General features: G+C 43.4%; 3 protein-coding genes across 6 annotated transcripts in view; 1 reads left to right on the plus strand and 2 right to left on the minus strand.

Moving 5' to 3' along the window:
• Window positions 1–9,503: 9,503 nt before the first annotated feature.
• Window positions 9,504–24,106, plus strand: tapbpl (TAP binding protein like). 2 transcript variants are annotated; one of them, XM_041268459.1, is made up of 10 exons: window positions 9,504–9,901; window positions 14,310–14,555; window positions 15,708–15,977; window positions 16,627–16,803; window positions 17,469–17,636; window positions 18,558–18,661; window positions 20,520–20,787; window positions 21,335–21,433; window positions 21,657–21,688; window positions 23,166–24,106. In XM_041268459.1, the coding sequence occupies exons 1-10, from the start codon at window positions 9,841–9,843 to the stop codon at window positions 23,211–23,213; spliced, it is 1,473 nt and encodes a 490-aa protein (XP_041124393.1). In that variant the 5' UTR covers window positions 9,504–9,840; the 3' UTR covers window positions 23,214–24,106. The 2 variants fall into 2 exon arrangements, with proteins under 2 accessions (XP_041124393.1, XP_041124394.1); XM_041268460.1 differs by lacking the exon at window positions 23,166–24,106 and adding an exon at window positions 22,288–22,937.
• Window positions 24,107–25,338: 1,232 nt separating this feature from the next.
• On the minus strand, window positions 25,339–47,558 carry LOC121325638 (von Willebrand factor A domain-containing protein 1-like). 3 transcript variants are annotated; one of them, XM_041268461.1, is made up of 12 exons: window positions 47,180–47,555; window positions 37,472–38,026; window positions 37,066–37,131; window positions 36,889–36,975; window positions 36,278–36,349; window positions 36,116–36,178; window positions 35,858–35,950; window positions 35,666–35,752; window positions 35,177–35,248; window positions 34,950–35,048; window positions 29,170–29,445; window positions 27,841–28,823 (listed from the first exon to the last, which is right to left on the minus strand). In XM_041268461.1, exons 1-12 carry the CDS (start codon window positions 47,268–47,270, stop codon window positions 28,756–28,758), a joined length of 1,629 nt encoding a protein of 542 aa, XP_041124395.1. In that variant the 5' UTR covers window positions 47,271–47,555; the 3' UTR covers window positions 27,841–28,755. The 3 variants fall into 3 exon arrangements, with proteins under 3 accessions (XP_041124396.1, XP_041124397.1, XP_041124395.1); XM_041268462.1 differs by lacking the exon at window positions 35,177–35,248 and having other exon boundaries at window positions 25,339–28,823; window positions 47,180–47,557; XM_041268463.1 differs by lacking the exons at window positions 35,177–35,248; window positions 35,666–35,752; window positions 35,858–35,950 and having other exon boundaries at window positions 25,339–28,823; window positions 47,180–47,558.
• A 16,954-nt stretch (window positions 47,559–64,512) lies between these two features.
• Window positions 64,513–68,888, minus strand: part of LOC121325126 (vesicle-associated membrane protein 1-like) — a 15,771-nt gene continuing 11,395 nt past the window's right edge. Inside the window, exons 4-5 of the mRNA XM_041267417.1 lie at window positions 66,816–66,867; window positions 64,513–64,934 (exon numbers count right to left, since the gene is read on the minus strand). Coding sequence (XP_041123351.1) covers window positions 64,918–64,934; window positions 66,816–66,867 — 69 coding nt within the window. The 3' untranslated portion in view covers window positions 64,513–64,917. The remainder of the gene's footprint in view (window positions 64,935–66,815; window positions 66,868–68,888) is intronic.

A 68,888-nucleotide genomic window follows, 5' to 3' on the forward strand; every position in this document is an offset into this window, starting at 1 on the left:
ACAAGGTTGTTGAAAGGCACAGATCAGGGGATGTGTATAAAAAAATATCAAAGGCCTTGAATATGCCTTGGAGCATGGTCAAGGCGATTATTAAGAAGTGGAAGGTGTATGGCACCACCAAGACCCTGCCTAGATCTGGCCGTCCCTCCAAACTGGATGACCGAGCAAGAAGGAGACTGATCAGAGAGGCTACCAAGAGGCCAATGACAACTTTGCAAGAGCTACAGGCTTTTATGGCCAAGACTGGTCAAAGTGTGCATGTGACAACAATGTCCCAAGCACTCCACAAATCTGGCCCGGATGGTAGTGTGGCAAGAAAGAAGCCAGTACTCAAGAAAGCCAACCTTGAATCCTGTTTGAAGTATGCAAAAAAAAAACACTCATGAGATTCTGTAGCCATGTGGCAAAAAGTTTTGTGTCTGACGAAACTAAAATGGAACTTTTTGGCTTAAATGCAAAACGTTATGTTTGGCGCAAACCAACACAGCGCATCACCCAACACCATCCCTACTGTGAGGCATGGTGGTGGCAGCATTATGTTATGGGGATGTTTCTTATCGGCAGGGACTAGGGCACTTGTCAGGATAGAAGGGAAATGAATGGAGCAAAGTACAGAGTAGTCCTTGAGAAAAACCTGCTGCCCTCTGCAAGAAAGCTGAACTGGGACAGAAGTTCACCTTTCAGCATGACAACGACCCAAAGCACACAGCCAAAGCTACACTGGAGTGGCTAAGGAACAAAAAGGTAAATGTCCTTGAGTGGCCCAGTCGGATCCCTGACCTAAATCCATTTGTGGCATGACTTGAAGATTGCTGTCCATCAACGCTCCCCAAGGAACTTGACAGAGCTTGAATAGTTTCTTTTAAGAAGAATGGTCAAATATTGCCAAATCTGGGTGTGCAAAGTTGGTAGAAGTTGGTATAGACCTATCCCAACAGACTCACAGCTGTAATTGCTGCCAAAGGTGCTTCCGCCAAGTATTAACTCGGGAGTGGAGACTTATCCAATTACCATCTTTCAGTTTTGTATTTTTAATGTATATATATTTTCTCAATAAAATCTTTTTTCCCCCTAACAGTGTGGAGTATGGGGTGTAGAAAAGTGGAAAAAAATCCTCATTTAAATGTATGCAACTCTGAGGCACATAATAAAATGTGAAAAAAGTTCAAGGCGGTTTAGACTTTCTATAGGCACTGTATGTACTGCATTGTCAATAAGTCCCATTGTTATTTAAACATTATTTAACTTGTTGTTTTTCATGTTATTCTAGTATGGGGATCTCATATCATCTGTAATGCATGTCTACAATTTAAAGAAAAGTCATACCCCTGATTTGTACAGGAAATTATTTTACAAAGGGAATTCCCAGCTCCCACTCCTGTCTCTGCTGAGCCCGGAATGCCCATAAAATGCGGGGAAGTCAGGTCGTGTTTGACTTCCTGGGATCTTATTGTGAAGCGCACCTCCAGCCATACGACGAGACCACAGTGTTGAAGAGGCACACACTGGTCCAGCCTCTGAGAGATTTTGAGTGGAAACTTTGCAAACAGTACCAGAGATTGCTGGCACTTTACTGTAGAACCGATCAGAGCTGTGTCTGCACGCTGTGCTTTGGCAGCGACCACTCGGACCATTCAGTTGTCTCGAGTGAGAGAGAGAGAGTGAAGAAACAGGTAAGCTATTGAAACTGAAGTGTCATAGTGTCCTTTAAAGCCAGTTTCATACTGGCATGCTCTACCCGGGTTAGAATCTACCTGCATCAGGACTCGGTGTCACGCGGGTCGGCTCTGCAATTTTACACTGCTTTTGAAAAAGCAGGGTTGACCTGGGTGACAGACGCAAGTGCACAATACAGGCATCATTGCCCCGGAAGCAACTTGTTACTGATGCTTCCATCCAAGCTTCTCTGGATTGAACCATCGGCCCAAATGTTGATTAGAGCAAATTTCTACATCCCTGCTGCTATCTGGCTCATGATATGTCTCAGTCAACCTTAGCGGGAGTGCCAGTGCGATTCAGCCAATTTTACTGGCATGCTTCTTCTTCTTCTTCTTTAATTAAATTTGTTTCTATGAAAATGAGCAGTGCTTTACCAAATCAATCATATACATTACCATTATAAAAACAGTAGAACAGAATTTTTTGCTTTAGTAATATTCCTTTGTTGTGTACCTGTTTCTGCTCATCTTGTTCTGTGCAGAAGGAGCTGGGGGAGAGAGGCAGGAATAGAAAAGCTCATTGAGAGACTGAAAGAGCTGGAGAGACTGAATCAGGCTTTGGAGTCACTCAAGGTGAGAATGACTTGAGCAACAAGAACAATGTAATGAAACGCAGCAGGCATGCAAAAGAGGTCCCAATATGTACTGGGGCATGTTAGGATATTCCAGGTTTTACTACCAGCTTGATTAGCCAGTGTAGAGCTAACAAGCTCAGGTGTGTCTTATTAACTCATAGTGAAACCAGGAATGGATCAAACTGCTAATCAATGGGAGTCCATCCCTTTAATGATTTCCATGGTAGGATATGTACGTTGCAGATGTTTAATCTATAAAGGCATTTCTAGCACCTAACCCTCCCTCCTCTGACTAGCTCTCAGCGTAGAAGGAAAGGGCTGAAAGTGAGCAGGTCCTGTCTGAGCTAATCCCTCCATTGAAAGGATCAGGACAGAGGTGGGAAAGCTGATTGGTGCTAAAGAGAAGGCTGCAGTGAGTTGGGCCGACGAGAAAAGCAAACAACTGGAGCAGGATAGGTTTCTATTAGCTTTGCACAGTAGGATGGTGAAATTTTTGGCCATTCTTCATGGGAAAATTGCTCCAGTTCTGATAAGTTTGTTGGGGATCGTCGATGGACTGCAATCTTCAAGTCTCGCCATCAATTGTTGATTGGATTCAAGTCAGGACTTTGACTGGGCCACTCAAGAACATTACTTCTCTTCTAGTTCAACCACTCCAGTGTGGCTTTGGCTTTGTGCTTCGGGTCATTGTCCTGCTGAAATGTGAATTTCCTCCCCAGACAGGTTTTCCTCAAGGATTCGCAGGTACTTTGCTCCATCCATTCTCTCCTCTATCCTGACAAGCTTCTCAGTCCCTGCTGAAGAGAAGCATCCCCTTAACATGATGCTACCACCAACATGCTTGACAGTTGGGATGGTGTTGACTGGGTGATGTGCAGTGTTGGGCTTGCACCAGACGTAACGGTTGGAATTTAGACTGAAAAGTTCAATTTCTGTCTCTTCTGACCACAAAACCTTTTTCCACATGTCTGCGTCATCGTCATCAGTATCATCTACATGCATTTTCGCAGACTCCATGCATGCTGTAAGATTAGGCTTTTTGATTAATGGCTTCTGTGTAGGGACCGGCTTATTGTTGATGTATGAACACTGACTCCCATCTCAGACACAGAAGCAGCTCTCTCAAGGTTATTGTTGACTTTAGAGTGACATCCCAAACCAGTTTTCTGCTTGCCCGGCTGCTTAGTTTGGGAGGGTGACCTGATCTGGGTATTGCCTGGGTGGTATGATGCATCTTCCACTTCTTGATGATGGACTTCACTGTGCTGAGAGAAATAATCAGTGCCTTTTTGAAATTTTCTTGTACCCTTCTCCTGCTCTGTGCCTCTACCACTTTATCACTGACTTGTTTCAAAACCTCCTTGGTCTTCATGGTTGCTTTGTTGGATCACTATGTGAGTTGCAGCTTGAAAGTCTTCATATACCTGAGGGAAATTATCTACAATTTAAACCACTTTGAGTACACACAGGATGAAACCATTTCACTAATTTTGTGACCTTTCAAACAAAACATTTGCACCTAAGCTGATTTAGGGCTGGAGTAGCAAAGGGGTTAAATATTTATGCAGCTGAGATGAATCTGTTTTTTTCTGCAGATCATACATGTTTATATTATATATGCATTTTTTAACTTTATCAATGTGGAGTAGTTTGTGTAGATCCTACATGTAAAGTCTAATTTGAAAGCGTCGTGGAGTACACTCAGGTGCCAACAAAATGTGAAAACTTTACAGGGGGATGAATACTTCTGCAAACCACTCAATCTGGAGAATTGACTATGCTATTCTGTTAGCACTTGACAAGGAAATTCTTCAGCACTGAGTATATTTTTTTTAATGATACTGACGGCTCTGGTTTTGCATTTCCATCTATGCAGCAGGGGGTTTGTATCTGACATGCTTAGTGTGTTATATTTTATGTTTTACCCCACTCTCTTCCACATAGTTGACGTGATCTGGACCCCAATACAGCAAACCCAATTCTCATCCTGTCTAAGGATGGAAAGCAAGTCAGAACTGGAGCTAAACAACAGCCTTTCCCTGAAAATCCAGAGATTTGAAAAGCATATCCGTGTACTGGACAGGGAGGGCTTCACCTCAGGGACACTCTACTGGAGGTGGAGGTGGGGGAGATATACTGGCTACTAGGAGTCACCAGAGAGTCTTATCAGAGGAATTGGTGTTTCACTGAGAATCCCCAGCTGGGGATTGTTCTATCAAGAAAATAATGAGTTCTGTGCTCTCACTGCCCCCCAGACCCCACCCCCCCTGAGCCCCAAGCCCCAGAAGCTGGGGGTGTATCTGGATTATGAGGAAGGGCAGCTCTCCTTTTAAAATGTGGAGACCAGATCTCTACACTTTCATTAACACCTTCACTGAGAAACTCTATCCTATTTTTTGCCCTGGTGTCACTTTGGTAAAAATGTAGCTCCACTGATCACCTGCCCACATACTGTACATACACAGATGAAATTCACAAATTCTTTTATTTCAAAATTATAAATAAAAAACTGAAGAATTGAATTCAAGTTGTTTTAATGTTTTTTTTTGTCAAAAAAAACACAAAACAATGGTATTTAAGACTAACGTCTTAGAACTTTAACTACGGGCATAGAACGCATAAGAAGTAATATTGTGTTGTTAAAACCCTTGCTATCTTCGTAGAGTTTCTTGTTTTATTATTTCTCGCTGTACCTTAACCTTCGCCTGCTATTATATATATATATGCTTTGACTGTATAGAGGTGTCCAACCACAGTAAAATGATACAATGAACCACCTCAGGGTCTGGAATGAGGTTTAATTGATTTAATTAAACAATTTGGAATAGGTTTGAACAAAGACCAGGAGTGGAAGGATCAACTTTGACCATCCCTGGACTATGAATCCAGGAGCTGCTCTATAGTTCCAGTTGCCTGCTGTAGACAAGTGTAACTAAATCATTGTCTTTTATATCTCAGTAACTGGAGATGTGGTTTGTGATAACTGCGGCAGTCAGCCACACCGACTGCACCAGTTTTCCAGATCACTCTACACGCTTAAAAAGAAAAAGAAAGCAATGTTTTTATGGTCATGTTTTCAGTGTGGTTACTGCAGTCTGTATTGGAAATAGTTAGACTAAGGACCATTGATGTGCACTCTAACCATTTTAGATATTGATTTGTTTTTAGTCCTTAAGTTCTTGGGTCAGTGTCTCAAGTTTTACAGTGTGAATCATATTTACACTTTTGTAGTTGCAGTAGTGGCAGATATCCACCAGATGGGGGTGTAGACCAAATGGGAGCACGCTTAGGGCTGATTTAAGGATAGGCGCAGTGCAAACAATTGTGACTACAAAATCCAAATTGCCTAGCAGCCAGGCAATTATTTTGCACAGCGGCCAATGTAAGCTTAAAAACAATGCAAATTACCCTACACATACATATAATGAGCTGCAATCGTGATAGTGAGGGTCGCCTATTTAGCGGCCACCCTTACAGCCCAGAGATAATGTGAGTTAGGAATACAGACAGCAGTAGGTACTGTATGAGATTTGTGGAGCACGAAAATCAAACCAAACAAAAAAACATGTCACAAAGTTTTCTGAGAAACTGAATTCCTTACTGCTGAGGTCACCAGTGTGAAATTTAGTTATTTTGTAAAGCCTCAGCCAACATCCGTTATGCTACCAAAGAGGCCATATGGTCCTCTATAGTGGAGAAAGTCAATGCTATCAGTGTTCCCAGGAGGACAGTTAACCAGGTAATGAAAAGGTGAAATTCAGCTCTTAGGTGTAGGATGATCTGCAGAGTGAGACAATAATGCCTTACAGCGCATCCTCCGGCATCCTAAACACAGTGACCCTAGGATTGAATGTGCAGGGTCTTCTCCATCTTGGCCTTCTCCTCTAAACGTGTTCCTGTCTCTCCTCAACAAGAGCCAAGCATCACCGCATCAGGAAGTGCACCACAGCAGCCAAACTGAGGCCAATGACAGGTCTCTGAAGGTGTGTGGTTTTATACAGCTCTTAATTACTTGCTTCTACAATGGTTTGCACCTTGTCAGAGGAGATGCAAAGCTTTTGGAGAGTAAGCAATTACCAAGTGCAAGACAAAATCCTTACATCTCATTCTAATGTTTGCGCCCACTTAGTATTCCAGATCCCTGCCCAATTCCAAGCTCTTTTCTTCATTTGAATACATTTCAATATTATTTAAATGGATTAATGATGGCAAAGTGTTAATTTATAGCAGGCACAGAATGCCAAGTGAACACCATTCTTTACATACTCTTCATTTTCATTGGCTGCTAAAGTCCCACTTTATGGCAGCTAAACATGGTTTGCACTTGTAAAATGCCAATTTTGGCTTCAATACGAAATCCTGAAAAACACTCATTGCTGTACAGTGCTTACAAAGCTACCACGAAATGTTCCTATCAAATTGGCGTTGTGGTAGTCACACTGCTGCAAGACCACGTAATTTCCAGCAGAGAGCAGACGCGGTGCATGAGTCCTCATTTCGAACTGTTTAAAATTATCTACACTGCATATTGGTTTACATTGGGTACGGATGCATAGGACCTTAATGTGAAATGCGACATTTGTACAACAACATGTTTGTATACTGTTCTTAATAATAATAATAATAATAATAATAATAATACCATAATAATACCAGTTATACATTGTGCACCATATGTAAGTAAATGTTTTACAAAACCTCATAATATTTTTTTTTTCTTTTAATAATGTGTTATCTTTTGTGCATCAGTAGTAGTATTTGTATATACTATGACAACACATGTGTGTACATTCGTATATATATAATATATATATATAGATATATATATATATATATATAGATATATATAATATATATATATTTTTTTTTTTGACACATAATAATAATAATAATAATAATAATAATAATAATAATAATCACCATCTCCTTCTAAAAAAAATATAATAACATAAGAAAAATCTAAGAATGAGAAAGGCCCTTATTAGCGCCCCATTCTCCCCTACTAGGGGTGCAACTCATTAAAAAGCACAGAATCTTGTCTTTATTTAAAATGTTCCCTGTGTTTTAAATCCTTCTACTTCACCTGGTGGGCTCATCTATGCATGTATAGCTCTGTGTAAAACAAGTGCTTAAACTTACTTCTACTCAGATTCCACTTGTTTTTCTCTCTGTGCTCTATTTAAAGTAGTGTCTTACTTTAACTTTATCTAGACCATTTGTGATTTTAAAGATTTCAATCAAGTCCCCTCTTTCCATTTTTTTTCTAGGATGAAGTGATTTAGTTTTTTTCACCTGGCCTCACAGCTCATGCACTGCACACAATGTTCTAGGTGGGGTCTAACTAGGGCATTGGATAACACTATGTAACACAATTTTTGTTCCTGGGTTGTAAGTGTTATTTCCTAATTGCTTATGCCTCAAAAGTATAGAAAATGGCTATTATTCCCCACAAACTTTGCTTTTGTGACCAGGACAGTGATATTTCAAAATATCACTATTTCCAGTGGGAAAACGGGCAAATGTGTCTTTTCGTTCACATAAAGTCAGAAAAAAAACAACATATGAATTCAAATTAACATGTATTTATACTAAAGTAATACAAAGATGACTACAAAAGATTTAGAAGTGAGTAGTTTTTCGAGATTTACAATTATACTGTATTTACAGTAAAATTGTAAATCTCGAAAAACTACTCCTAAATCTTTTGTAGTCATCAGGAACAATAATAATAATAATAATAATAATAATAATAATAATAATAATAATAATAATAATAGCTATAATTGTCTTCTAAATAACGAAAGAAAGAAAGAAAGAGAAAGAAAGAAAGAAAGAAAATGAATGTGCAGAAACTGTAGTAAACTTTGAGAAGGGGCTGGTTCATGTGTTCTCTGTGCTCTACTACACTGTGATGTGCTTTTACCAGGAGGATACCAAAGCAGTAAACTTTGAGAAGGGGCTGGTTCATGTGTTCTCTGTGCTCTACTACACTGTGATGTGCTTTTACCAGGAGGATACCAAAGCAGTAAACTTTGAGAAGGGGCTGGTTCATGTGTTCTCTGTGCTCTACTACACTGTGATGTGCTTTTACCAGGAGGATACCAAAGCAGTAAACTTTGAGAAGGGGCTGGTTCATGATGTTCTCTGTGCTCTACTACACTGTGATGTGCTTTTACCAGGAGGATACCAAAGCAGTAAACTTTGAGAAGGGGCATTATCGTCTCCTTACCATGCATTATTTCTTTCACTGAGCTTTACTACAATTTACTGTGCTTTTGCCATGGAATATTAGAGAGCACAACAATAAAGAAAACACTTTGAGATATATTAACTATTTCTCAACATGAACTATATGTGTATATGTGTGAAATATGTTTGAAGAATCTATATTACAACATATCTCTTAATTTCATACACAGTATGGACAATGCTGACATCTACTGGAGAAAATAATGTAATAAAAAAAGAACAAAAGGCATTTTACAATAATCCCGTTCAGTTCGACACTGCACTCATCATTACTTCTTAAGTACAGAACACAAGAAAATAAAGGAATGAGCATTCCGGTTCCTAGCAGCTGATTGATCTCAAAGCTTTGTCAAGTTGGTCTTAAAGGAGCCCAGCGATTCTGCCTCATTAACGTGACTAGGTAGCCCGTTCCATCCCCTCTCCACTGTGCGTGGTCTCTCCTTCCGTCTATGTCAGTTAACATTTTACAACATTCTTCCAGAGCTTAGTTTCAGCCAGGGGACAGTGTGGTCTAGTGGTTAAAATCCAACGTGTGTAACTAGAAGATCCCTGATTCAAATCCCACCTGTGTGTCAACGGATGAGATGTTAAATCAGTGTCCTATTGTAAGTGACTTCATATAATGCACAGTTCACAGCCTACCTCTGTAAAGCGCTTTATTTTGGTGGTCCACTATGAAAGGTGCTATATGAAGATGGTATTATTATTAATACTGCAGACAGATAGTATCCTACAATCCTATTCAGTTTGACAGGGTAAAAGTGTTAATAGTGTCAGCTAAACTAAATACTACAAATAAACCATATCTAGGCGTCTGGTTTAATTGACAACGTTCTTCTATCTACAGTGTAGTTTCATTGGAGCTACAGACATACCTTGCCATGCCCTATATTATGTTCAATTTCACACGTCCTTCTGGTAACTAATGACGCATTATTAAGCTTTCCTTCTGATTGGCGGAGGTACTTCATGCAGGAACAAAACGATCAAAAACGAATCTCCCCCATTCAAATTAATAAATAAGTAAATATTTAAATGATTATTAGGCATGTATCACCGATACTTTGGGCTTGCTGTGTGTGAATCACAATTCGTCGAGTTATTACATTTGAAAAAAGCACCATCTTCCTGTTTTTAAAATCTCAAATTTTGAAAAGTGAAAGCAAAAGTGTTTTTTGTTTTTTTGCAGTTCGTATATGAAGACGCTATTGTATTATACGCTGTTTATATCTGTCTATAACTTAAAGAGAAACAAGTACAAAAAGGAAAATCAAAAGGCGTTCAGCATTAGATAGATCATGTATTTGAAGTGCCCCTTGTCGGTGTGTGCTGTAGCCCTGTGTGCAGTCCTCGGTACTGGTAAGAATCGTTACTAATAACACATTAGATTACGACAGGATGAAACGACAAACAGATCTACATGTAAACAACATTTCGTTGATTTAAAATATCACAATTCTGGGTCTAGATCTGTAGTTATATGTTTGCTAAAATCGAGCCATTGTGGATCACTGGTAACATCTTACTGTATTAGATTAATTACTATTAGAAAAACGTACTGTTTTTCTAATGTTTATCTGTCTGTTTGTATCGGTTCTGTGCACGTCTTGCAATGCAGTGGTGTTCTTTGAGCTAAACTAGTTGCCTGGATGCAGGGGCCAGAGGCTACCTGTATTTCTCTAACCGTATTTTTGGGGTTTCCTATTACCAGTGGCCTACAAATTCTGCTGCTAGTAAGAAGCGCCAAAAATACCGCTGCCAGTAGTTTAACATCAGGACTGAAGAAAGAGAAATGCATATCTAATAAGGTGTTCCCTTTCAATTCGAAGATGGCCACCAAAACATTTTTATGGGATACACTCCTGCCTATTCTTTGGTGTCACTGAGCGTTTCTATCAAAGCTGCTGATAGGCCCTCTCCCCTTGGTGACCCCCTTGGTCCCACCTCCCGAGGGGACTTAATCCTCACGCAGGGGAGAGTCATTCCCTTTCGCTGCACACGATTGGTATGGTAAGACCTCTCTGTTGCATTGAGCCCTTTTTCTCCTAAAAAGGGCAGCTTAAGCTACTGCTAGTTCCCCTGCACTGTGTGCTGAAAGCTGGCCTTTGCCACTTTTCCCGGAATCAGTGGTTTAAAAATTCGTAGCCTTTTTATTCTATTTCCGATTATCAGCACCTGCTCGCTCCGCGTGTCAGGCTGCTTCTTTCTGTCTGTCATTCTTAGTATGGTAAGTATTATTGTTAAGAATTGTGTGTGTTTTCACCCTTTCTTGGTTCGGAGAGCACTGTTACTGCATGGGGCTGTTCTTGCCTTGTCCCCGTTGTCGAGCTAGCCCACCAGCGGGCCATGATTTGGGCCTTGTTTTCATTGTAGCTATGACTAGCCACTCAGTGGCTGTTTCAGCCGGGCTAGCCATATACTCCTCACTGAGGCTTCCCTCGTTGTTGGGTTGAGATGTGCACGGGCCTTCACCTCTGGTCTACAGACAGTGTGCTCTCCCCCATCTGTCCTGTAATATTTAACTGTTTTTTGTATTTTAAAACTTTTTTATTACTGTATGTGTAAGTCAGTCGCCCACTGCGGCTTTGGCCCTGCCCCCTTGTTGTATGCTACGCGCTGCTCAGGCGTGTGACCACGCTGTCAGGGTAGGCACTGTGCACAGCTGCCCCGTGTTTTTTAATACTGCGATGCGTAAGACTCTGTCTGTGCTACTTTGGTACTATGGTGTGCACGGTGCTTATTGACTATAAACCTGCCGCGGCTTCGGCCCTGTCCCCCCTGTTGTATGCTATGCGCTGCTCGGGCGTGGGACCATGCGGTTAGGGCAGGCACCATGCCTAGCTGGCCCGGTGTTTTTTAATACCGCAGTGCATAAGACTCTGCCCGTGCTACTTCGATATTCCCATTGTCTCGCTGTGGCTAGTGCGCCGGTGCGGCACGGTACTCTGCGCTTGGTGTGCGTGGTGCATGGTGCTGCACAGTACTCAGTGCAAGTGGTAGCCTGGTGCTCGGTACACGCAGTGCATATTATACTGGTGCTGCTCGGTGCACAGGGTGCCTGGTGCGCACGGTATCTATTGTTGTACAGTACTCTGTGCACGTGGTGCACATAGTAGTTGGTGCTCTTAGACCCGGTACTACACGACACTCGGTGCCCACGGTGCTCGGTGAACGCGTTGCACACGGTGTTCGGTACACACGGTGGTTTTTCTACCCCGCGCTATGATGGGCAGAGCTGGCTTCCATGTCTGTGAGGCCTGCGGGACCAGTGTCACGTAGGAGGACAGGCACAGCATGTGCGCTCGGTACCTAGGCCCCGATCACGCCACCTCAGCCATGAAAGGCGCCTGTGACATCTGCACGGCTTTTCAGTCCCACATGCTCGCAAGCCGCCTGGAGAGAGTCACATGGGGCGTTCTTCGTCCCCCTCAGCGGTCCCCTCCCAGTCACGTCTCCCAACGCCTTCACAGAGCCCCTCCGGGGAGATCCTGTGCTCAGGCGTCCATATCTACCTGCAGCCACTGCCAGTCGTCTCCAGCTAGATGGGTGGCATCATGGACATGAAAGCCCAGATCGGTCAGATCATGGAGCTTTTGGAGACGCAGGCCCCACCGGCTTTGGCCGTGGGCCCCCGTGTGGCATCTCGCCTCACCCCCTGAGCCAGTCGCAGTCTCTATACTGCCCCCTGACCCCTCCGTGGGAATGCAGGGCGAGTGGATCGACCGGGCACTCTGTTCAGACGAGAATGCCTCTATTGCCGCCTCATGGGGGGAGCCCGTTTTCCCTCCGGATATGGAGGTTGAGGTGGAGCCCGAATTCCAGGCTGATATGGCGTCTAGTTCTGAGGCTGCCTCGCTTACTAGTGCACCGCCACTGGCAGGGTCCGTGCCCGCGCTTATGGGGCACACGGCGGTGTACCTGCAGGTCCCCTGGACAGCACAGACAGAGCCACGCCGTTCCATCTTTTGACCGCATGACATGGCTCCACGAGCTCAACCCTTCCCAGCTTTCCCCAATTTTATGGAGGAGGTGCGTTCCTCTTGGAACCACCCACCTACAGTGCCGGTGCAGTTGAGACATGGTTCTGTGGAACTGGAGTCCTTTCATCCTCCACTGTTTGCGATGGAGGAGGGTAAGAAATTGAACCTTCTCTGCCCAGTACAGGCATTGAGATAGGATAGGGATAGGATGAGAGCACTGCGTCAATCTGACCAGCTCTTCGTCTGCCATGGAACACGGACCCTGGGACAGCCCCTCTTGAAGCAGCGACTGTTGCATTGGATTGCAGACACAGTCTATGCTGCGTATGATGGTGCTGGCTTACCCCCACCTGGGCGGATAGCCGCACATTCCACTAGAGGTGTGGTTATGTCATGGGCCCTCTATCGTGGTGAGTCTATGGCTGAGATTTGTGATGCGGCTAGCTGGGCTACCACGCATACTTTTTCCAGGTTCTACCGTCTGAATGTGGTAGATCCCTCATTGCCCTCTGTGGGCAGTAGGGCCCTCGAGGTTGCATGCTCACGCTGCTAACCTAGGTCAGGCAGGACTTTGCGTCCCTCATATGCTGCCGTTCTTTCCTCCCTCACGACGGCTCTGGTACACGTTTCCCATAACAATGTTTTGGTGGCCATCTTCGAATTGAAAGGGAATGTTAGTTTACCTACCGTAAACCTGGTTCCCTGAAAGAGAAGATGGCCACCAACCACGAGGTCGCTTCAGTCGACATCACGGTTATGTTGCGAAAGAGAGGTCTGGAGGCGGGACTGAGGGGGTCACCGAGGGGAGAGGGCCTATCGGCAGCTTTGATAGAAATAGGTCAGTGACACCTACCAATAAGCAGGAGTGTATCCCATAACGATGTTTGGTGGCCATCTTCTCTTTCAGGGAACCAGGTTTACGGTAGGTAAACTAACTTTTTGTGCAGCTACTGGCAGCAGCGGAATCAGCTGCCCTAGAAACCCTACTGGTTACAAAGCTAAAACCGAACAACACAGCAGCATACAGTCAATTCTCATTAATAATTCTTATTGAAAGGAATTAAAGCCATTGAAATTACAGTGATACTTAATTCAAATATCAGTTACAGTACCATGTAAAGTATTACACATGTAACAGTATTGTGCCCTATATTGAAAATTAAGTTGTAAGAGAAGAGTTTTATTACAATTGCTCTTACTAACATAAATCGGTTGATCTAACATATGGCAGATGAGCAGATTGTGAACTCAGAGCAGAGCACCTTAAAACAAACAACTAATTAGAAAGGAATAAGAAAAAGAAACAACACTATGTGATTAAATTTCAGTGAGAAATGCTAAATGTTGGCATATCCCACAGAAAGGTCATTTTAAAGCTGCTAAACTCTTTAAAGGATGATGGGTAGCTCTTAACACCAGACACAGCTCGATTAGAACTGCCCTCACAATTACAGCAGCTGAAATTACAATTACAATGCTATTGTGTTCAATGAAATCATGCTTACAAGTATGCTGCAGTAATTACAATTACAATTATAGTTACACAGGTGTGCCAAGGTTCGAGTTCCAATCACAATGACAATGTAATTCAGCAGCCAGACACTGTGATATATATATATATATATATATATATATATATATATATATATATATATATACACACACACACACATACATATACATACACATATATATATATATATATATATATATATATATATATATATATATATATATATATATAATTAGGTTTTTTTGGATGTTTAAAATCTTCCTCCCTCCCACAGCCGGTTCGGATACTGACCCCAGCACTAACCCCACGGCTGGGCTGCGATTGGTGGATATTGTTTTGGAATGCTCTCTAGTGGAGGAGGGGGGCGGGCGGCTGTCAATGTTCGCATCAGCATTCTCCCGCCAGCCCTCCACCCTGGTGCTGAGGAAGGTCAGCGTGCCAGAACACGAAACCCTGGACAGCTATACTGAGTACCAGCCGCCCCCCTTCGATCCCGAGGCACTCATATTCGAGGTGGAAGGTCAGTGCGGGGGGTTCTGATCAGCAGTGGGGTCGAGGATCAAGAAGGGTAAACTGAGTTCACTTGCTTCTCATTTAAGGAGTAAAGCGTTTACTTGCTCCTGCTTACCTGTGATAAGCACATCCTGGCTGTACCAAGGGTTAAAGTCAAGGCATGTTCCAGGTTATTATATTATAAAGAGACTTTGTGCATTTAATGATGAGCAGATCTCTTCTGATTAATCTTTTACCCACAATTCTGCACGAACACCACAAATGACACACACTCGTATTCTACTAAAGGTCTCTGCCCACTTAGTGCCTACCATGCCACTGCACAGCCTGAAGCACCACAAAGGTCCATTTACCCACTTCTTTACACCACTGGTTCCGATTGAGGTATTAACTGATACAGAAACAGCTAAAACACTCCAGAGACAAACACTTTGAAAGCGTTGTCGTCTTGTAAACACAGAATGAACTGCAGGCTCTGCTCTGCTGTATATTCTGGGTTCCCTACCCCTCCTGGTTCATGGTACACTTTACTGTGTCCTGGTACTTACTGCTGAAATCAGTGGACATTCAGTCCAATCATACACTGCAGGACTGTGCTGGAGGAGTAAAAAAAAAAAAGCAAAGTACTGTATTTCAATTTCAATTCAATGTATTTTATTTCTATAGCGCCTTTCATACGACAGTACCTCAAAGCGCTTTACATGTCTGTTCAAACAGAAACAAGTCTGCTGTATCAAGAAGTAGTACCAATTACAAAGTAATAATAATAATAATAATAATAATACTCTTATTTAAGAAACAGAATGTAAAAAATAAGCAAAAATAAGCAAATAAAGATTAAAAACAGTGATATTATTTGATCCCGGTTAGGAAGTGAGCCAGTTCCACAGCTTTCATGTGTTTGTCAGTGTTCCAGTCCCAGCTGACCATGCTGCTGTGCAGTGAAGCAGGTTTAGACACATCTCACCCTCTGCACCTTGCACTGACATTGATCTGCCACCAAGGGACTCTTATACTCAGCACATGGGCTTATATATGAACCTGAAGGATTAACTGCATGTTCTCAGAAAAGTATAGGCTCGTGCACATGTTGTACAGTTGTTTAAGAAAAAAAACACACCCCTTTTTTGTCTAACCAATCAATGCGCTTCTCGTGCAGTGACATCAGCGTCAATCCCAGGAGCTGAGTCGCTGCTCCACGCCGACTGCAACGAACAGGAAGTGACATGCGAGATCAGCCAGTACTACCCCCAGCATGAGGTGCCGGAAGCAGCCTGGTTTATTTGCAGCCTGCAGGTAGAGGGGGGCGGGGTTAGTGCCACCATGGTGATGAGGACTCAGCCAATCACAGGAGAGGTGGGCGTAGAGCCGCACAAACAGAAGAAGCTGGACTTGCCTCTAAGTGACAGTGGGACCATTCAGCTGGCAGGTAAACAGCATTATGAGAATGTAGTTTTTAAGCATAGTTACAGTGTGGCCAAAATAATAGAAGCACCAGTCTTTTTCTATTTATACTGCAGTTTAATCCCCAAGTGACCTTTAAACAGATTAGTAATTCACATTAGCCTGTAGAACCTAGTGCTGTGTTTTACAACACAATGACATTTATTATTGAAATGATCAGGGGCCAGGAGTTTCCGCAAGGTTAGAAACTCACACTAGCCCTGCTGCTGCACCCAGTCCTGGGGTTGAGAACACCCCTCAATGAAGTCTATTATTGAAGTGATCAGACGCCAGGAGTTTGCGCAGTTAATTGAGCCCCCATGTTAAATACAGTTCTGTCTGGCCAGTTACAGAGAAGGCTCAAATCCCTTTGAATGACTCCCCGAGCTCTGGTTTCATCTGCAAATTTGACAATCTTGCAATGTGTATCTTGGTCCAAGTCATGGATATAAATGAGGAACACTAAGTACACCCCCCAGTCTGATTTGACCCCTCTTACAAGCACTTTATGGTCTGTTTTTATCCAGTTCTGTGTACAGTCACATGTCCTGCCCTGTGTTCCTGCTGATTGAGTTGAGGTGTCAGTGTTTGGTGTGTCAAACTCTCTCCCCTCGCTCTGTCTCCGTGTGTCACAGCACAGTTCAGTGTGTTCACCAGCATGCCCAGTGTCTCCACTGCACTAGGGGGCGCTGTGCTGCTAGACTGCGGCTTCACCGGTGAGCAGCACACACAGGAAGTGCAGGTGGAGTGGCGCGTGCAGCACAAGGGGAACGGGAGGCGTGTTCTTCATTTCCGCGGCGATACGAATGAAGGTACTTACTGAGCTACACCTTTTAACCCTTTCATGCATATGGAAAGTAGCAGAAAAAATGTTTTGGGCACATAAATATTTTTTATTGATTTTTTATTTTTATTCCATTGCTTAATATGGGGGAAAGATATGGCTCATATGAGGCTCTCGTGCATTTGTGTCTTCCATATAAAAAGTGTTTTTTATATCCGTCCTCATGTGAGGTCACCATGCATGAAACGGTTAATTATTCTTATTTAACTTTATATTAAAAAATAATACACTGGATCATGCTTAATGAGTAAACACTCATTTGAAGACACTGAAAAAGGCTTCTAGTTGAAACACGTGTCTTTGAAGTTTGAATGTAGCAGATGTATTGAGGTGTATTGCACAGTGCTGTGTTTCTTCTGTTTTCTTTCAATTAATGGTATTTTATTGCATTTTCTTTTGTTTTCTGTTGGGGTTTTTTGTATTTTTTTTTTTTTTTTGTATTTTGTGTTTTTTTGTTTTTTGTTTTTTTGTGGTTTTTGTATTCCTGTTTTTTCTTTTTTCTTCTGTTCCTTCAGTTTCTTCAATGTTTTCTTTCTTGTGTCTTCTTGTATTTTCTTCTGTTTCATGTATTACATTTTCCTGTATTTTCTAGTATTTCCTTGTATCTCATCCTCTCTCTTGGTTCTGTTTCAGGAGTCTCTGATCGCCCCGGGGCGCAGATCGACTCTGCCAGGCTGGTTGCCCACAGGAATGCTTCGCTTTTACTGCCTGGGTTCCAAGTGGCGGACGAGGGCACCTACATCTGCATCGTGACAGCTGGGCCGTACCAGGCACAGCAAGTCATTCAAGTACAGGTCCAGGGTGAGGAACAAGCTGGGGCTGCCTTGCAAACCTCCCCACCTAGAACCTGATTAACACTGTCACTGCTAACCAGGGCTGCTTCACAACCCTGCCCTCCCAGAACCTGATTAACACTGTCACTGCTAACCAGGGCTGCTTCACAACCCTGCCCTCCCAGAACCTGATTAACACTGTCACTGCTAACCAGGGCTGCTTCACAACCCTGCCCTCCCAGAACCTGATTAACACTGTCACTGCTAACCAGGGCTGCTTCACAACCCTGCCCTCCCAGAACCTGATTAACACTGTCACTGCAAACCAGGGCTGCTTCACAACCCTGCCCTCCCAGAACCTGATTAACACTGTCACTGCAAACCAGGGCTGCTTCACAACCCTGCCCTCCCAGAACCTGATTAACACTGTCACTGCTAACCAGGGCTGCTTCACAACCCTGCTCTTCCAGAACCTGATTAACACTGTCACTGCAAACCAGGGCTGCTTCACAACCCTGCCCTCCTAGAACCTGATTAACACTGTCACTGCAAACCAGGGCTGCTTCACAACCCTGCCCTCCCAGAACCTGATTAACACTGTCACTGCAAACCAGGGCTGCTTCACAACCCTGCCCTCCCAGAACCTGATTAACACTGTCACTGCTAACCAGGGCTGCTTCACAACCCTGCTCTTCCAGAACCTGATTAACACTGTCACTGCAAACCAGGGCTGCTTCACAACTCTGCCCTCCTAGAACCTGATTAACACTGTCACTGCAAACCAGGGCTGCTTCACAACCCTGCCCTCCCAGAACCTGATTAACACTGTCACTGCAAACCAGGGCTGCTTCACAACCCTCCCAATTCATTATCTTACCTCTTCTTAGCTTCATTCTCATCATCACAACACCTCTTCACGCTCTGTTTCGCTCTCCTCTTTCCCCCTCAGAACCCCCCTCAGTGAATCTCGTTCCCGAGGCTCTGCAGCTCCAAGAGGGAGTGACAGAGAGACTGAGCTGTGAGATCAACAGATACTACCCCCTCGATGTGCAGGTGTGCCCATCTGTTTGTCTGTGTGTGCCTGTCTCTCTGTGTGAGTACATGTGTCTGTGTGTGTGTTTGTCTTTGTATGTGCTTGTCTCTGTGTGCATGTGTGTGTGTATGTGTATGTGTGTCTGACAGAGGAAACAAAGAAAGAGAAAGAATTATTATCAGGGAGAAAGAAAGTAATAGTTAATGGGCGTTCAATTCCATCACGCTTTGTGTGACATCCTGTCATTGACTAGCTCTATACTCACTCATAGTATTTTATTGAGCGGATGTCCCGTTCCTATATTATTTAGCAATTGTTTTGTTATGGCCCCCTTTGTTGATTTAAAGGCTTAGGCACACAAAAAACGTTTTGTTACTGTTTTTCCTTTCGTTATTTTGCACTCCGCCACTTGCACTTTGCATTCCGACATAATGCACCCCGCCTGCGTTCACTGGTGTGGGTGGCAGTCAACGATGATGTAACAACGGCACCAGAAAGGTTCCAGTACGGCGATGGCCTGCATTTCCAGCTGACCCAGAAAGCTGACTAAAAAAATTAAAAACTCTTGACTTTTTAACAAAATCGGCACAGCAAGACGCACTTGTTATGTATACAGAGAGCCTTGTTAATTTGAGTACAGTTCCACTTAAAGACTGAAAAGTTGGAAATTGGTTGAAAAGAAACCTTGTAAAGTATCTCTTTAGGGAGTAAGAACCTTTGTTTTTACATTTTATTATTTGTTTTATTTCCCTTGCTATTGTCTGGTGTTGATGGGTCTATTGATCCAGTATTAACTTCACTTGAGAGAAACAGCTTACAGAGGAAAATACTGTTATAACAGTTTACCATCGTAAAAGCATAGCAAAGTGTAATAAAGCATAGTGAAAGCATGGTAAAGCATAGTAAAGCAATGCAAAGAACAATGAGGTATGGTAAAGTATATTAATAAACATGCCAAAGCAGAGAACATTATGCTTAATACATGGTATTACAATGGAAAAAGCATGTAAAAGTGCAAAAATACCATGATAAACTTGTATAATGGTACTGTTACCTCTAAACTGGAAGAAGAGCCCAGCCACACTCAGAGAAGCACACTGAAGATTCTCGCTTTGTAACCCCAGCATGCATGAATTATTGAAAATAAAATAAATACATAAATAAAATAAAAATAAACATTTGAAGTCAATCAATCAATCAATGTTAATTTTATATAGCACCTTTCATAGAGGATCAGCATCACAAAGCACTTAAGATAGTGAGGAACAATGCATAATACATTAAATACAGTGAAATACAGGACACAGTACATTAAATACAAACAGAAAAAAACAATACAAATACATTAAAAACAAACATTAAAAAACAATGCAAATACATTAAATATAGGCATGTTACATTAAAGACAGGACTTGGATGTGAATTGTAAACATTGTGGATGTGTGTGTCATACAGAATCATATGAGTAAGATGGAGTGAAAACCTGAAATAGCAATTTAGACAACAGCTAACAACAGATATCCGGGTTAAAAAGCATTGAAAGCAAAAGAGAACAAGTGGGTCTTGAGAGTTGATTTGAAGGGAGCGACGGAGCTATACGCACTCAAGCTGGGAGAGAGTTCCAGAGAGATGGTTTCTGACAGATAATGAATATATTTTTAATTGAAAATTGTTAAAAAAAATTCCCATTGCTTTATATCCTCATATAAGGCTATTATGCAACAAACGTAACACGCTGTCATCATGCATTTGCATCTTCCATATGCCCCCGTATAAAGAGCTTATGAGGTTTGCATGAAAGGATGAAGTTCAGTGCTTGAAAAGAATGTGTTTTTCTTTCCCAGTTTCACTGTCTGAACGAGCGGCTCTGTGTTGCAGGTAGTCTGGACCCAATCTCCTTCCTCCTCTCCTCACTCCTCCCCCTCCCCCTTCTCCTCCTCCTCCTCCTCCTCCTCTCCTCCCCCTTCCCACCTCCCTCATATCTACTTCTCCAGCCACAGGCAGCACTCTGACGGGACCTACTCACTGTCCGCCTACGTGCTGGTGAATCCCTCCTCCTGCGATGCCGGGACTAATTTCACCTGCTCCGTGTCGCACCCCTCCCTCAGTGAGCCTCTCACAGCCAGCCTCACTGTCACACTGCCAGGTACTACTGCACTACAACTCCCAGGAGCCTCCACTGCTGAGTGCGCATTACGTCTAGGGCAGCCTGTGCAGAGGTGCAAGCCTGGGAGCTATAGTTTTATACCTAATGTTATAGGATCCTCTCTATGCATGTGCATGTTTTTTGTTTTGTTTTTACAGACGGTTTGGGGTCAGTTCCTGTTTTTCAATCCCAATTCCCATTCCGTTTTAATCAATTCCAACACATCACTGATCAACATTGCAATTAGCAATATTCTGTAGAAATTAGCTTCTCACAGTAGCAGGAAATTACCTACATTGAAGTCACTGTTAGTCAATTAAATTGGCTTCAAATGAAAGCAATTGAAAAATCACAATTATGTTTCTAAAATATCTTTTGCAATTCCTTCAAAGTGATTTTAAAAAAGGAGTTGGAAATGAAAAAAAGCCCCACAGGACGTGTCGCGATACACATGTTATCATGACAGAGGATCCAGGATATTTTTTGTTCAAACATCAGCTAAGTGAGGATGGCGTTGACAGCCCTCTCTGATTCCTGTTCTTTACAGAAGAATCCAGACTCTGGCTGATTCTCGGAGCCTCCATGGCGACACTCATCTTCATATTTGCTGCTTGTAAACTTGTGTTGCAGTGGAACAAAGGGACAGGTAAAATAGAGACTTTATACATTTCTATATAGACTAGACTGCACTGGAATTACATTGTAATTGCAGTTTAAGATCACTAGACTAGACTGTAGTAGAATTACATTGTAACTGCAGTTTAAGATCACTAGACTAGACTGCACTGGAATTACATTGTAACTGCAGTTTAAGATCACTAGACTAGACTGCACTGGAATTATAATAAGTGTAACTTTTTTATTTTCAGTTGCCAAAAAAGGACAACTAAAAAATATCAAGGTTAGTGTCTACTGTAACTAATAACTAACACCCCAAGGCCTTATATACTGACAGCGCCTTTGCATAACATTTAATTCAAAAGATCCTAATTTACTCTCATATACACTGTCTGTCTGGTCTGTCTTTTTTGTTTATGGTAAAGGATTTTACTATTTTTGTATTTATTTCTTATGAGTGCCAAAAATACTGTACTAAAATCACTGCATTGCTTTGATCCAAACCCAACGACAGAATGACTGTTCCATGTCACAGTGTTGAGCTCCATCCAGGGAATCCAGCTGTTTAATTCAGGTTCATTGACATGCTCTGTTAGTATTTTGTACTATGTATTTACCTTAGTTTACAATGCTTTTTAAAATACTTTACCATACCTCTGTGCTTTACAATGCTTGCCTATGCTTTACCGGGCTTTCGCTGTGCTTTATTACATTTTGCTGTGATTTTACTGTAGGAAGCTTTTATAAGTGATATTATATACTGCATGATAAGTGGTACTGTGCGTGATATATATATATATATATATATATATATATATATATATATATATATATATATATATATATATATAGATAGATAGATAAAAAAAATTATTATTTCAGATAAATTGATATTTACATCAAACTAAATGGACCAGCACTCCCGGAAGTTACGAGATGAACCCCAAACCTCTTCACACAGCATCGCCTTCTTTGATTGGACACGCAGACAATATGATATCAAACTACAATTCCCCTCCAACTAGTATTGGGACTGATAAATAATTGCAGCATGATAGGAGTGGGTATTATTGTGCTGCCCCCTCCGTTTTACCCCACTGCTCAGACTCTTGCTTACTTCCTTGCTTTCTCACTAAATATCTTGGCGTCCCTCAATTGAAATGAGCGAGCAAAGCAGGCCGTCCTACAACTGCAGTGGCCCCCGTAGTATTCTGCCAGTTCCATGAGTTTATTTCCTCCCTCACAACCCAGAATCAGTCAGTCTGGGTTATACTCTGTTACGCCAGGTACAAAACAAAATCTGTAAAATCCCTGCATTCAAACAAAGTCTAAAGAGCAGAATTTCATAAAATATACGAATGCTGTGTTTGTCACATCCACTAGGGGGCAGAGTGTTGTCACCTTCAAAACCATTTTCAAAGTTGTAAAACTAGCAAAAAAAACCATCAGTAACTGCTAGTTTTATACAGTTGTAAATATGGACTGTAATGTTTTTTTTTTTTTTTTTAAATAAACATTTCTATTCCAACATATTCTAAATACTACTGCAAGTAGTTGCAGATTCGGTTATGTGCTATCCTATTGATTATGTTGTTGCATGCCATTCAATTCTGTTCTATCCTATTAGATTCTGTTCTGTTCTATCCTATTCGATTATGTTCTGTTCTATCCTATTTGATCTAACCTCTTACTAAACTACACTATTCTAAACTACTTACTCACTCTCCAGTTTTTCTTTTCTTCTTTCCTTTTTGATTCAGACTTCATTTCCTCTGGAGCCAGTTCCCTCATCTTTTTATTATATATAAATATATAAACATCAGAAATGAGAAAAACAAAACATCTCAAGAACCAGATGGTGATCCAGAGAAACACTGCCAAGAAAAGAGAGAGTTTTAAAATCCCTTTATTGTGTCTAAAAAATAAAATCTAGCCACAGAGCAACTATTTCAAAACAAACAAAAACAATAGCATAACTATCACGGTCCATTTAGGTCTCTTTTAAACCCCTTTTTTGTTTTTATTTTTGTTTTGTTTTGACCGTTATAGGAGCACAATGAGCTCCCCTTCCTCGCTCACATCATACACCCAGTCTCCAGTGCACCAACAGTCTTTAAAACTGTCCAAGTCCTGCACCATTTGATAATAAAAATCAATCTTAATCCTGGAGACCATCAGGATTCTAGAAATGCTTCCAGCATTTCTAAAACCAGTGGCTAAAATCTTGCTCTTTAAGGATTTTAAAATGGCTAATTTCACCTGACCCAGTACAAAGTTGACCAGTGAGCACCTGTTTCTTTGTTTAAAACTATATTTAATGTTAAAAACAAAGAGGTGTTTTGTAAAAACAACTCCCAAGGAAGCAGGTTTTCTAAAAACAGAAAAAAGGCTGCAGCTGGGGGCAGTCTGAAAACAGGTGGAAAATTGTCTCCACTGCGGAACAGAAGGGGCACTGATCACTGGCCCCTGGCTCCACACTGATTACTGACCCCCAGCTCCACACGGCTCAACACTGATCACTGACCCCCGACTCCACACGGCTCAACACTGATCACTGACCCCCGGCTCCACACGACTCAACACTGATCACTGACCCCCGACTCCACACGGCTCAACACGACTCCACACTGATCACTGACCCCCGGCTCCACACGGCTCCACACTGATCACTGACCCCCGGCTCCACACGACTCCACACTGATCACTGACCCCCGGCTCCACACGACTCCACACTGATCACTGACCCCCGGCTCCACACGGCTCAACACTGATCACTGACCCCCGACTCCACACGGCTCAACACTGATCGCTGACCCCCGACTCCACACGGCTCAACACTGATCGCTGACCCCCGGCTCCACACGGCTCAACACTGATCGCTGACCCCCGACTCCACACGGCTCAACACTGATTGCTGACCCCCGGCTCCACACAGCTCAACACTGATCACTGACCCCCGACTCCACATGGCTCACCACTGATTACTGAACCTCTCCAGCTCAGCTCTGGTGCATAGAGCAGCTTCTGGGCAGCCTGTAGCCTGAACACTGCCACCCTGCTGGGGATATCAATCAGCCCCTGCCCCCCCCTCCTCACGGGGGAGGTACATAACAACTGGACGCAGCCAGTGATGCCCACTCCAGAAAAACTGGACCAGATACTTCTGAATCTCATTTAACAGACCCAGGGGAGGGTCCAGACACACCAGCCTATGCCAGAGCATAGATGCCACCAGATTGTTAACAACAAGGACCCTCCCCCTAAATGAGAATCGTGAAAGGAGCCACTGCCAGCTTTGCAGCCTCTCTTTCACTTTATCCAGAAATCCCTCCCAGTTCTGTTGCAAAAAAATTCCAAAAAACACTCCCAATACCTGATCGCTGACCTCCGGCTCCACATGGCTCCACACTGATCACTGACCCCCGGCTCCACACGACTCCACACTGATCACTGACCCCCGGCTCCACACGACTCCACACTGATCACTGACCCCCGGCTCCACATGGCTCAACACTGATCACTGACCCCCGACTCCACACGGCTCAACACTGATTACTGACCTCCGGCTCTACATGGCTTAACACTGATCACTGACCCCGGCTCAACACTGATCACGGACCCCCAGCTCCACACGACTCCACACTGATCACTGACCCCCGGCTCCACACGACTCCACACTGATCACTGACCCCCGGCTCCACACGACTCCACACTGATCACTGACCCCCGGCTCCACACGACTCCACACTGATCACTGACCCCCGACTCCACACGGCTCAACACTTTACTGAACCCCAGTTCAACACTGATCACCGACCCCCGGCTCCACACTGATCACTGACCCCCAGCTCCACACGACTCCACACTGATCACTGACCCCCGGCTCCACACGACTCCACACTGATCACTGACCCCCGGCTCCACACGGCTCAACACTGATCACTGACCCCCGGCTCCACACTGATCACTGACCCCCAGCTCCACACGACTCCACACTGATCACTGACCCCCAGCTCCAAACGACTCCAAACTGATCACTGACCCCTGGCTCCACACGACTCAACACTGATCACTGACCCCCGCAAAAAAACTCCAGAAAACACTCCCAATATCTTAACCCCAGGTTTTCCCAGGTCAACACTGGGGGGAAGTGATGGTGGAGTCACTCCCTCCCAGCTACCAGAAAAGCTACACTTTTTGCCCAGATGACCTGAGCTGAGGTGGCCTTTTCATAATTCTTAATGCAGTATTCCAGCACAGCAACGGTCCTGTCATTAATAACTAAGACATTAAGGTCATCAGCATATGCGGAGAGCCTGATGGGGGCGCTGTTGGGTGCAGCTGACACAGCCAGCCCTGTTAGCTTCTCCCTCAGCTGGTGCAGGAAGGGCTCTATAGAGAGGGAGTGGAGCATCCCTGAGAGGGAGCAGCCCTGCCGTATGCCCCTCTGCACAGGGAAAGGGACACTCAGATCATTGTTTACTTTCACCAGGCTAAAAACACTCTTATAGAGGAGTCTAATATTAAAAATAAAAACAGGGCCAAAACCAAATGCCTTCAGTGTATGAAAGAAATACTCATGGTCATCTCTGTGAAAAGCTTTTTCCTGCTCAATTGAAATTAAACCAACGTCAATATTAAAAAGTTTGGACACATTAAAAAGGCCTCTTATTAAAAACAAGTTATCAAAAATTGATCAGTCTGGTACACAATAGGATTGATCCTTATGCACCACTGATCCTATTTGTGTCCGCAGCCCATTTGCCAGCGCCTTGGAAAAGATTTTGTAATCTGAGCACAACGAGACAGGATGCCAGTTCTTAAGATTGCAGGGGTCTCCTTTCTTGGGTAGCAGCTTGATTACTGCCCTGCGGCAGCTCAAAGGCAGCTCTCCATCCTGGCTGCATTCCTGAAGGACCTTGTAAATGTCCTGTCCAATATAGTCCCAGAACCGTTTATAAAATTCAGCTTGCAGCCCGTCGATCCCGGGCGCTTTCTGATTGGAGAGCTGCATGATGACAGCAGTGAGCTCCTGGAAGGTCAGCGGGGTGTCCAGTCCGCACCATTCCTCCTCACTCTGGGAAGCCCCTGATGCAGTCGCTCCATCTCTCCCAGGTCACAGTTCTCAGCCTTAAAAAGATCACTATAGAAATCCACTGCTGCATGCCTGAGCTCTTTAGGGCTGGAGACCTCTCTCCTGCAGGGCAGCCTCAGACAGCTCATCTGCTGACCTCCTGACACTCTGGGTGTATTGCTGACAAAATACTTTAATTTGGATCTTTCCAATATCCCACCACTGTTTCAAACTGGCATACTTTTTTTTTCTCCAATTCTCCCAAAATAATTAAAAATAATTGGTAAATTGTTTTCTAACAATAGTTTTGTGTTAAAGTGCCAGTATGGTTTTGAATGTGTTTTGGTGGGTAAAGAAATATTAGCAGATACAAAGTGATGACAAGAAATAGAGTTGGGTAAGATACTGATTCTAATGAATTTATTTCTGTGATGCTTTGGTGTGTAAAACTGATCCAATCGTGCCAGACAGCTGATTCTGATTGACTTTAATGCATGTGTATTGTTTGCTGGTGGGATGAAAATTACTCCAGATGTCAACCAGGTCAAAAGTGTTTAATACAGTGGCCAGCTCCCTAACAGATTGGGGATTGGGCTCCCCGTGGTTTCTGTCATTGTTAAAATCCATAGTGCAGTTAAAATCCCCTCCCAATATGAGGACATGACTAGTGTTACATTGCCCCAGCCCGACTCGGTTTTTAAAAAATAAAACTCGCTCCCACCCAACATTAGGAGCATAAATATTAATATACTTAATTTAAAAAGCCACCATATTTTACCTCTATTTTTAAGAGTCTTCCTTGAACAATTTCATCTCTTGCTAAAATTTCCACCTTACAACCTGGAGAAAATAAAACAGCCATCTCTGCACTGACATTGGAGCCGTGACTTAAGAGACTGCCAGAGAGACTGGCTAGTGCAGTCTGAATGCGTCTCCTGCAATAAAATCACGTTTGCTCGTTTACTATTTAAAAAATCGAATAGCTGTGGTCTATTATTAGAATCGCTGCCCCCATTTATGTTAAAAGAGCCTAAAATAATTGTCTCCATTGGTAAAAATAGATTGCTCAACAATAAAATGACTAAAGACATAAAAATCTAAATATTCCAGGTAAAATTAGCCATTAAAATTGATTAGATCCCCTCACATTTTCCTCACTGAGCTCATGCTTTTTCAGTCAGAATCTTTTTTTTTTTTTAATCAAATTCAGCTAAAGTTGCTTTCTGAGTACAATATTTGCAGAGTATAGAAAACGTTTCTGGTCTGGGAAGAAGGATTTTACCTGTAGTATCTCAGGTATACACTTGAACTTGTGTCTCTGACACAAGCCACCCCCCCCCCCCCCCCCCCCCCCATTCCACCCGAGTGGGAGCCCATCCCCATGTGTACAAGCTGACAAAAAAGTTTACATATATTAAAACAAACTTTTATATAGGAAAAAAAAAATATTTATATGTTTATTTAAAGCTCACCACTGCTCCTCTCTCACTGGCCCCTCCCACAATCCCGAGAGAGAGGGAGGGAGGAATGTCATGTCTAGATCAGGCTGGTGTGTGAGGGGAATGACAATCAAATGCTCAGACACAACACACTGGATCATCTTCAAGCAGCTCCTACACAATCCCCCACTGAGAACATGAAGCCAATAGGGTTTAATAATTATCGGCATTGCTGTTCATTTTCTATCACTAAGCCCTCACTTTTAGTTTTCAGACCAGGCACCAGCTATAGCAAAGACAGAGGTGCATATACAGAAAAAGAGGGATAAAGACAGAGAAGGAAAAAAGAAAAAAAGATAAAGGGGCAGAGTGAGGAAGAAAAAAGTGAGAGAAAGTGAAAGATAGAGAGGGGGAAGAGAGAGATAGTGAAAGTTAGGGAGGAGTAAACCACAGCCTGTTTTATTTGTGATATATCAGTCATCTTTTTTTGGAAAAAAAATATAATTTCTACTTGCACCCCCTCCAGCCAGCTATCCAAAGTGTCTATCTGAGTGTCTGTATTTATACACCGGCGCCATTGTGGCTCCTGGAGTCAGCAGGGTGCACAAACCACAGGGCAGCCAGCCTGCAGTCTCCTGTGTCAGTACATGAACACAGGAAACCAGAGCCGTCATGGCTCCACCACGCAGTCAGCCTCCTGTACAAACTATAGGGCAGGGGAGCCTGTATGGCTGCCGTTCGCGCTGTGGTAATGCTGGATTTGAGTTTCAATTTCTGGGGTGAGGGGGGTGTGGTACTCCTCTGCAGCAGAGCTCAGTTCCATTGTGAAAGGGGGTGTCAGCACTTGCATCTGAAGTAAGGGGAGCAGAGTCTGTAAGGAATGTGTCTTCTCTTATTGACTGGAGCTGAGAGGGAGACAGGGAGAGAAGGAGTGAATTACAATACAATACCTACACATACAACCCTGTACAGAGCTACAGCAGATACCCAACATGGTGTCTATAAGAAGTTAGATTCTAGTGCGCTGGAATTGCCTGCTGTGTACTGGACAGAGCCTTGCTATACTGCACTATACACAGGGCAATGCTGGTGGGACCACACTATATAACACTAACATAAAACCCTGTGCAGAACTACAGCACCTATCCAACATGTTGTCTTTATAAAGTTGTGATGTAGTGCACTGACATTGCTGGCAAAAAACAGTAAAGATCCTGATAAACCCAATTTGGAAACACAGGCAGGGTTTACCTGGCAAAGTCCTTTTCTTGGCACAGGTTTCCGCACTGCGCCCATGTTTATAGAGTGCCGACACACAGATGACGTGTGTGGAGCGCGGCGCTAGGTCACGCAGGTACACCGTCCTCACGTGACCCGGCAGCGAGTGCTCCTGGATCCTTCCACTCGAGTCGATGCGCCGCACTTTGTACTGCCTCACTTCCTGTTCCTCCAGCTCTGCCCAGGAAGCCACCAGACTGGAGGAAGTGACATCAGTCAGCATCAAGTGCTGCAGGGAGGAGAGCCTTTCTGGAGACAAACACGGGAAGTGACAAACCGGACTGTCAACCAGGTCTGCTTACAACGAAAAGGGATTGTTTTGTAGTGTCAAACTGATTAGGAGTGTGGGGCTCTGTCTGTCTGTCTGTCTGCAGCTTTAATGGAATTAAACTGGAAGAATGTAGTAAACTTACACAGACGCAAGATGAAATTGTGGCAAACTGGACATGTGTTTAAGGATGAGTAACTCCACACCCCCTTCTGAAGTCACTCAGATGTTGCTGAATAGTTGCACACAAGACTCTCACAGATGTAGCGACCATTTGACCTGTCATGACTGTAAATCTACAATTAATAGTTTGAACATTTAAACCTTCTGTGTAACTATACAAACTTTTAATGACAAAGTTGACTTGATTTGGTTTGTGTCACCTTTATATTTCCCTATGGTATTTATAATTATAATACATTTCACATTGGTTTTTCACATACAGTTTATTCACATTGCACCAAGCTGCTGTCACTGATTAAATCTTTAGAAAAACATCTTAAAACTGCTGTACTGCTGGCAAAAGATTTTAATCCTCGTGTTGCCAATGTCCTACCACTACCTCATATTTTTATAGTGTTATTTCTTTTTTCCATATGCTCCAGAATTGATGAAATTGCTTTACAAAAACTGTGTCCTGTAATAACTTTAAATTAAAATGCCAGTAGGAAGTGCTGTGAGAGTAAGTGGTAAGTATTACTGTAACTAACAGGCACCCAACCTTGCTCTCACTTTTAATAACTTTCCCTTTTCAATCTCTTCAATATCTAAAATTGTTGCTCCTAGTTTGGGCTTAAATAATATTGCCACTCTTGCACTACTGCTTGATACGTGGCTCAGCACACATGGTCCCCTCCACTGTACCAGCCATGCCACCTCATTCTCCCTGAGTGCGTCTCCTGCAGTAGCGCTATCCCCGCCTGCTTCTGCTCTAAAAACTCATGCAGCTGCGCTCTTTTAAAAGACTGTCTGCAGTCATTCATGTTAAAAGAAATAAAAACACACTTTTCCATAGTGGCTAAAAAAATTGAAACTGACAGAGTAAAACAAGCAACAATAAAAAAAATTCTTAAAAGAAGTATCCATTTTTAAATTATTATTATTTAGCAACATTAGCAATCTTTTTCTTGATTATTTGAAAATATTTTTTAAGATGGTACCTTTTTTGCTGGTCAAATACCTCTAATGTTGTCTTTTTTGTGACGTGTGCTGAGTGGAGGAATAATCTCAGATCTGGGAAGAAGTTTTGAATTTCAACGCCCCTTTTCCCTTTTGTATTCTCGATGAACTGTTTAAATACATCAAGGGCATACACTTTTTTTCCCCTGTTAAAGGGTTGACTATCGGGGATGTCAGAGATAAGCAAAGAGTCAGAGAGCTCCCCCTCCATTTCCTCTGCTCCATCCTCGCTGTCTGTTCCACCGTCCATGGCTGTCAACTCCTCAGCGGATCTCTCCACCTCCACAGCACCGCTCTCCTCTTCTCCTCCCAGCAACAGTCACAGCTGTCACCACTGCCTCTGACTCTGCTTGCTGGGGTTCAGAGAGAGAACAGCGCTGCACAGCGCCGGGTTTGGAGCCAATCATCGTGCCGCTCCCCTCTCCCTCCATGTCAGGAGGGACAGACAACCCTGCCTGAGACTGCAGGCTCCCCTCCAGCATAGACTCAGGGCTCTGCTCCGTTCCCCGTTTGCTGTTAGGCATATCTGCAGGTTCTTTAATTTTTCCTTTATTTTAAATTTTTTTTGTTACCACCACAAATGACTCATCGTTTTCAGTAAATTCATTTTGTGAAAGACCGTGGCTGAGTCTCTTCAGCCTCAGCTGTGGTGTCGGTGGCTCCCTGGTCTCTGCATACTCCGGCTGCCGCTGCGACGGGGGAGCCGACTCATCCTCCCACTCACCCCCAACATCCCCAGCCTCCTCCCTGCCATCAGTACCCTGCTTCTATCTTTCCTCATTTCTGTTTTTCTCGGGCAGGCTCTCCTTTGGTGTCCCTGTTCCCCACAGTTAAAGCACTGCATTGTATTGGAGCTAACAAATACAACACAGCCCGTACCCTCCACACTGAAAAAACAGGACGTGCTTTACATTAGTATTTTTACACCTTAATGGAATGTTTTAATTGGGGACACCAGCTTGCCATACCAGGCAAGTTCATTCTCCAAGGTCTCATTTTTTAAAAACGGTGGCACATTAGACATAATTACCTTTGTAACAGGGGTTACTAAGGGGGAAACTTGAATAAAATCTCCTTTCACTGAAAAAACTTCCTCCGCCAGTTGATTGACCAGTGATACCTCTTTTAAAAAGATGACAAAAGCCGACACTATGTTTTCATAACCGACTACCTCTCCTACTTGGAGCAGGCACTCCTCCACCGACAATGCATCCAGCAAGCAGCTAACCCCGTGTCGCAGCTAAGAGCCCCCGGGCCCCAGCCCTCCAGAGTGAGATCCCGTAACGGGACCTATACACACACACACACACACAACATTCAATAAATAGTAAAATGCAAACCAAAACACTGAAACAAAGATATATAAACAAACTAAATGATTAACAAATAACCACACCAGTGTTCAAACACTCTTCCCACAATCGTCTGAGAGACAGAGAGAGAGAGAGAAATTAAGGCAAACCTCAAATTAAACAAGAAAAAAAAATTAGAAACCCAAATCCAAAGTAAAATGGTTTGATGATGAATGCAAAACTACAAGGAAAAAACTAAGGCAATTATCTAATCAGAAACATCATCAACCACACAACCCAGATTTACGCCTGCAGTACTGTGAAACCTTAAAACAATATAAACACACCCTCACACCGAAATTGAAGAATCCATTGATCAAAAATCAGTTCTGGGAAATGTGGAATAATCTAAACACAACAAAACCACATCAATTGACTATTCAAAATGGAGCTATTTGGAAAGATTACTTTGAAAACCTCTATAAAGAAATTCCCCAAAAAGATTTAAAATCGGAACAAAAAGTAATTCAGGAAAAATTAAAAATGCTTGAGTCAATTAAAAACAATCAAAACCCACTAGACACCCCAATCACCCTGCAAGAGTTAACAGAGCTCCAAACACTTAAATGCAGAAAAGCCTGCAGCCTTGACAGCATCAGAACTGAGATGCTCAAATACAGCAACCATGAGCTGCAGAAAGCCTTGCTTAAATTATTCATCCTAGTACTGAGTACAGGCTGTTTGACTGACATCTGGAACCAAGGGCTTGTATCCCCAATTACAAGAATGGAGACAAATCCGACCCCAACAACTACCAGGGCATCTGTGTGAGCAGTAATCTGGGGAAGGTATTCTGCAGTATTCTAAATGCCTGAATACTGGCCTTCCTTACTGAACACAATGTCCTGAGTGAGAGTCAGATTGGGTTTCTACCAAAACACTGCACTACTGACCATATTTACACCCTACACACTCGTATTAATAAACAAAAAAATAAGGGCAAAATCTTTGCATGCTTCATTGATTTTAAAAAAGCATTTAATTCTATTTCGCAGAAGGGTTTATATTATAAAATTCTCCAAAGTGGAATCAGGGGTAAAGTCTATGATATAATTAAATCAATGTATTCGGAAAACAAGTGCGGAATAAAAATTGACAACAAAAGAAGAGAGTTCTTCTCACAAGGGCGTGGAGTGAAACAGGGCTGCAGCCTAAGTCCAACGCTATTCAATATTCACATCAATTAGTTAGCGGTGATGTTGGAACAGTCTGCAGCTCCTGGCCTCACTATCCATGACATGGAAGTCAAATTCCTGCTCTATGCAGATGACCTGGTCCTGCTGCCACCCACTGAACAGGGGCTGCAGCGGAACCTGGCTCTGCTGGAGCAGTTCTGTCAGACATGGGCCCAGGCAGTGAATTTGAAAAAAAACTAAATCATGATTTTCCAAAAAATGGCCAGATCTCAGGAAAACAGATACCACTTTACTCTAGGCAACACTGCCCAAGAACACACATTGAATTACAGTTACCTCGGAATAACAATCAATGCATCAGGGAGCTTTGGCCTAGCATTGAATGCATGAAAAGAAAAAGCTTGCAGAGCTTTCTATGCCATCAAAAGAAGGCTATATAAAATAAAGATACCCATTAGAATCTGATCTAAAATTTCTGACAGCGTCATCCAGATCATTACGCACTATGGAAGTGAGGTATGGGGTCCACTCAGTCAGCAGAACTACACAAAATGGGACAAGCATCCTGCAGAAACCCTGCATTAGGTCGTTACCCACTGCTCATCCACATCCAAAAAAGAGCACTCAAATTCTGGATGCATCTTCACACAAGGCCCCCAGACTCCCTCCAGTACAAGGCCCTACAAACCCAAGAGCTCAGCCTAGAAGAGTCCTCTGAGTCAGCTGGCCCTGAAGCTCAGTGCACTGACCCCCACTAACACCAACCAGCTTAAGGTCAGCACTGCTAACCAGCTGCCAATCAGAGTCAACCAAATTATAAAACAAAACAAAGCATCTTATCTGGAACATTGGGAAAATTGAAACTAAATCCCAAAATAAACTTGATTGCTATCAGGCCCTAAACAGAAAGTACAACTTCGCATACTCTTCACTAGTACAAAGCAGAGACAGAGCCTGACCAAGTACAGGCTCAGTGACCAAAGCCTGGCTGCCCAAAGAAGATCAGCTGTGTGGTCACTGAGACAGGAGAGGTTGAGACAGAGATGCACTTTCTCAATAGTGCAATAAATGCTCCTAAACAAGGACAAATTATTTTGAAAAATTTACAATATACCTCCCCCATTTCCCAAAAATGACCAACCCAGAAAAACTATCGGTCCTCCTGGGGGTGGGACACACAGCCCCGCTGGCTGCCCAGTATGTGGCCATCTGTCACAGCCTGAGGGACACTGGGTGAGCGCTCTGCACTGAGGCACCACTGGGGTTCATATTATGTTACAACTATTAATTTTAAATCTCACTGAACTGTTATTATTGATATTATTATTGTTACTGTAAATATTATTTCTGTTACCATTTAAATTCCCATGAACATATTATTGCTTTATTTATTTTAATCTGTATTTTTTCTTACTTTTTATTTTATTTTTATTGTATCTCATTGTGCAAAACATTTTTTGTATGTTATGTTGTTACACTTGCTATGTAATGTAATTCCTTTGGCAATGCTGCTGTTGTTAGTCATGCCAATAAAACACCTTTGAATTGAATTGAATTAGAGAGAGAGAGAGCGAGAGAGAGAGAGAGAGAGAGAGAGAGAGAGAGAGAGAGAGAGAGAGAGAGAGAGAGAGAGAGAGAGAGAGAGAGAGAGAGAGAGAGACAAGGAGGCATGACTGTTCATGTATTTATAATTCACTGTACAAGAATAGGAGATATGGACACAACACAATTTATTTCAAACAGAAAGTGACACACAGATAGACAGACAATGATATAGACAGTAAAATAGACAGACAGACAGACAGACCGAGTATTCACCTGCAGGTTTCTTGTCAGTCAGTGTGTTTGGATTGTTCCCTGTTCTCACATTGTTCCTTTCCTCTCTCACAGCTGACAAGTTAGAAGAGAGAGAGAGAGCTAGAGGATAATAGAGTGTGTGAGAGGGAGAGAAAGAGGGAGAGTCATGACTGTTTATGTATTTATAATTCACTGCATAAGACAGACAGACTGACAGACAGACAGACAGACAGACAGACAGTATTCACCTGCAGGTTTCTTTTCAGTCAGTGTGTTCACCTGGTTTGCGTTCTCTTTCAAATTTAACAGCTTTGAAAAGTCTGAGAGATGAAGAGAGAAACAGGGGAGATAAGCGACAGAATCAGAGAGACAGATAAATACACAGAGACAAACAAACACACAGGCAGACAGAGAATCAGAGAGACAGACAAATACTAGGACAAAGAATCAGAAAGACAAACAAACACAGTCAGAGAATCAGAGAAAGACAAACACACAAACAGAATCAGAGAGAGACAAACACACAGACAGAGAATCAGAGAGACAGACAAACAGTCAGAGAATCAGAGGCAGACAAACACACAGACAGAATCACGAGACAGACAAACACACGGACAGACAAACACAGACAGACAAACAGAGAGACAAACAAACACACTAATACACAAACACACAAACACATATACACACACAGCCAGACTGGGAGAGAAAAAGACAGACAGATAGACAGTAATCACCTGTGGTATTCTTGTGAGTCAGTGTGTGCACCTGCTTTATTTTCTCTCTCAAATTTTCAGGAGTAAGTATTCTTGGTTTTAAAGAGACTGCAAAAGAGAAGAGAGAGATGTTTATTTATTATTCACCTTGAAAGATTCAGAAAGACATCTGAATCCATTACAGACAGACAGACAGACAGACCGAGTACTCACCTGCAGGTTTCCTGCCAGTTAGTGTGTTTGGATTGTTTCTTTCCTCTCTCACATTTGCAGAAGAAGCTGACAAGTTAGAAGAGAGAGAGACAGCTAGAGAGGATAGAGAGTGTGTGAGAGGGAGAGAGAGAGAGAGAGAGAGAGAGAGAGAGAGAGAGAGAGAGAGAGAGATGTGAATGTTTATGTATTTATAATTCACTGTACAATACAGACAGTGAGATAGACAGACGGACAGTGACATAGACAGACAGTACTCACCTGCAGGTTTCTTGTCAGTCAGTGTGTCTGGGTTGTTTCCTCGCTCTCTCACACTTGCAGAAGCTGAAAAGTTGGAAGAGAGAGAGAGAGATAAATTGCTGTTAATTTATGTATAATTCATTATAAAAGAATCTGAATTTATTACAAACAGACTGTATTCACCCGCGGGTTTCTTTTCAGTCAGCGCGTTCACCTGGTTTGCATTCTCTTTCAAATTTAACAGCTTTGAAAAGTCTGAGAGAGGAAGAGAGAAACAACTGTGGTATTTAGTTGTGAGTACACATACAATGCAGGGGAGATAAGCGACAGAGAATCAGAAAGACAGGTAAACACACAGAGACAAACACACAAACAGAATCAGAGAGAGACAAACACAGACAGAGAATCAGAGAGACAGACAAACACTGACAGAGAATCAGAGACAGACGAACACAGACAGAGAATCAGAGACAGACAAACACAGACAGAGAATCAGAGAAACAGACAAACAGAGAATCACAGACAGACAAACACACAGACAGAGAATCAGAAAGACAGACAAACACACAAACAGAATCAGAGACAGACAAACACAGACAGAGAATCGAGAAACAGACAAACACTAGGACAGAGAATCAGGGAGACAGACAAACACACAGAATCAGACAAACAGACAAACACATTGACAGACAAACACAGTCAGACAAACAGAGAGACATACAAACACACATACACACATACACACACACAGCTAGACTGGGAGAGAAAAAGACAGACAGACAGACAATAGTCACCTGTGGTATTCTTGTAAGTCAGTGTGTTCACCTGCTTTATATTCTCTCTCAAATTTTCAGGAGTAAGTATTCTTAGCTTTGAAGAGACTGCGAGAGCAGAGAGAGAGGTGTTTATTTATTATTCACCTTGAAAGTTCAGAAAGACATCTGAATCCATTACAGACAGACAGAATTCACCTGCAGGCTTCTTGTCGGTCAGTGTGTTTGGATTGTTCCCTTTCTCTCTCACATTTGCAGAAGAAGCTGACAAGTTAGAAGAGAGAGAGAGAGAGAGAGAGAGAGAGAGAGAGAGAGAGAGAGAGAGAGAGAGAGAGAGAGAGAGAGAGAGAAATGGCTGTTAATTTATTTAAGAGCATAAAAGAACAAAAGAGTGAATCAACTGCATCCATTTCTTTTATGAGTGAGAAGAAAGCATTTGGGCTCTAGTGCCTTCACCTGTGTTACTAAAACTAGAAGAGACTGTGTCAAGCAGACAAGCATTTGGGCTTTAGTGCCTTCATCATGTGTTATTGCAACACTGTATGTGCTGGTGTTTTACTATCAGTAGGTAGGGCTCTGTCTCTGTGACCAGTCAGCTGCTTACCCACGATGGCCTCACACAGCTGCGCTGAAATCTCGGGCAGGTTGTCTGTGTCTGTGAAGAACATGGACGAGTGGTCTGAGACGACGGTTCGGATGCCGTGGTCAGACCTGCCTGTGGAGACCAGCAGCACCCTGACTCCGGCCTCTTTCAGCAGCCTGGCGGGCAGCTCAACCTCATCTGTGGACATGCCATCAGTGATCCAGAGCAGCACCCTGTGCGCCCCAGCCCTTGAACCCCATCCTGGGGTGAAGCCCTGCCGCAGCGCCCACTCCAGAGCCAGGCCCGAGTTTGTGTCTCCCCCCCTCTGCCGCAGGACCCCCAAGGACCCCTGCAGGGCAGTGGCTGTCTGGTGCTGTCCGATGCGGAACTCCAGTACTGGGAAGTCAGAGATGGAGACCAGCCCCACCTGCACAGGACCCACAGGCAGCGCGGAGGACAGCCCCATGAGCAGAGACAGGAACTGAGAGAACTCCCAGGCCGTGACACTGCTCGAGCTGTCCAGCAGGAGGAGCACATCCACTGGGACGAGAGGTGTGGCGCAGCGGGGCAGCACGCCTGGGGAGACAACAAATTAAAATTCATTGAAATGTATTTTTTTTAACCAGGATAGAACTCTTATGGTACACACATCTCGTTTACAAGTGGTTACTGGCAAGAGAAGGCAGCAAGAAATAACATTATAAAAAGAGAAAAATCATTCAAACAGGACAAAAGTTGTTATACAAAATAAAAGCGTAAAAAGTAAAACAATTCCAATTTACTGTACATGATCATTGTCATAAACCAGCCTGATTCATTGGAAAATTGTACACTGCAAGGCAGCCCTTCATATTCTCTGTTGCTGAAATTAAACTGCCATCCCTCCCCTGAATCTTCCAGACGCACAACTTCTGTCGACTTGCAGGAACATGTATGAACAAGCACCTCTCACTTCGTTCTCCTCTCATCTGTTCGCAACACTATAGGGGAAGGAATGAGGGTGTTCAGGGGGGGAAGGCTGGGGAGGGGTTGTGGAGGAGATGCTTTGAATGCTGGGCAGCAGGTAATCCACTGGAATTTATGACTATTGATTCATTTGTGGTGCGTTTTTTTTTTTTTTTTTCTAATTGTAAAACCAACAACCAGAATTAGAAAAACAGATACATAAACAAATAAAGAAGCCTGTCAGAAACAAAGTATAATCAAGAGAAAAGCATGGGGCAAAACTGCAAAATTACCATACAAATGTACTTTGGTGAACTTTTATAATGGATCAGAGCTATCAGTGTGATGAACAGGTGATGGGCACGACGCACAGCTATGACCATATGTTTTGCATCACCTATTATTTTATGAATATGTGAATATTTAAAAGACACACATATATATATATATATATATATATATATATATATATATATATATATAATATATATATATAGATATCATACGAGAATCTTGTTTTGGGCCTTTTGTTTACTGGCTCTCCACCTCAAACCACCTTGACTCGTTTAATACCAGATTACCAAAAAATTTACTTCTTCAGTCTTTTGGATTGTAAGACAAACAAAAACACAGGACACGGCACTGGTAGCCAAAATAAACAGACAAACAAAATGGACTAGCACTAAACAAAACACAGTGAGCAGATATTTTTCACTACTATTATTATTACTACAATTATTATTATTACCTCCGTCTCCAATCTCGTTCTCCACTCACCACACACACAACCCCAAGTGAGTGAAAACATGCAGCTTTTATGCAGCTGTACCGAGACTCGATCGCTAATCAATCATTCAATTGGAGTCTCGGTAAAACTGCACATGAATTAATAAAGTGCAATTCCCCATGCTCACATATTATTACATTTTACTTGCACGTGAAGTGCTGTGCAATCCTCATGCCTAAATACAAATATACATTTTAAACGACTAGTGTTACACAGACCCGTTTATATCCTGTGTACCAATGACTATACACCAACATTAACACACAACATACAACACAAAATATACACAGGGGCGGGCACTTTGCCACAATGTACCAGTCAAAAGTTCGAGTACACTTGCTGGAAGCTAGGTTTTTTTCATAATTGACAATGTTTTATGTCATATACGTTTTTGTAAATCCTTGAAAATGAAAACACATGTTACAATATACAAAACAAAACAGAAGGAGTATCAAAGCAATGTTCAAGAAAATTGAAAATTGTCTCTAAATCTTGGATTCCTCAAAATAGCCACCCTTTGCCTTAATAACAGCCTCACAAACACGAGGCATTCAGTTAAAAGGTTTCAACAGGAAATCACCCGACATGTCTACCCAGCTCTTCTGCAGCAATTCCCAGAGATGTAGGGCACTTGTGGGTAGCTTTGCTTTGACTCTTCTGTCCCGTTCGTCCCATATAAGTTCTATGGGATTGAGGTCTGGAGACTGGGCAGGCCAGGTCATTAGATTGAATTGTCCTTCACTTTCCTTATTCGCCAGATAGTTCTTCCACAACTTTGAGGTGTTTTCGGGTCATTATCTTGCTGAAGAATGAAGGACTGCCCAACTAGCAGTAATTCTGATGGAATGGCATGCCTCTGAAGTATGCTATGATAGCCATGCTCGCAACTCTGGCAACAGCAAAGCAACCACAGACCATGACACTGCCTCATCCATGTTTGACAGTGGGAACTACACATGCAGAACTCATGCGCTCACCCTCTCTGCGTCTTACAAATACTCTGCGGTTGGACCCAAATATTTCAAATTTTGACTCATCGGTCCATAAGACCGACTTCCACTCCTCCAACGTCCCGTTTCTGTGTTTTTTGGCCCAAGCAAGTCTCTTCCTCTTATTCTACACTCTTAACAATGATTTCTTTGCAGCAATTCTTCCACTTAGGTTTAGGGTTAAGGCCAGCTTCACACAATCTCCTCTGAACAGTTGATGTTGAAACATCTGTACTTCTAGTAGCATTTAGCTGAGCTTGTATTTCAGGGGTAGTTAATCGTCGGTTTTGCAGACTTCTGACTCGAATTAACTTGTTCTCTGTTTCTGAGGTCACCCTTGGCCTACCTGACCTTGTTCGGTCCTCATGAGTGCCAGTTTCTTCAAATCGTTTGATGGCCTTGACCACAGCAGTTACAGACACTTGCAAAGTTCTTGTGATTTGTCTTAAAGATTGACCTTCATTTCTTAAAGTAATTACAGACTTACAGTCTTTTTTCTTTGCTTAACTGAGTGTATTTTGCCATTTTCTGCTCCCTTACATTCAGGAATGACAAACTTGTGCCTATGCTACCTATATTTATAGTAATCATGGACCCTCACCTGTTAACAATAATTGGTGACAAAAGGTTAATTAGGTAACATGCTAGTTAACTCAGAGAACATCTAACAAATACACTTTTATACTTAGGCCAGTGTTCTAACACCGTGTTATACACATTTCAGACTTTTAACCGACTTGGGCTTCAGACTGAAATCCCCTTGCTTTGGTGACCATTTCATTGAAATTGACAAGATTTACATTTTCATTTAAAAATTAAATTTTTGAATGCAATTCACTTATGATAATCAGCTTGTATAAGTACACGTATCATATAATGAAATACTAAGTGTTTATAGACAAGTTTATACAGTTAAAAGCATAGGTAATCATGAAAAGCCTGGTTTCAAGCAAGTGTACTCAAACTTTTGACTGGTACTATATATATATATATATATATATATATATATATATATATATATATATATATATATATATATATATATATATATATATAAACATAATTAAATTATAAATTTTATTAAAGTACATGTAATCAAAGAAATTTCTAAATTATATTTAAATAGCGTTTGCTGGACGGCCATACTAACAGTTGGTATTTCATGTACAGTTTTAAAAAGTGTCAGCTTATTACATTAAGCATATTTTGTCAGCTTTTCATTAAGTATACGGAAAACTACAAAGCGGTATGTAACTCAATATGTTAATGTTATTTAGCAAAATTAGTTCATTCTATACACTCTATACAAACCCTCTGGTCATAGCTGTATCTCAACCGTGTGTACAGAATAGTATAGAATAGGAAGCAGCAAAGAATGGGTTAATACAAAATTAATATGTGGTACTTAGGAACTACATGTTAACTATATTAAAATGACTGATGTACAGTATTATGTGGAATAATGTATTGTGTTCTCAAGGTATGTAAACATGTAAGTGTGACATACAGACACCACCACATCAATAACACTGATGAAGGCACTGGCCCAAATGTTTGTTCCTCCAGGATATGATACTCTCAAAATCTTTCACATGATAGGGGTGTGTCTGAGCAATGCCTCAACACAGTGGCTGCACTGAACAAACTACAGTGTCCCATAGTGTATTAGAACTAGAATAGAACTTTCTATAGACACCATGTTGACTACAGGGTTTATATTAGTGTTATATAGACACCATGTTGAGTAGCTGCTGTAGTTCAATACAGGGTTTATATTAGTGTTATGTAGTGTGGTCCCACCAGCATTGCCCTGTAGCTGCTGTAGTTCTGTACAAGGCTGAACAGAACAAAGTGTTTTGAAGTTTTGAGAATGGAAGTATTGTAGTGATTATGTTTGAACTTGTTCATCAAACAGGTTTGTACAAAAAAAGTTAAAAAAACATTTAAAAAATCAACCAAGTAAATAGTTCACCTCGTAACACAGATATTTATCAGAAGAACTCTGGGCAAAATTCCTGCTGTTGTAACTGGAACCAGATGTGCGGCATGATAATATTAACATGTGGAGCAGCTGGCAGGGAACACAATAATCCCCCCTTCCACTGCTCCGATCATTCTGTCTTGATATCATGAATCGATATATTCATCATATCTGCGTGTCCAATCAAAGAAGACGATGCCGTGTGGCAGATTGTTCTATGTAATTATTAAACTGAAGAGCCCTCCCTCTGTGTGTGAAACTGTTCATCAGACAGTGACACAAGGATCTCTTAGAAAAGTTTACCACTATATTTTTGCAGTTTCCCCCAATGCTGTTCCCATGGTCACCTTGCTTCACCATGCTTTCACTGTGCTTTATTACACTTTACTGTGTTTTTACTAGGGGAAACTCTTATAAAGGTTAGTTTACCATGGTTTGTTTTTTAATATGCTTTAATATGCTTTACCATACCTCTCTGCACTTTACAATGCTTACCTATAATTTGCCATGCTTTCACTGTGCTTTATTAAACTTTGCTCTGGTTTAAGTTTGAAAAACTTTTATAAGGGTCAGTTTACTATGGCATGTTTTTTAATATGCTTTACCACACCTCTCTGTGCCTTACAATGCTTCCCTATGCTTTAGCATACCTCTCTGTGCTTTATAATGCTCCCCTGTGCTTTACCATACCTCTCTGTGCTTTACAATGCTTGCCTGCGCTTTACCATGTTTTCACTGTGTTTTATTACACTTTGCTGTGCTTTAACTCTGGAACACTTTTATAAAGGATTTCTGTCACCTTTGAAACTGTGATTTTGTACAAAGTTGTTCTAGTCATTAGCTCAAAGTGGCTGCATTTGCAAGAGGGGGGCAGAACTCGTCCTAGTGGTCATTTCTAAAAGCACTTTCTCATACCATTTGCTCATTCTGCTTTTAGGAGTTTTGTCAGAAGCGAGCTCTGTGGTTAAGGTTTCCTGCACAAGTTCATTCCATTCTTTTTACACCACAGTTGAAAACCTGGCCATCGCTTTCACAGATTATATTGTGTGTTACTGTCCCTTAACCTTTTTATGACATTTCCAACCTTTCAAAGTGCTTCTTATTGCGATGGCTCAATACTGTGTCTCTATTAACCTTTTCATACAATCTGTGCTGAGGTGATAGTAGCTGCTCTTCAGTTTTAGTTTCAGTTGCCATTGCAACAGTCCTGAGTAACACAGGCTAGCCAACTTTATTGTAGCCGGTGGCAGCTCCATCTAGTGACAGGCAACTAGACATGCAACTAGAACCGCAGACCTGCACTCCGGTCAAAGCACATTAACACAGACTGTATTACAAAATAACAATAATATCAGATTAAAGGATGTGGGGGCCCTACACAAACCCATATTTTGGGGGTCCTATGCATGTTATAGCGAATGGTGTTATTGGCGTATTGTTTAATCCGGCCCTGTGTTGGGGACAGAGAGTGTGAGTGGAGCATAGAGGGGAGCGGAGCAAGCCAATTGTGTATGGAGCGGGGGAGCGGAGTGGGGTAGTTGCTGGAGCAGAGCGCAGCGGGGACATTTCCAGCCTGCTTTTTCACAGCACTGAGATAAACTTAGCACAATTTTATTTTTCTTAAATACATGTTTGGCACAAAATTTTTTAAAAAGGTGACAAATACATGCAGTCACTGTGCATGGCAACCATTTATTTTCCAGTTTCATACCAAAATTAGGCATTTTTATGTTTTGCAGACTTGAGAACTGCATTTCTAAAAAAAAAGCTTTTCTATTCAGTGTGATTGGCATGCATTTTGAAATTCATTATGGAGTGAAAAATATTATTTTTCTGACTGTGAAGCTGCCATAAAAAGGGTGAGAAACGTCATCAGTGTGTCCATCTGTCTGCGGTTATTACATAGAAATTAAAAATTGTTTCTATACAGTTCTACAGTTATGCACCAACACAGCGCTGTGAATACGGTTTATATTTTCTTCACTCGACAGTTCATACACTACATTGCTTGCCTGAGAGACTCAGAGACCCTGTATGCTGACAAAGAAATGCACAGCTGTCATACAATAACAAAATTAACCAAAAGCAAGCTTCTGTGCACCTCTCTCTCTTCCTGTGTGTGTGGGTCCATCTGGCCCGCATGCAGTTTTTGTAAAATGTCCAGAACCAACGGTGACCTTGCGGGTGGCACAATTCTACTGGGGGTCCTACACTAGTGTAATTTGCTTATAGCTTAATCCAGCCCTGACACCCATTATTGTTGAAGTAAGAACCTCTCTGAATGATTGCATAAGTGAGCAGTAAAGAAAATCAAAGCAATCAAACCCGAAGATTTTTAACAAGCATGTAGGACATGGAAACTAGAATTCCTATCTGTCAATTGACAAAGAAAGAAAGAAAGAAAGAAAGAAAGAAAGAAAGAAAGAAAGAAAGAAAGACCTTGTTGTCAGGCCAGTATGTTCATTTGTTTCAAAGTAAAGGAAGCTCACTTGTTTTGAAAACTGTTTGCTTCCAGGGATGACACATTAATTCCTTAAATGGAGCCACTTACAGCTAAAAAAAAAATGTATGCTTGTTTATTGGTCTTGGATAAAAATACGTTGCCATGAGCCAAGATTCAGGCGCTGTCTGGCCAGAAACTATGATCTGAACTACTGGTACCCTTATTTAACCCTAAGAGCATTGCCCTGTGTGCAGAACAACATAGCGAGGCACGAGAGAGCATTGCCCTGTGTACAGAACAACACAGCGAGGCACGAGAGAGCATTGCCCTGTGTACAGAACAACACAGCAAGGCACGAGAGAGCATTGCCCTGTGTACAGAATAACACAGCGAGGCACGAGAGAGCATTGCCCTGTGTACAGAACAACACAGCGAGGCACCGGAGAGCATTGCACTGTGTACAGAACAACACAGCGAGGCACCAGAAAGCATTGCCATGTGCACAGAACAGTACAGCGAGGCATGAGAAAGCATTGCCCTGTGTACAGAACAACACAGCGAGGCACGAGAGAGCATTGCCCTGTGTACAGAACAACACAGCGAGGCACGAGAGAGCATTGCCCTGCGTACAGAACAACACAGCGAGGCACGAGAGAGCATTGCCCTGTGTGCAGAACAATATAGCGAGGCACCAGAGAGCATTGCCCTGTGTACAGAACAACACAGCAAGGCACCGGAGAGCATTGCACTGTGTACAGAACAATATAGTGAGGCATCTGATGAGCGCATTGCCCTGTTGACAGAACAATTCAGCGAGGTTCTACTCCACACAGCAAGCAGCAGGCAATACAGACACCAGGTTGGGTAGCTCCCAGCTGTAGTTGCCTTTCAATTGAATGACAACCATTACCGAATGGGAAGAGCCCTCTCTGACCGCCAATCACTGAGCATATATAAAAAAGCTGCGCTATCAGCACTGAGCACCAACTGATTCGGCACCGGTGAATAGCTTCGGATTCACCGACCTCGGCGTCGATTGACTCGGCACGAGCACTCGGCATCGACAGAGCTCTCCTCGATGCCGATCCCAGCACCAAATGATTCGGCACCGATGACTAGTTTCGGAGCCGTCTACAGCCCGGCACCGAAGCTAGTCATCGGTGCCGAATCATTTCGGATATTCCCAGGCCAGCAGGAAGGAAAGGGGAACCGTTTCCTCCAGAAAAAAGGGGAAACACAGCAAGCCCTCCCTTTCTGCCAGGACTTCCTGGAATTGGTGCGCTCCTCCTGGAGCAACCCAGCGTCTACACTCTCAGGCTCCAGAACAGCAGAGTTTCTGCTGCACACTGCAGGAACCCATGAAGGGTGTGCACCCTTCAAGGGTGTGCTCCTCACCACCGTCGAACCAGCAAAAGCGATATTCCTTCAACTGGAGATCGTGAATCTTCAACAGAAGAACGCTGTATGATTGGTAAGTCCAAGAGATGCCCTCAGCGGTTCTCAACTTCTTCAGTCCAACCAGCTGTTTGTCTGCTATGGGTCCCGTTCTAGAGGTCAGGCCCTATCGAAGAAATGTCTAGCGCACTGGGTATCAGATGTGATACATTTGACGTATGAACAGATGAACTCCCCATTACCAGGGTACATTACGGCCCATTCTACTAGGGGACAGGCAACTTCGTGGGCTTTCCTCCATGGCGCCTCCTTAGATGAGTTATGCAATGCTGCTACATGGACAGGTAGTCAGACATTTGCACGATTTTACCGCCTTGATGTTGCAAACCAATCGAGACCCTCCTTGGGCTCTACGGTGTTGCAGGCGGCATGTCCTTCGGCATCACGTAGGCTCTGAGGCTATTGCCGTGGGGCTGTACTGTCGGTAATCTGGAGCCACGACAGCTTTGGTACAGCTTCCCATTTGGTAATGGTTGTCAATCAATTAAAAGGGAACGTTAGGTTATTACCATAACCCTTGTTCCCTGAAAGATAATGACAACCATTACCCTTTGATGTCGAGTCCCCAGCTGACCTCACAGCTGGGCCCTGATAGGGCAGCTTTTTTATATATGCTCAGTTATTGGCGGTCACAGAGAGCTCTTCCCTTTCGGTAATGGTTGTCATTCTCTTTCAGGGAACCATGGTTATGGTAATAACCTAACATTCTACAGGGTTTTATATTAGCGTTATTGTAGTCCCACCAGCATTGCCCTGTATACAGTTTAAATAGACAAATAAATCTGCAATGCTGGGCTTATATAAATATATTTTAAACATTGAATGCCAGAGCTGTGAATACTGGGCTGTGTAATGCATCTAACTTCAAAACTGTACATACAGAAATGTATTTACTTTTTTTCTTAACTTCAGAATATTATATTCGAAATATATTTTACAAATTAAAAATACAAGTTTGGAAAGCTCACAAGCATGATTGTATGCATAAAATATTAACATCGTACATTATTACATGTACAATAACTATCCATACCGGTACCTTAAAACACAGTCATACATATATCGCACATGTTAAATGCGTACAGTTGTATACGTATTTACAAAACTGCAATACACCCACATAACTTACCTCTTTTTTCGATAATTTCTATCTCCTTAGCAACAGCAGTAAGCACGTAGATAGCGCAATAAAGAGTTACGTACACTCGGAAATTCATCATGAAAAATCTATACAAATCAGTTTTCAGCTTGAAAGTTTGTGTGTGTTCGTTTTTAAATACACTCTGAAATGCGTAGGCAGGTGCCTGCTGTTTGTTTGGATGTAAAAAAGCTTAGCTGCCGCCGCCCTTCGACCAGCTCTCCCGAGCTGTTGATGCGCAATAGTGCTGCTCGGAGTGGTTTGCTGGGCTCGCGCCAGTAATCTGCAGTAGCTCCAGTTGCTTTGATTAAACTCGTATGGTGATGGTCGAAACAGCCAAGGTATTTAAGAGGACTCCCGTTTCCACACACTCTCTGATCTACTGCAACCCCCCCGTCTTTGTTTTCGTCTTTTCTTGCCGAACTTACTGAAAAAGTTGGATCACGGAAAGGGCTGGGCAATAAATAAGAAACACCTGCCAAACAACGGTCAGTAACCTGTTATCAGACAGACACCAGCTGGGACGATGGCATTGATTCAACGTGGCTTAATCCGACCCATGGTGTACATCTTATTGACAGTGCTATGGCAGGTGAATCAGTCCCGTGGTGTACACCTTATTGACAGTGCTATGACAGGTGAATCAGTCCCGTGTGTACACATTATTGACATTGATATGGCAGGTGAATCAGTCCCGCGGTGTACACCTTATTGACAGTGATATGGTAGGTGTTTCTAATATTTTGTCCAGCCCTTCTCATTTTTGGTTTCATACCTGACATAGTGTTGAAGGGGAGTAGCTTCAGGTGACTGTGGGAGTCGGGCCAGATATGTTTTATAAGAAAATGTAAGATCCTGTAATATTTACGACCTCCAGATATGCATTTCATATTGAGCTGTCAAGCGAATCCTGATCCATAAATTAATGAGAGAAGCTCCCTCCCCTTCTAAAGATTTTCTGCTTTGGTATCCCCTGGTAAAAGCATAGCACAGTGTAGTGTGGTAAAGCACAGAGAAGAACATGAACCAACCCCTTCTCAAAGTTTACTGCTTTGGTATCCCCTGGCCCTGGTAAAAGCACACCACAGTGTAGTAAAGAACAGAGAAGATAATGAATTAACCCCTTCTCAAAAGTAAAAATGATTGGTACAATTCCATTCCAATCCCACTGTGTTACTCAGTAGAAACCCCAAGCAGAGCTGTATAGACCACAGCATCACAAGCAATGACAACTTCACAATAGACTGGGAACAAATATACTGCAGAGTACAGAAAGACAGACATACACACACGCAGACAAATCGACACACAGACAGACAGAGAGACAGACAGACAGACACGCATGCAGACAAACACACACAGACAGACAGACAGACAGACATACACGCAGACAGATAGACAAACAGACACACAGACAGACACACAGACAAACAGACACACAGCCAGACAAACAGACAGACAGACAGACATACACGCACGCAGACAAAGACAAACAGACAGACAGACAGACAGACAGACAGACAGACAGATTGACAGACAGTAACCATCTGTCAGTCTGTCTCCTTACTGAATATACTGACCTCAGCAGTGTACAGAACTAATGTGGTGCAGCGGTCTGTGTGTCTGTATTGCCACTGAAGATCATTTGGGAAGGGTATAGTTAGCACACTATGGTCCCATTCTACCAATGGCAGCCTCACCCTATTGGTTATACTTGTGCTAGCCTTGCCCCACACTATAAAACAGAGCGCTAGTTTACCTACCGTAAACCTGGTTCCCTGAAAGAGAAGATGGCTACCAAACATCGTTATGGGATACACTCCTGCCTATTGGTAGGTGTCACTGAGCTCCTATGTCAAAGCTGCCAATAGACCCCCTTCACCCAGTGACATCCTCGGTCCCGCCTCCAGAGGGTACTTAACCGTCATGCAGGGGAAGAATCACCCTCTTTTGCGACGAAACCGTGATGTTGACCTCGCGGTTGGTGGCCATCTTTTCTTTCAGGGAACCAGGTTTACGGTAGCTAGGGTGACCAGACATCCTGATAAAATCGGGATCGTCCCGATATTAGGGGCTTTGTCCCGTGTCCCGAGTGAGGTACTATAGGGATGCCATTTGTCCTGATTTTTAGAGTAAACATTGAAAACCCAGGCATAAAATTTGAATTTTTTATTTTCTCGTCAGGAAATTTTTGCATTGCAACAATGCGACTATCCAATCACGTTAACCTGCAATCATATGATGCGGTATGCGTAGTGTGTTTCACTTGGTGGGTTTTACCTGTCACTAAAAAACAACAGTGCAGGGTACTGAACGCAGTGGGGAAAAAAACTGGATTCAGTCGTATGACTGTGTTAAGGCAGTTTGTAAATTGTGTAAAAAAAGAGCGCAACATCATATGGCGGAGAGTTGGACGTCAAGCATCACGCCGGTGGGATACAACATTATTATTATTATTATTATTATTATTATAATATTATTATTATTATTACGTCCAAGGCTGAAAATATTGTTGTCATCTGAACAGTAAACAAGAAAGTTAACCACTTTGGAGTTTATATATATATATAAATAATATATATATACATATACACACACACACACACACACACACACACACACACACACTACCGGTCAAAAGTTTTAGAACACCCTCATTTTTCCAGTTTTTATTGAAATTTAAGTAGTTCAAGTCCAGTGAATAACCTGAAATGGTACAAAGGTAAGCGGTAAACTGCCAGAGGTTAAAAAAAAAGTTTAGGTTACCAAAAACTGAAAAATAATGTACATTTCAGAGCCTTTTTCGGGGTACAAGTAATGGGTTAACAACTTACAGCTGTTCTGCAGCAACTTTTGTTGATTACTTACAAACCCTCTGTCTGTATAAAAGCAATGTTGGAACAGACTGTGTTACTACACCCTCTTAAGCATTATTTGGACAGTATTGTACTGCAGGAAGTAGTATATTGCTATCATAATGGCAAGAAAAAGGCAATTAACAAAGGAAGACAGACAGACCATTATAACCCTTAAAAGTGTAGGTCTTTCCGTTAGAGAAATTGCAAAGAAAGCCACGGTGTCAGTGAATACAATTTCCTACACCATCAAAAGGCACTTGGAAACTGGAGGAATCTCTGACAGGAAGAGGTCTGGCAAGCCATAACAGAGTCAGAAGACAAGTTTCTCAGAGTCAACAGCTTGCATGATAGACGGATCACAGGACAACAGCTTCAAGCACAGCTTAACACTAGTTGAAGTAAGCAAGTCTCAGTTTCAACTGTGAAGAGAAGACTTCGAGCTGCAGGTTTGACAGGTCGAGTGGCAGTAAGAAAGCCATTGCTAAGATGGCAAAATAAGAAAAAGAGGCTTGCCTGGGCCATGAAGCACCACCAGTGGACTACTGAAGACTGGAAGAAGGTTTTATGGACCGATGAATCAAAATTTGAAATCTTCGGTTCATCACGGAGGGTTTTTGTACGCCGTCAAGTAGTCAACTGTCAAACATGGAGGAGGAAGCATGATGGTCTGGGGCTCTTTTGCTGGATCCAAAATCGGCAACGTGCACAGAGTGAGTGGCACCCTGAACCAAAATGGCTACCACAGCATTTTGCAGCAGCATGCAAGTTGGTCAGGGGTTCATCCTACAGCAAGATAATGACCTAAAACATACCTCCAGGCTATGTCAGAACTACCTTAGAAGAAAAGAACAAGACGGTAGGCTTCAAATCATGGAATGACCAGCACAGTCTCCAGACTTAAACCCCATTGAGCTGGTTGGGGATAAACTGGACAGAAGGGTGAAAGCAAAGCAACCTACAAGTGCAACACATTTGTGGGAACTTCTGCAACAGTGTTGGGAAGAACTTTCCGAACAATATTTGATTTCCATTGTAGAAAGAATGCCACGAGTGTGTTTGGCTGTTATATTTATAAATTATTATTTCTCTACGTTTTTGTTTTTGCTTAAGTGTAATGCACACAGGAAGGCGAAAGAATAAAAAAAAGAAGAAAGATACATAGTTTGCATGAATTGCGTTGTGCAGTAGTTCATTTAAACAAGGTTTCCTTCCTCCACGCACCAACTGAAGGTGTCCCGATTTTTCACTCTTGCTATCTCATCACCCTAATGGTAGGTACACTAGCGTTCCTTTTCAATTCAAAGATGGCCACCAAACATCTTTATGGGAAACATATACCAGAGCCGTCGTGAGGGAGGTAAGCCAGCACTATTATACGCAGTCGAGATTGTGTCCGCAATCCAATTTGACAGCCGTTGCTTGGAGAGGAGCTGTCCCAGGGTTCGTGTTCCATGGCAGATGAATCGCTGGTCAGACTGACGCAGCGCTCTTGTCCTATCTACATGTCTCAATGCCCGAACTGGGCAGAGAAGGTTCAACTTCTTATCCTCTTCCATCACAAACGGTGGAGGATGAAAGGACTCCAGTTCCACGGACTGATTCATGTGAAAGGCAGTAACCACCTTGGGGAGAAAAGCAGTTTTCACACAGTGACACTAACATGCTTTGCGGAGGTGATAGCCAAAAGGAAGGCTGTATTCATGGACATGTGCTTCAACTCAATTGAGTATATATGCTCAAACGGGGCCTGCATGAGAGCCTCTCAAGGCTCCATTCAAGGAGAGTGGCCATCCTAGGAGGGTGCAATTGCCGGGCGCCTCGAAGAAATCGGGTAGCCAAAAAAATGCGTGCCAGGGGGCACGGATTCAACGGGGGCATGACAAGCAGAAATAGACACTAGGTAAACCTTTAGTGTGAAAGGTGATCTACCAGCCTCAAGCAGATCTTGCAGAAACTGCAAGATGGCAGGCATGGGACAGGAGATTGAATCATGACCGTTAGAATGGCACCAATCTTAAAATCATTTCCACTTACAGACATACAGTGACCTAGTGGAATGCTCCCTAGCAGCGTACTCACGACCGCGTCTGAAAGCCCTAAGGCTAACCAGCGGTCCCTTTCAGGGGCCAGACCCACAGCTGGAGCCTGCCCGGCTCCGGCTGCGAAAGTGTGCCTCTCACCTACTGAGAAGATCCCAGCGAAGCGGGATTTCCCAAGGCAGGACATTCAATAGCTGGTACAGGGATGAAAACCAGATTCTCCTGGGCCACTTGGGGCCTCTAGGAGAACTGACTCCTTCTCCGACCAGACCTTCTCGAGAAAGACCGGGAGCAATGGCAGAGGTAGGAATGTGTAAAGGAGCACTCTGGGCCATACGCCGAGTGGACCGCCACAGCGGTGGAGGGAGTACCATAGGGAGTAGTGTGTAGTCTTCGCTGAGGCGAAGAGATCGGCCTGCGCCTTCCCGAAACGTTCCCAAATGTGCTCCACCACCTGAGGGTGGAGCCCTCGATCCGCTGCTCCGATCTGATCTGCTGCTCAATTCTCCACGACTAGAACATGCGTCGCCTGAAGGGACAGCAAGTTGTGTTGGGCCCACCCCGGGGACCGAAGGCCACCCTGGTGGTTCACATACGCCACCATTGATGTATTGTCTGTGTGGATCAGCACATGTCTGTTCCGCACCACGGGTAGGAAATACTGGAGGGCAAGAACACCGCTTGCAATTCCAACATGTTGATATGCAGGGACATCCTGCGGCCTGACCAGGGTCCGCTGACTCCTCTGCCTTCGCAGACCGATTCTCAACCAGAGTTGGAGGCATCCATCATCACTACCCTGCAGATGTAAACCGCCTCCAGTGCCAGGCCACCATACAGGTGAGACACACTGTCAGCCGACTGTGCCTGTCCCGTTTGGGATGCAACCTGAACGCATTGAGCCACACATGCAGCGGGCTCGTGCAGTAAACCCACCCCGGTTGCCCTAATATTGCTACGGCACAAGACAAGAGGCACCCTCGATCTATGTTGAAACAGGCAGAGTTGGTGTGGAGAGCTGCTACTCTGTCGTCTGACAGGTGAGCTTACTATTAATTGGCTCTAGCATCGTTAAGGAGAGACCCAAATAGCTGTGTGGGCCACTGCTCTTTCCTGTGACTGGGCACATCAACCAGTCGTACAGGCAACCCATCACCCTGATCACTTGCCACCACAAGGGAGTGAGGGTGGCATCCATGCACTTGAAACGTGCGGGGGTAAGGAGCCAATAGCCTTGCGAGCCACCATATGGCTCAGCTGTGCATTGAAGCACTTAGACCCCAAGGGTGCAGACGCACCGAGGGCACTGAGTGAGGTAGAATACACTACTGGTGCACCGAGCATCGGGAACATAGAGTGTTATTAACATGCTGTGGCACAAAGTACTGAGGCATGGACGTGAAGTCAACACAGCCCGGGGTAGCGCATAGCAGATACTGGGGTGGATACATAGATCAAGTGACGGCCGTATGCAATCAGGAGAGCAGTACATGCAGAACGTATGGTGCTGCACCATGGTGCAGGGCTGCGATAACCTGGTCCTGGGTAGTGTGCAATCACACCACGTGGCAGCGCATAGCCATGTTAAAGTGAAGCACAGGCTCAAGGATCTGAGTCGAGTTAACCAGACAGTTTTAGCCTGTTAGACACTTTTAACGGGTTAATCGAATTTGGCGAATCAGGGCCCTGGTCCTTTAACTAATTCAGGCTAATCAGAGGTTAGCCAGATTCAATTAACCCTATAATTGAAGTCAGGCTATCTCCGTTCCTCGACGGCGAATACAGGCTAAAAGTGTCTAGTTACCTTGAGTCCGCCTGAGGAAATCCGGGTAATTGCGCGTGCTCGTGCTACCTCAAAGGAAAAATCGCAGAGCACTGAAACAATGATCTTCATGAAGATGACGTTGAAAGAGGGAGTAACTTTTTTTCAGCCTGATTGAGCAAGAGCCTATAATGGAAAATTGTGAGGAATATAAAATGATAACATATTTATCACAACTAAATGCAACACTGCTGCTGCTGCCAAGTCCAGAGAGGAAGCATGGAAAAAAATTGCAGATAAGCTAAATGCGTTCAAAAAGTTTTTTTTTTTTTTTTTTTTTAATTTGTGGAGCACTGCACATGCAACAATGATGTCGCAGGATCTGTCACAGATCATCTGAGAATAACTGAGGTCAAGTAAGTCATGGATGATGTACAGTATTGTCCAAAGTCTGTCACCTACTATCTAGCACTGGCATTGTATAATTGTCATTAAAATGTTGGATTATTTTCATCAGTTGCTGAATTGTAACTCATTTTTTATTTCATGTAAGTGATAATGTCATAAGTACTTGTACTTGTAAATCCACCTCATTTGGTCCTGAGGGTGCCTTGATGGGGATCTGACTGCAGTCCACAGCACCAATAACATTGGGGAACTCTGCATAATAATGTAGCCTACTTCATAAACTATAATGATGGGATTACCTATTCATTAAATTGCATATAACCTAGTAAATTACCTGCGACTGTATAGAAGCCCTCTTTGATGGAGTTTCCCCTTGTATGCTGTGGAAAAGTGATGAACAGATTAAGAAATCTCCTTAGGGCAAAATAGAACCTTCGGACTGCACGGCATGCAACGGCTTTGCCGATATTTTCAGCATCGCCAACTGAGTATAGGAATGCGCCACTAGCAAAAAAGTGCAGCCCTATGCATATAGTCTGTGTTACTGTTAACACACGGCTGTGCCTGGTGGTATGGGCAATGTACAGCTCAAGTAGTTAGCCTGTGCTGGAGCAGGTTTAAGATTAAGGATGTGTTGCTATGGTAATTTAGTCAGCTAGACTAAGCTTTCTTCGAGGAATGGAAAAAGCCAGACTTCTGTCAAGTTATCCTGAGAGTTATTCTGCTAACTCAGTTAGCCAGCTACATGGAACGAGGCCCAGGTCAGCACGGCAGATCTTGTGACTGTTCCGTTTTCTTTTATAAACAGCGTGCCGAGTAGGCGGGCTGAAAAGGCTGGCGAATTTAACTCAACAACGGAACACAGAAGAGCTGGGTCCCAGCAGAGGAGTCACGCCACTACTTTTTCTTTAACATTTTATTACCATAACCCTGGTTCCCTGAAAGAGAATAACAACCATTACCAAATGGGAAGAGCCTCTCTGACCGTCAATCACTGAGCATATATAAAAAAGCTGCCCTATCAGAGCCCTGCTGTGAGGGGAAAGTCCCTCCCACCTCCTGTCGAAGAGGGACATCCTCACAGTAGCACATCGCTACTCAGCTGGGGACACGACCTCAAAGGGTAATGGTTGTCTTTCTCTTTCAGGGAACCATGGTTATGCTAAAAACCTAATGTTCCCTTTCAGTTCGAATGACAACCATTACTGAATAGGAAAGCTGTACCAAAGCTTTTGTCGCTCCAGATTACCGACAGTACAGCCGCACGGTGATAGCCTCAGAGCCCACATGACGCCTAAGGGCATGCCGTCTGCAACACCCTAGAGCCCAGCCCAGCATTGCATAATTCATCTAATGAGGCGCCATGAAAGAAAGCCCATGAAGTTGTCTGGCCCCTGATAGAATGGGCCGTAATATCCCCCGGTAACAGGGAGTCCGTCTGTTCATACGCCAAGCGTATCGCATCTGTCACCCAGTGCGCTAGACGTTGCTTCGATAGGGCCTGACCTCTAGAGCGACCCATAGTAGACAAACAGCTGGTTGGACTGTGTCCAGGACGCCGTCCTAGCCAAATAACAGTGCAGAGCCCGAATTGGGCATAGCGTGTGTTGTCTATGGTCCTGTGGGGGAGGTCTGAAAGTTTCCAAAATCATTGATTGGTTAATATGGAATACCACCTTTGGCAAAAAGGATGGATATGTTCTTAATGTTACCCGTGAGTCACTTCCAGTGAAAGCCATACATGGGTCATCAATGGACAGCGCATGAAGCTCACTTACTTGTCTGGCAGATGTAATGGCTATTAAAAATGCCACTTTCAATGAAACAGGGTGCAGTTCTGCTGACAACATGGGCTGACAACCCATAAGGACCCACAGTACCAGTTCTAGATCCCACTTGGAAACCATACTTTTCATGGGAGGATGAAGCCTTCGAGCCCCTTTAAGAAACTGCACTGCCAGGAAATCATGGTACACTGATATTGTCATGGCACACAGATATTTCTGCCAGGTATACCTTCAAAGTGGATGCTGATTTTCCTGCATCAGCAAGTGTTGTAAGAAGGTTAATATCGTCTTGTTCGGGCAAGTCACAGGATCATGACCTTCGGCAAGGCACCAGTCTTGGAAAACTTTCCATTTATATGAGCACTGGGCTCTAGTGCTCATTGCCCTAGCAGATTGTAGTTGTTCTACCACTGCATCTGGCAAACCTCATCTGAATTGACGGCTCCGTTCAAAAGCTAGACCCAGAGTTGAAGCTGGGCTGGGTTCGGGTGCCATAATAGCCCCTCCGCTTGGCTCAGGAGGTCCTTGCGCAGCTGGAGCTGTCACGGCTGATCCAACAACATGTCGGAGAGGAGAGCAAACCAGGGGCGTCTCAGCCATCTGGGTGCAACCAGCAAAACCTGTGCTCTCTACACCCTGATCCTCTCTAGTGTCAGGGTAATAATGGTAGCGGAGGGAACACATCTGAGGGGCAGATTGCCAGGACGGAGCCACCACTCCAGTGCCTTCCGGCATTGTCTGGACACTAACACCAGCTGGTACTAATCTCGGACCCGGTGCACCGAGTATTTACCCAGGCTTGAAGTGGACGCATTCTCAGCAGCCCTAGTGGAAGGAAACTCAAAGAGGCTGCCATTAGCCCCAACAACCCTTGATATAGTTTTCCCTGTAGGAGAGCGTCCTCTCTGAATAAGGAGAGTGTGGCCTCCAACAACCTAATTCTGTCTTCCGACAGTGAGGCAAGCATGCTCACAGAGTTCAGTTTGATCCCTGGGAAGACTGTGGACTGAGACGGTATGAAGTTGCTCTTCTATTGAGAGCCTTAACTTCGTCACATGATCTATGACCTGTTTTGTGTGCGCCTCTGTGCTAACTAGCCAATAGTCCAGATAGTTCGGGATCCGAATACCCCCCAGCCTGAGTGGAGCCAGTTCTGCATTCATGCACAAGTGTGGGGCGCCAGCGAAAGGCCAAAAGGCAGCACGCAGAACTTGTATGCATTGCCTTGAAAGGCGAAGTGGCTATCAACCCCAGGTGATGCGGATCGGCTGGCAACCCCAAGCGATATGGAGAGGCTGGCAACCCCAGGCGATGTGAAATGGCTTGCAACCTGTGGCGATGCGGAACGGCAGGCAACTACAGGGGATGTGGAGCGGCAGGCAACCCCAGGTGATGCGTAGCTGCAGGCAACTCCGGGCGATGCCAGGCAGGCATCCTTGGGCGAAGCGAGGCAGGCATCCTTGGGCGATGTGAGACAGGCCTCCTTTGGCGAAGCGAGGCAGTCATCCTTGGACGAAACGAGACAGGCATCCTTGGCCGAAGTGAGGCAGTGAGTCAGGACAAGCTTGGGTGTGGGTCTTGGCCCTCTTCTCGGCCACTGTGGCCAGGTGGTTCTTCCCCGTGCTTCCCTCAGCAGCCTATACAAGGGCTGCTGAGAACCGCCAGCATCTAGTCATGGTCCTTCTGGTGAAGGGAGAAGCAACTCCTGCTCCTCCCCCTCTGATGGAGGCAGAGGCAGCTCCAGCTCCTCTCCTCGTGATGATGGTGGAAGTGATACCAGCATGCATTCATCAGAGGTGGAGTTTGGTGGGGCTGAGCGAATGGTCTCATTCAGCATTTAATAGAGCACAGACAGACAGAAAATAAAAGGTTGCAAGACAAACAAGACATACAGGACACGACACTTTCGCCAAAACAAAAAGACAAACAAAACGGATTATACAGACAAAACACGGTGTGCAGATATTTTTTAACCATTACTATTATTACTATTATTATTACCTCCGTCTCCAATCTCATTCTCCACTCACCTAACACACAACCCCGTGTGGGTGAAAACATGCTGCTTTTATGCAGCTGTACTGAGACTCGACTGCTAATCAATCATTCAATTGGAGTCGCGGTACAACTGCATGTGAATTAATAAAGTGCAATTCCCAGTGCTCATATATTATTACTTTTTACTTGCATGTGAAGTGCTGTGCAATCCTCGTGCCTAAATACAAATATACATTTTAAACACTTGTTTTACACAGACCCGTTCATATCCCATGTACCAATGACTATACACCAATATTAACACACAACATACAACACAAAATACACACAGGGGCGGGCACTTTGCCACAGGGGGTTTTGTACAGCTGGGGCCCCTCAGGCGCAGTCCCCCTTTGGCTTGGGAGGGGACGGGTCTTTTTTAGGCCCAAGCCTCGGTCTTCAGCCAGAGAAAGGTTACCCCTGGCCTGCTCTGGTCCCCTGTTGCTGGCTCTGCCTTTGCCTCTGCCTGCTTTTTTACTCTGGGGTGGAGGGCGGTATTCAGACCCTTTTAACCCAGCAGGCTGCGAATGCCACCTTTGGCACTGACTGTAAGCTGGAAGGCGCGAAAACTTCGAGGCGACCTCCGTGGCCTCGTGGGACCTCTCAAGGCTCACATCAATGGTCGCTCCAAAAATCTGGGGGACGTCCAGTAGCGCCACCTTCTTGGTTTCCATGACCTTGGCTTGTGTCAGCCACAAATGCCAGTGGGCGGCCACCATCGCTGCCAGCAACTTCCCTGATGCCTGACCTAACTCCTCTATTAGGTCAGTCATCGCCTTAGCTACCGCCTGGAGCTCCCCTGTGTCTGCTTCTGTAGCTCTTTGCTGCAGCCTCTCTGCCAACCTGTTCTAGGGGGTATTGGCAGGGGATGGGGAACGAGACTGTGGGGGCTGGGGCTGCCCTGTGATTTTAATAGGGTCTCCAGCATGGTCTGCTGAGCCCTTACAGTCTCTGCTAGCTCCGTGAAGAACTGTGGGGAAGAGGAGCAGTGCCTGCCCGGCAACCACCTATCCCCCGGGGAAGGGGAGCGGTGCCTACGCGGCGACTGCCTGTCCCCCTGGTGAGCGTCCCCTCAAGCGGTACCGCCTCAGTGGTGACCATCTCGCTTCCCCTGAGAGGTGTCTGCGCCTCTGTAGCGGTGGTGGTGAAGGGTGACCCATGTGTGCATGAGAGCTCCCTGATCACTAAAGCGGGGGGGATCCTAGATGACCTCTGCGGAGGCTCTTGGACCACTTATCTCATCCTCCCATGGTTCGAGGAGAGAGACTCTGCTGGGGATATGGCTACTCTCTGTCTCTTAGTTCACACGGTATATCAACTACACAAGGCCTCGTGCAGTGAAAAAAGAGTAATGGCCGCCACCAATCTCGGAAGAGGGGTCGAAACCAGCTCTAGTCAGTAAACTGACGTGAGAATTAGGCGAGAGCACTTGTAGTAACGCTCGAAAGCACGATTTTACCTTGGAATTTTATAAATTTGCGGGTAAAACCCAACAAACCAGCCAATTTCGGTTCAAGAAAACAAACGCAATCTGACCTGTCTCAGTGAAGTGAGAGAGAAAATGGCGATGTGCTACTGTGAGGATGTACCTCTTCAACAGGAGGTGAAGACAGAAAGCAGCAGCCTGTCAGGCGGAGCACGCAGGTGCTGAAAGTCAGAAACAGAATATAAAGGCTACGATTTTTTAAACTACTGTTTCCGGGAAAGCAGTGATGCCAGCTTTCAGCACAAAATGCAAGGGAACTAGCAGTAGCTTGCGAGGCACTTTTTCTAAGAAGACAGGGCTCAATGCAACACAGAAGTCTTACCTAGCAATGTGAGAAGCTAAAGAGGGTGATTCTTCTCCTTGTTGATGGTTAAGTACCCTTGGGAGGCGGGACCGAGGACGTCACTGGGTGAAGGGGGTCTATCAGCAGCTTTGACATAGGAGCTCATTGACACCTACCAAGAGGCAGGAGTGTATTCCATAACGATGTTTAGTGACCATCTGTGTGCGCGTGTGTGTGTGCATGTGTCTGTGTGTGTATGTGTGTGAGTGTGTGCATCTGCATGCATAAGTGTCTGTGTGTCTGAGTGTGTGTAACTGTGAGTGTGTCTGCCTGTGTGTGTCTGTGTGTGTGTGCGTGTGTGTCTGTTTGTGTGTGTGTGAGTGTGTGTCTGTGTGCATGTGTCTGTGTGTGTGCGTGTGTGTGAATGTGTGTCTATGTGTGTGTGTGTGTGTGTGTGTGTGTGTGTGTGTGTGTGTGTGTGTGTGTGTTTGTGCGTGAGTCTGTGTGTGTGTGCGTGTGTGTGTGTGCCTGTGTGTGTGTATGTGAGTGTGTGTGTCTGTGTGTGTGCATGCGTGCCTGTGTGTCCGTGTGTGTGCCTGTGTGTGTGCGCGCATGTGTGTGTTGTGTGAGTGTGTTTGTGTGTGTGTGTGTGTGTGTGTGTGTGTGTGTGTGTGTGTGTGTGTGTGTGTGTGTGTGTGTGTGTGTGTGTGTGTGCGTGTGTGTGTCTGTGTGTGTGTATGTGTATCTGTGAGTGTGTGTGTGTGTGTGTGTGTGTGTGTGCGTGTGTGTGTGTGTGTGTGTCTGTGTGTGTGTGTGTGTGTGTCTGTGTGTATGTCTTTGTGCGTGTCTGTGTGTGTACATGCGTGTGTTGTGTGAGTGCGTGTCTGTGAGTGTCTGTGTGTGTGTATGTGTGTCTGTGTGCATGTGTCTGTATGTGTGTGCGTGTGTGCATGTGCACACGTGCGTGCATTTGTGTGTTGCCACTGATCACAGCCATTGTAAAGTTGCCCTGGCTAGTCCTGCTATGATCAGAGTAGGAGCTCGCTCATATTTTTCACAGTGATGTTTGGGCCAGCCATGTGTTAGCTCTTATTACTGACTTGCTGGAATGCGATCCTGTCAGCCTGCAATTTCCTCTTCTTATGTGCCCAGATGGGACTGCTGGACACATCTGGATAGAAACAGCTGGAGGAGAAATACGTGAGCACTGGCAGGCAGCTGCGGCAGACTTCAACATGCTCAAATATAACCACAATTTCCATCCCCACTCTCCCAATACTGCAGCTCTGCCCGTTTAATATCGTATAGTGTGTGTCTCTCTCTCCTGTTTAATATCCTATAGTGTCTCTCTTGTTTAATATCCCTTAGTGTGTCTCTCTTGTTTAATATCTTATAGTGTGTCTCTCCTGTTTAATATCCTGTAGTGTGTGTCTCTCCTGTTTAATATCTTATAGTGTGGTCTCTCTTGTTTAATATTCTATAGTGTTTGTCTCTCCTTTGTAATATCCATTAGTATTTAGCTCAGTATGCACACCCTCTAGTGGTCACTCCAGCTAGTAGGGGTCTTTGTTTCTGAGTATAACTCATATTAGTTTATGTTAGTGAGGAGACAAACAGTAATCTTGTATAAGAGACAGGGAAAGGGGGTCGACTGGACAGGTTAATGAAGTCACAGCCAGATTGACTGACAAACAGATTTACATTATAATACTTTACTGAATATTTCATTTTATATTGGTGTACATTAAATATACATGCGTTATGTTTTATTTTTACCTTTGCTTTTTAATCATTATTATTCATATAGTTTAACACTGCAGTATTATCTTACTTAGCATTTTTCTTTTCCACATTTGTACAGATTAATTATTGAACTCTTAAATGATTTGTACACAAAATGGAAGTGACAGCTGAACGTCGCGAAACACCGCAGGGCATTTTTTTAAAGATATAAACAAACAAGGTCCTTCCTGATACTTCACTGTCCTGACGGCTTTATCACACTTTTTTCACTGAACTATATATATATATATATATATATATATATATATATATATATATATATATATATATATATATATATATATATATCTAGTGTCCGTCTGGATCATAGGAGAGGCATGCCTGTGTGTGCCGGGAAAGAGCCTTGCTGTACTGTGCTGTACACAGGGCAATGCAGAGGACGGGCAGTGATGTTACTGTACTAGTAATAAGAGGCAAGAGAGTGGATTTTAAAGATGGTCAGCATTCCTTTAAAAGGGCCCAGTGATACTGTTAATAAAGGTAATAAGAAATAAGTGAATGGATTTGAAAGATAGTTAGCAATCCTTTAAAGGGGCAGTGATAATGCTGCCAGTGCTGCTAGGAGGAAGGACAGGTTTTTTAAGGCTCTGGTTTGCGCTCATGTTCTCTGACTGCTCCCTGAAGCAATGCTGCAGATCCTGCAATGTTCTGAGACATTTCTTTAAGAAAAACAAAACGACATTTATCAATGATACACAAATACACAAAAACAGACATCGTTTTCTGAAACACACACACACGACACAGGCATCTGTAAATTAGTTCTGTTGGTCACTTTCAGTTTTCAACTTTGCAAAAGCTTGTAACGAGGGAGGGCTGGAACTAGTGCGTTTCTCGTCTCACCCCTCCCCGTGATGCGATGGAATCTGTCGCGTCCTTCTCAACACAGAACAAAACAATCGTTTTAAAAAACATCAAGAACATATCCTCAAGAATCTGACAATGACATAAAGCTGAGCTTCACTCTGGGTGCTGCGTTAGATATTGTTGCATCACTGTAATCATTACACTGTACGCTAACCCGACAGCCACTCCTCCCTCGGGATTATGACAGGAGTGCCATGTTGTGCGGAAGGTCTGATTCACTTCTATGAGATTTGATTTGATTTGAAAGATTCAATTATAATTTTTTTTTTTTTACTGTAACTACATTTTTTCATTTATTTTTTTCATTGTTGTTTTTAATCTTATTTTGTTTCTTAAGCAAAGGTTTGAATAGAACTCAATGATGCCATCTAAAAAACTGAGGAAAGTTCACAAATACAACTACTAGTAATAATCAGATGCATACTTACACAACTAACAAAAATAACATAAATAAATAAATACCTACATAAATACATAAAATACACATTTTTTTAAACAAACAAACAAAAAATTATCAAAACAATTCTGTTGAAAAAGACATGGCAGGTGATGACATCACAAGGGGTATGGCCGTGGAGACTAGTTTGTTCCCAATAGGCATAGCTGACACGCAGACAATAAGAGACGTGAGACTCGGGCAGGAGCACAGCGCAGAGCCGCACTGCAGGGCTTGTGCACTCAGGATCGGGTCGGTTTCCAGCCTGACTCAGGTCTCTGTTAGCTTGGATGGACCAACTTAGACAGGCTAACAGAAGCTTAATGAATTCCAAGACAAACGCTTCAATTAAAAGTATTTTCCAATGTCGTGAAATTTAATAACCGACAACAAAATGTTTCCAAAGTTGTCTTCGAAAACGTTGGAGCTGTTGAAATGTTTGCTGTTGACTTGGTTACGTTTCTAGACACTGAAACAGATGATTGATCGGTGCATTTGTCTTTGAATTGATTGGGTATCGTTCAGGGTCTCTACTTTCAGAACTGGAGGTGGAGCTGGAGGTTTCATAGTTATGGGTGGGCTTATCAACCAATTTGGGTTCATTTTGCTTCAGTGTTACTTCCAACCAAACTGATCTGCATTGATTTGGTATCAAACAGGCAGAAGATTTGGGAACTGGAGTGCGTGGATACTGGTTTAGAACTGGTATTCAAAGCTGCAGCAATTTCATTGACACCACAGTCTTCTGAGCCAGCATTACCAGTTTAGACCAGTTTGAACATAACTCTGACCAGTGCTGAGCACAAGGATTCCTCTAGCCCTACAGTATCTGAATCTGCCTAAATCCCTCTGCTTCTGTATGGTTCACATACTTTCTCTGGGATATCTGGGTGCACTCTCTCTCTGCTTTCGGAGGGAATAGTTTTTGGGGTATAGATTGCTTATACAGTATACAATTACAACAGTCTAGTCAGGGATACCAAGATATTTAGTGAGAAAGAAAGAAAGAAAGAAAGAAAGAAAGAAAGAAAGAAAGAAAGAAAGAAAGAAAGAAAGAAAGAAAGAAAGAAAAGAAAAGAAAGGGATCTGGGTAGTGGGGTAATTCCAGTCTAGTCTATTGATCTCAAACTGCAGTTCCACTGTGATTCCAGTCTAGTCTAGTGATCTCAAACTGCAGTTACACTGTAACTCCAGTCTAGTCTAGTCTAGTGATCTCAAAGTGCAGTTCCACTGTAACTCCAGTCAAGTCCAGTCTAGTCATCTCAAACTGCAGTTCCACTGTAATTCCAGTGCAGTCTAGTGATCTCAAACTGCAGTTCCACTGTAATTTCAGTACAGTCTAGTCCAGTGATATTAAACTGCAGTCCCAGTGAAGTGCAGTGCTATTAGCTCAATAGACTGTACTGCACTAACACTTTCAATGCACAGCTATTTCAATGCACTGCAGTTTGTGGTCTCACAGGCAGATGAGCGCAGCAGCAGCAAGAAAGAAAGAAAGAAAGAAAGAAAGAAAGAAAGAAAGAAAGAAAGAAAGAAAGAAAGAAAGAAAGAAAGAAAGAAAAAGAAAGAAAGAAAGAAAGAAAAGAAAGGGATCACTAGACTAGAAAGAGAGAAAGCAAGGAAACAAGCAAGCGTTCTGAGTAGCAGGGTAAAACAGAAGGGGGAAACTAATTAATGTCCCCATCCTGTTAATTGTGCATGTACTCATCTGTCCCTGTACTAGTCTGGGGACGTATTCATGTTTAGAAATATACATCTATTTGCAGTAAAGTCTAAGATCATGCATGCGATCTAAAAACCTAACACACGGTACAAAAGGAACAGATGATCATTTCAACAGAAGGAAAATTGCATCAGAGCTTTTTTTCTGAGTTGGTTACAAAACGTTTGCAGGCTCCATGTGGTACGAAGAAAGATTTCTGTCTCTCTGGCTGTCTGTCTGTCGCTCGTTCTCACAGAAGTTTCAAGTGAAGAAATAAACTGTGGAAAAATAATTCTAAGAAGAAGAAATCAGAATATATATATATATATATATATATATATATATATATATATATATATATACACACACACACACACACACACACACACACACACACACACACACACACACTGAACAAAAATATAAACACAATATGCAACAATTTCAAAGATTTTACTGAGTTACAGTTCATATAAGGAAATCAGTCAATTGAAATAAATTCATTAGGCCCTAATTTATGGATTTCACATGACAGAGAATACAGATATGCATCTGTTGGTCACAGATACCTTAAAAAAAAAAGGTAGGGGTGTGGATCAGAAAACCGAGTCAGTATCTGGTGTGACCACCATTTGCCTCATGCAGCGCGACACATCTCCTTCGCATAGAGTTGATCAGGCTGTTGATTATGGCCTGTGGAATGTTGTCCCACTCCTCTTCAATGGCTGTGCGAAGTTGCTGGATATTGGTGGGAACTGGAACTGGAACACGCTGTCGTACACGTCGATTCAGTGCATCCCAAACATGCTCAGTGGGTGAAAAGTCTGGTGAGTATGCAGGCCATGGAAGAACTGGGACATTTTCAGCTTCCAGGAATTGTGTACAGATCCTTGCAACATGGGGCCGTGCATTATCATGCTGAAACATGAGGTGATGGCGGCGGATGAATGGCATAACAGTGGGCCTCAGGATCTCGTCACGATATCTCTGTGCATTCAAATTGCTATCGATAAAATGCAATTGTGTTTGTTGTCCGTAGCTTATGCCTGCCCATACCATAACCCCACCGCCACCATGGGGCACTCTGTTCACAATGTTGACATCAGCAAACCGCTTGCCCACATGATGCCATACATGCTGTCTGCCATCTGCCTGGTACAGTTGAAACCAGGATTAATCCGTGAAGAGCACACATCTCCAGCATGCCAGTGGCCATCGAAGGTGAGCATTTGCCCACTGAAGTCGGTTACGATGCCGAACTGCACTCAGGTCAAGACCCTGGTGAGGACGATGAGCACGCAGATGAGCTTCCCTGAGACGGTTTCTGACAGTTTGTGCAGAAATTCTTCGGTTGTGCAAACCCACAGTTTCATCAGCTATCCGAGTGGCTGGTTTCAGATGATCTCGCAGGTGAAGAAGCCAGATGTGGAGGTCCTGGGCTGGCGTGGTTACACGTCGTCTGAGGTTGTGAGGCCAGTTGGAATTACTGCTAAATTCTCTAAAACGATGTTGGAGGTGGCTTATGGTAGAGAAATGAACATTCAATTCTCTGGCAACAGTTCTGATGGACATTCCTGCAGTCAGCATTCCAATTGCAGGCTCCCTCAAAACTTGAGACATCTGTAGCATCGTGTTGTGTGACAAAACTGTACATTTTAGAGTGGCTTTTTATTGTCCCCAGCACAAGGTGCACCTGTGTAATGATCAGGATGTTTAATCAGCTTCTTGATATGCCACACCTGTCAGCTGGATGGATTATCTTGGCGAAAGCAGAAATGCTCACTAACAGGGATGTAAACAAATTTGTGCACAAAATTTGAGAGAAATAAGCTTTTTGTGTGTAAGGAAAATTTCTGAGTTCTTTTATTTCAGCTCATGAAACATGGGACCAACATTTTACATGTTGTGTTTATATTTTTGTTCAATTTGTGTATAAAGATATTGTTGATATATATATATATATATATATATATATATATATATATATATATATATATATATATATATATATTATATATAAATAAATATTGCAATGATTTAGACAGACCCCCTGAGTTTCAATCTCCATTGCTTTATACATAATACAGCAGTGGCATTCAGACAAATTCAATCTCACTGTTGTGTATGTGACTTCTCAGTGATTTCCACACAGTACTCACTTATTATTATGCCTACAATGATTGCACCAATGACTCCCATCATGATCATCATCTGAAATGAAAAAGATAAAAAGGTGAAAGGCCTGACGAGTCAGGGGACTGATTCACCTGCTATAGCTACTGAGGGCAACAGTAGCACAAGCACAGGGCAGCTACAATAGTAGGAGGCTGTCACTGGTAGAATGTGATCATGGTATGCTAACTATACCCTTCTCCAATGATACTGCAATGGCAATGGTCCAATATTACACTGAAGTAGCTCAGTTATAGAGTAGCTTCTATGGGGGAAGTCTGGGGAGGGCAGTAGGACTCCAGCATGTAGTTCTGTGGATCTCTTGTTGGTTCCAGTTATGTTTAACACTAGAAGGGCCGCGGCGGTCATTTTAGCATTTTTTTGGTTTGAAAATGTAATTTTCTCCAGTCGTGTAACACATACGGGACTGCGCGTTCATGTACCTTTCTGTCCGTATGTATTAAATTTTCTCACAAAGCATGAAATGCGGGAGTGCAGAAATAAAGGAGATATATTACATTATACCTAAAAGCCCCAGGAGCAGTCACATTGACGGCCACACAGAAAACAATTGGATTTTGATGGTACAGAACAGTATTCTACTTTATTATTTTTATTTACGAGTCCGCAGTGTGTTTAGCTATAATCAGATTAGTCTCTACTCTCTGTCTGAGTGAATGACTGACAGTCTATTGTTTTCAATCAGCTTTTTGAAGGCTGGCACCTGCTTGCCAGCTGTGGTTCGATTAGCATCGGGACTAGTGCAAATAAACAACAGAGACCGTGGAGTTTTACTAATCAACAAAATATGCAGTTGATGTTTTGGATCAGATGGCAGGGAAGTATTCATTGAAAGCTGGCTCCCAACGGTGGTCTGTTCAGGTGTTTTACAATGTATTGGACCTAGCAGCCATCAACTCCTGGGTACTTTATAAAGAATGCACGGAGAAGAATTTATCAAGGAGAGAATATATTTTAGAGTTAGCACAGGAACTTCGCAAGAAGCATTGGGAACAGAGGGAGACTGCCAAGCTGAAGCTGGCAACCCCGCTGAGAGCGGCAAGAGACACCAATGCCAGGTTGGCAAGTGCAATAAAAATACAACTTCGGACAGCTGTGCCCTGTGCAGAAAGGCGGCATGGAGAAGCGCAATCTGTGTTGATTGTGATCAGCCTTAGACTCAAGGTAAAGGAATACAAGGTAAATTTGACTTTTTTTTTTAAACTTCTCGTGCTGTGCGCATCTGTAAAATGTTTTTTTTAAGTTTATTTATTTACGTTGTTTTCAGTTGCTTTTGCTCATCTGATAATAAACTGATTGCTGTTGAAAAGTAAAAGGTGGATACACTGCTGCCATGAAGGGATGTACCTGATTATCTGATGTTCAGATATCCTGTGGCATTCAAACGTTGCTCCACTTTTATCAAGGGGCCCAATGTGTGCATTGAAACACACACCACACCATCACACCACCACCACCAGCCTGCAGTGTTGACATGCGACATGATGGATGCATGTACTCGTGTGGTTTTCTCCATCCCCTAGTTCTCCCATCAGCATGAAACAGCAGGAACTTGGATTCATCAGACCAGGCAATGTTTTTCCAATCCTCCAGTGTCCAGTGTTTTTGTTCCTTAGTCCACTGTGACTGCAGTTTCTTGTGTTTTGCTAAAAAGAAGTGGAACTCTGTTAGGTTGAACGTCTGCCGTACCCCATTCGCGTCATGGTATGGCGAGTTGTGCATTCTTTTATGGGTCTTTCGGTACCAATGTTGTACTGTACTGTCAGTTGACTAACTGTACCGTCTGTTGCTCTGCACAATTCAGGTCAACCTCCTTTGGCCTCTTTCATCAATGAGCCGTTTTCGACCACTGGCCTGCCGTTGGCTGGATGTCCTTTGGGTGGTGGACCATCTTTGATACACACGGGAAACTGTTGAGCGTGAAAAACCCAGCAGTGTTGCAGTTCTTGACACACTCAAACTGATGTGCCTGGCACCTACTACCATACCCCGTTCAAAGGCACTTAAATATTTTGTCTTGCCCATTTACCCTCTGAATG

Source organism: Polyodon spathula, chromosome 13 (assembly GCF_017654505.1).
Source record: "Polyodon spathula isolate WHYD16114869_AA chromosome 13, ASM1765450v1, whole genome shotgun sequence".
Classification (NCBI taxonomy): domain Eukaryota; kingdom Metazoa; phylum Chordata; class Actinopteri; order Acipenseriformes; family Polyodontidae; genus Polyodon; species Polyodon spathula.

Coding starts and splice junctions, on each gene's coding strand:
- tapbpl (XM_041268459.1), top strand. CDS start 9,841: ATGTATTTGAAGTGCCCCTTGTCGGTGTGTGCTGTAGCCCTGTGTGCA. Junction 15,978..16,626: donor TGGGACCATTCAGCTGGCAG/GTAAACAGCATT, acceptor CGTGTGTCACAG/CACAGTTCAGTGTGTTCACC. Junction 21,689..23,165: donor GACAACTAAAAAATATCAAG/GTTAGTGTCTAC, acceptor TTTTTGATTCAG/ACTTCATTTCCTCTGGAGCC.
- LOC121325638 (XM_041268461.1), bottom strand. CDS start 47,270: ATGATGAATTTCCGAGTGTACGTAACTCTTTATTGCGCTATCTACGTG. Junction 36,976..37,065: donor GACCGACAAGAAGCCTGCAG/GTGAATTCTGTC, acceptor CTGCTCTCGCAG/TCTCTTCAAAGCTAAGAATA. Junction 36,179..36,277: donor GACTGAAAAGAAACCCGCGG/GTGAATACAGTC, acceptor CCAACTTTTCAG/CTTCTGCAAGTGTGAGAGAG.